The following is a 70,936-nucleotide window of genomic DNA, read 5'->3' on the forward strand; positions in this document are numbered from 1 at the left end:
ATCTGATCTATCTGATCTTCCACTTGTAGTGGATAGGATAATTTGTAATTCAGTAGCAACGTGGTATACCAATTTCGCTATTTTTTCCGCATTTCATTCATCGATGGAACGTAGGGGATATAGTCTAATTTGCTCAATGTAGTAGGAATTGTACCACACGGAACGAAAAGTCTCGTTTCTCGCATTCAAAATCAAATCGTGTATATCACTGTTGAGATTCGTTTTTTGAAATACTCATTGGAGAAATTATTGAGTTTCTTTCGTTTAAAGGTTGATGATCATTGCCAGACGATATGGAGTACTACTCTCCTCAATCGTCTGATCATTCTCTCGATATAATCTTGTTTTTTCTTTCACCATATAATAATGTAATATAGCTTTTACCTGAAATATATTTTTTGCGACTTTAGTATTGAATTATACAGTTCGACTTTTCTGTTATATTCTCTACTAGTTTGTAATGTGGAAAAATGAACTACATAAAACATAGAGGCCAAATCAAAAGTACCTTTTTCCACATGTTCAAAAATGATGGTCCTAAATGACCAATCTTTCAAAAACCGATTTTTTAAGCCACTCTAATCTAGGGTTTGGAACAATAATGTTTTTGGAAACAAATTCTTTTTTCCATCATATTTGGTATGCAAAAATTTAAAGTCATAGCCAAAATTTTGATATTTCCGGGATGAATAAATTTCTGGAAAAATACCCTCAAGGTTGACTTTTAGTGAATTTTCAATCTAAAATTCAAAAAATCTCAACCATGTTTCTAGTAGATCCCTCTCATGTAATTTCTGAAAAGTTTCCCGGTGCTCGTTATAAAAATCTCATCTCTTTTGAATCGTAAAAATCACTTCAAAAATGTATGTTGAATGAGCCAACATATTATATTAATATTATCTGCAGGTAGATAGAGTAAAAACTAAATATTACAAAAAATATATATATATAGAAAAGCCGTACAAATACAAAAATGTTTGCTCTGTAATTGATGAACATAATATCTATTTTGTATTTTTGAATGATCAATTAATTTTTTTACTTCTATTACTAACACGTTCGTCGCTCAAAGCGACTTTTCTGAGTTCCTTGCGGAGCCCAACTTGCGGTTAAATTATTAAACAACTTTTACATGATCTAACAATGTTTTATTTAATTTGATAATAAATTGACAACAATAACACATGCCAAAGTCATATTATATGGGGTTCGCAAAAAGCTGCAGTACAAACCATCCGCACTAGTCTCCGATTTATTTTCACTGTATAGAATCGAATCCGGTATATAATCGAGTCAAAAATTTTTTTTTCTTTTTCGTTTTTTTTGCATATTTTTATCGTTTATTGAAAATAAAAGAAGAATTAAATTTTTTATTCGTCCCCTTGAAGTCAGAAAATACGTTTCTCACATGAAAAAAATATTTTTTTCCAGAATCTCCCAGAATGTGATAGATGATTATATTCGATGAAAAAAATCGTTCTACGTATATGTTCGAATTTCAACAATGACAGAGTTATAGAACTTTTTTTTGTTTCGGACTCTGTTACCTCAAACTGGTTCTACACTAAAAAGTACGCTGCGTAAACCAATTCTGTTGCCTTCATTTGAAAGATGAGAGAATTTAGTACAGGATATAGTAGTGAAACATCTAAATTAATTGATTTAAATAACTTTTTGAAAGAGAAAATTCCAAAGTTAGTAATTTTTAATGTGTAATCATTAATTTTATCCCAAAAATTCATATTGAACTTAAAAGTTTCTACCAATCAAATTGAAGTTCTCAAGCCACTTTACAATTTGTTCTTTGACACCTAACTTCTATCTGTCTTAATTGCATTGCAATATTGATATAAATAATTCCTGGTGAAAATTCAAGCAAAATTATCAAAATTCACGATTTTTACCCCACCGTACATAAAATAGCCACTTAAATTCCACCTTAATGTTCAAAGGTACATTTTTTCTTGAAACAAGTCATATTCGAAATGCAAAAAAAAATTCTTTTCAAACTGTATATACTCGAGTCCAAAATTGTATATAATCGAATCACAAATAATCGAGTCCGACCTGTATAAACATTATAATGATATGGTTACAATGTTAATATTTTTCTTCATATCCTATAGTTACACTTAAGTGACTATGTGTCATGTGTCTATGTGTCAGTGTCATCCATATCTGGGTGACGGGGCGATGAAAGTGTTAAATGGTAACTATCAGTATTTTCTCGTAAACGGTCCCCGATTCACTCGAAAAAAAGGTTCAATTATACATATCTTGAACACGATGAAAACAAAATGTTACATACATCTCTAGAAGCACAAATTATATAAGAAACAACCCTAATAATGAGGGTATGAATTATATTGCTAGAAAGTCCCCAATAACGTCAACCTTCGCGAATGGACACGTCAAGTCTTAAAGTACCGCTGTCTATAGTTGAGATTGACGCACACAAATTTCACCCAATGCTGACCATCTTTCTTCGATGGCATGCTTCCCTGGCCCCGGCTGTCACAAGGTTGAAAGGCCTAATCCTTTACCGAGAGGCATCACTTGAAATCTTAAATATGTATAGTTTGTTCTGCCAAAAAGGGGGATTTAAGCATCAGGAATATTAATTGCTCTGATTTCTCGACCATGTCAACCACTTTCCGCTGCCGGATGCCGAAGGGATGAGGCAAGATCACAAAATTCTTCTCCCGGACGTCACCATTCTGGACGATGTCACTTCTCCTTTCGGTCTTTCTTCCGGTAAGTAGCACAATTTCGTATTCAAAAATGCAAAGTTGCTCCGTCCACAAAGCACATAGCGCCGCTCATGTCGAAGCATGTGTTCGGATTCCAAGGCAACAGAAACGACCCCGGCTATTGAGGAAACTATTTTCCTCTACCCTCTCGTTATCTCGTGCTAAATCGACCCTCGTTCGTTTGCTATGATTTATAAGAATGGCTGATGACCAGGGAAGCTGGCTTTGATTTAGGGCCACTCTTTTATCGTGCGAGGGTCAGACGGGGCTGTGTTTTCTTAGGCCATTAATAAGCAGGACATTATTCACATGCAGGCACGTCTTCCTCTTCGTAGCTGTCGTTTGGAAGGAAACGTTTGAGACATTTATTAAGTGCTGGAGGTCTTGCAAAAGTTTGCGATCACTAAAGGGTGAGCGATGGATGGACATTTATTGGAGACAAGTTATGTGGTTAGCTCTAGCTTATATCAATTCACTTCCGATGATTCACGTTCACATCTTATAGGGTCGGTAATATAAACTACTTTTCACTCTTCACTCAACTCTCCAAAGTGTCCATTGAAAATGGAATGAGTGATTCGATCCAAATGAAATCTTTTGTTTTTGTTCAAAATGTCCTTCGTCATGCATTTGCAAGGTAAATGAATATATCGTGATAAGAATACTGTGTTCCGTTGCATGAAAATCTATTTTAATGTTCTTTTCTGCATATACTCTGTATCCCATTTATATATTTTTAAAGCAACAACAAATGCAAAATGAATGAAATCATTAGCTTCCCGCAAAATTATGGACTCTCAAAAAACTGGAGGAATTTCTAGAAAAAAATCAGTTTACTTCATATTATTCCTGTCAATAAGAGTTTGATAGTCACCTTCTACTACTTTTGCTTCCATTCCGTAAAATTTGTTCCAGAAATATGTTGAATTTTAACTAAATTTTTATATTGCTTTTTTAAAATAATTACCATTTCGCAAAGTACGAGGCGGATTCGATCATACACTCTGTCAAATGTGAACCGAAAATAGCGTTTTCTAATAAAATGCTTTATTTATCATCTAAATACATATTATCAACTTCAAAATAGGCACTTTCTGAAGAAACACACTTTTTCCAACGAACAATCCAGTCACCGAAACACGTTATATAGCTGGATTCAGGAATTGTCTTTAGTTCACACAGCAAATTCGTTTTTATGTCTTCAATGCTGTTAAAACGGGTCCCACGAAGCGGTAAACTGAGTTTTGGAAATAGGAAAAAATCACTCCCATGTCTCGTTGCCAGTAATTACGCGTGGTATCAGAATTTAATCGTTCGGCCTCTTAATTGTTGTTTAAAGAAAATTTTGCTCTTTTGGTACATGCCCAAAACATCAATTAAAATATGACGCGCGATGAGTGTTGCGTTTGCTGACCATTGACCAAAAACAGCGACGTCGGTTTGGCGTTGTTAATGCATAATCGAGTGGACTTCTTTCGACGTGTTGTGTCAAAGGATGAAACGTGGATCTATTACCACACTCCTGGGTCCAATAGGCAGTCCCACTCTGAAGACTGCCTATTGGACCCAGGCATATTTCGATTTATTGTTGTGCTCCCTTGGCCGAGTGGTTAGCGTCATAACTAACATGCCGGGTGTTCGGGTTCGATTCCCGTTCTGGTCGGGGGAATTTTTCGTCAAAAGAAATTTCCTCCGACTTGCACTGTGATCACGCGTATTCTAAAGCTTGCCACTCAGAATGTATTCAAGGCGTGTTATTTGGCATAGAAATCTCAACTAAGTACTAATAAAAATGACGCAAGTAATACTACGTTGAGACGGCGAAATTCCTCTAGGAACGTTAGTGCCATTGAAGAAGAAGAAGATATTTCGAAGACTTAGACGTTTCGTACTACAGAAAACTAATCGAAATGTTGGAAACTCGCTATACCAAGTGAATTGCCCTCGAAGGAAACTATGTTAGGAATAAATGCAGCTTTGCCCAAAAAAAACGATTGTTTTCGTTAAAAATCTCGGGACTTTTCAGCCAATGTAGTATATCTCGACTCCTTCAAGAGGTGAAAGAGGATCATATTTGAAGAAAAAGTCCTTCTAAGCATACGGTCCATTTTCAACAATGACAAATTTATTGAACTTGTAATGATTTTGGTCTCTTTTTGGCTCTAACACTACATAGGGCGATTCTGTTGCTTGCTTCCACTTGAAAGATGAGAGAATTTGGAACAGGGTACAGTTGTGATACATCGTTTTAAAATGGGATGTACTTCATTTGGAAACTTTATCTTTCAAGTTTTTATTAAGTTTAGTCATATTCTAAGAATAAATTTTTATCTTATTGTGGTGGACAAAAATACCGGGATTTCAATGAATTATGTACAAGCTTAATTTATTGCTTTCACAACAAAAATAATTTCATTTTCTCTTCTTGAATTTTGCAAAATTTGCAGTAAGTTCTAATTGTTAGCTGAAAAATTTCCAGCCTATTGTATCCCCAAAACCCCTGTAAACAATAGTCAATAGCATGATGCATATTGATACATTTAGCAATTTTTGTAGTCGACCGATAAAGGTTTTTGGTAGATTAAAAAAGTATTTCATCGCAAATCATATCAGAAGTACAAAATGCTATACATACCCTCGGAATGAACTAATATTTTTCATCATTAGAAAAAAGGTGAAAAATCGATCTTTTATTTTGTTTAGAGGTAAAGTGGTCACCTAGTGGGGGCATAGTGGTCACTCGCACATATCAAGCTAAATGTGATAGCTTTATGCTGATACATACAAAAATTTTGTAAGAAACACATAACGTTCCGCAAAATGAGGCTTGGTTTAGTTGGAGTGGCATATTTTTCCAGGGTCAAAGCCACAAAGGAATCTCTTCAAGAGCAGAATGTGATGAGGTATATCAGCATCAGTAAACAGAACATCGTAAGTTGTTATTCACCTATGACCATTTTGCCCCCAAACATCAAAATAATTCCTATGCTAATTAATCGCTGAGATCAAACAAAATATCTGTTCACCTCTACTAAAATATGTGAACAGTGGTCCAAACTGATGATTTGTCCAAAATATCAGATTGAATAAACTAAATTTCACGAGAAATTCCTTAAATACCATGCGCACAGAACTACGGCCGAATGGCTATCGAGAGAGTAATTTCTGTTTTTACAGGGTGACTCAAAAGTCATTAAATTCTTCAAACATAAGGTGACTATCAATACGGTGTCAATAGTCAATATTTATACTATCAAACAAGCAGGTGACCACTTTGCCCCCGCTACCCCTACATATATACAGGGTTGCCACATTTAAATCTGTAAAATTTTCTGAAAAAAACTGTATATCTGTATTTTTAGCAAAAAAATCTATATAAAAAATCTGTATCGAAAAAATAAGGGAAAATGTTAACGATGATGAGAACTGATGAAACACGGGAGAAATTCAAATATTTATGAACGGTTAAATTCTACGCTAAGGAAACGTCAAACACAAACGATAATGAGTAGTGTTGTAAGCTTTCTGCCGATTATGTTATAATTCAAATGTAGTTCTCATGTGAAATGATAGTGAAACCAAGTGATTACTCTAAAGAAGCAATTGTGATATTAATTTTATAGTTATATCATCAATGCATTAAGCATTTCAAGATATTAGAACAAAGTGTCCGAAATATGATACAGAACGGTATCTATGTATGCGCTTTAATAAATTCAATACTTGAAAATGAAATTCAAACAATCTGTAAATTCTGTATTTTTGCTGAAAATCTGTAATTCTGTGTATACAGATTCTGTATCTTAAATTTGGCGAAAAATCTGTAAAATACAGAATTTTCTGTATATGTGGCAACCCTGCGTATATACAATTATGTTATTTACCGAACTTGTAACCTCTTCTAAGGCCTTCTGTGGAGAATAATTTTGGTTTTATATGTATTATAGTGATTTTCAACACTTTTGGCTGACTATCTTTGTGTTATTACAGAATAACTACGTCCACGCAACAATCATCAGCGATGGAGATCGATCCACGGTCGAAATAAGATCGATTCATCCATACAACTGCTCTGCTCTACAAGACACATCGGGCTGCTGTTCTATAAATAACTCAACAATGATCAATCAACTGTCTCCGCTGTCCGGTCTAACTGGATAATGGAAGAACAGATAGAAAACTCTTACGCCCAAATAGGCTACTGTGTAAATGTGTACCATATGCAATGGTATAGAAGGGAATACTCTAACGCCGAAAAATGGCAACTGTGTAATGTGCTAATTATAGATATGATAAACATGTGACATGTACACGATTATAATTCGGCTCTGTTACAGCTAAAATGCTAAAGAGCCTAAAATAAACAAAAGGAATTAAAAAAAACACTTTTGGCTGGTTCGTCACTTTTTTCCCATTTTTTGGAAGAATGTAGGGAGTGAGAATTGAACTCGTGACCTTTAGCGTGAGAAAGGTAGATATTTCTTACCTTTACATTATCTTTACAACCACAATACAAAAAGTATCCTGCCAACCGATCAGAAAGTGCTGCAAGATTGAAACTGTGACTTTAACTGCCGAGATGTAACATGTTTATTGTCGTTTTGGGAAGTGCTGTCATCGAACCATTCCATACCACTGTCATTCCGCAAGTGTGACCTGTCCCAATTACAATTACATTAATTGTCCTAGAAATGTCTCCGATGCATATTCGTTCTATTAAACAAACATTCCACGAAGAAAAAAATTAACATTTAATCCATTCCGAATTGACAAAACTGTAATTTATCAATAATTAGCTAACCCGGCAAACTTCGTTCCGCCCATTTACTTGATTAATTCTCGAGTAATGCAGAAATTTGTGTTTTATTTGTATGGCCCTAAGAGAGGGGGGAGGGGTATCTAACCACCATAGAAACATTCATTGCACCCTAAAGTTTCCATATGCCTAATTTGGTTTAATTTGCTTGATTAATTCTCGGGTAATGCAAAAGTTTGTGTTTCATTTGTACGGCAGCCCCCTCTAAGAGAGGGGGAAGGAGTATCTTAACACCATAGAAACATTTATTGCATCCTAAAACCTCCACATGCCAAATTTGGTTTCATTTGCTTGATTAATTCTCGAGTAATGCAGAAATTTGTGTTTCATTTGTATGGCAGCCCACCCTTTGAGTGGGGGAAGGACTGTCTAACCATCATAGAAACATTTATTGCACCCTAAAACTTTCACATGCCAACTTTGGTTTCGTTTGATTGATTAATTTCCGAGTAATGCAAAAAATTGTGTTTCATTTGTATGGCAGCCCCCTCTAAGAGAGGGGGAAGGAGTATCTTATCACCATAGAAACATTTATTGCATCCTAAAACCTCCACATGCCAAATTTGGTTTCATTTGCTTGATTAATTCTCGAGTAATGCAGAAATTTGTGTTTCATTTGTATGGCAGCCCCCCCTTTGAGTGGGGGAAGGACTGTCTAACCATCATAGAAACATTTATTGCACCCTAAAACTTTCACATGCCAACTTTGGTTTCGTTTGATTGATTAATTTCCGAGTAATGCAAAAAATTGTGTTTCATTTGTATGGCAGCCCCCTCTAAGAGAGGGGGAAGGAGTATCTTATCACCATAGAAACATTTATTGCATCCTAAAACCTCCACATGCCAAATTTGGTTTCATTTGCTTGATTAATTCTCGAGTAATGCAGAAATTTGTGTTTCATTTGTATGGCAGCCCCCCCCTTTGAGTGGGGGAAGGACTGTCTAACCATCATAGAAACATTTATTGCACCCTAAAACTTTCACATGCCAACTTTGGTTTCGTTTGCTTGGTTAATTTCCGAGTAATGCAGAAATTTGTGTTTCATTTGTATGGCAGCCCCCCCCTTAGAGAGGGGGGAGGGGTCTCAAAATATCACGAAAACCTTCCCCGGCCCCAAAAATCCCTACATACCAATTTTCATGTCGATCGGTTCAGTAGTTTCCGAGTCTATAAGAATCAGACAGACAGACAGACATCACTCCATTTTTATATATATAGATAGAAATTTTTATTGTCTGATACAGCACTAATGTTCGTACAGCAATAATACAATGGATAACCTTGAATCATTTGTTTGTATTTAGCCATGTTCGCAAATAACATATTCTTCGTCTCGTTGCATCATTTCACTGAATGGACTAAACTTTATACAGAGGACAATTACATTTCTGGAATGTTGAAATGTATTTTTAATGGGAGCTGTGGCATATATAAACATTGTTTTATTTATCTGTGACGTAATGAGCTTGTACAATTTTATGACTTTTTGGCAAATGTGAAACCTTCACAATAAAGGATTATATTCATAGCATAATGCATACGAGCATTCGAGTTTCTATTTATCTGATAGAGCAAACAAAACGCTCATTGGTGGGATACTAAAACAATTGATTTTTTTTTAAATTTACACAAGACCTTTTGAAGAACAATTTTTGGTATATATATAGGTATCACGGATACCCAATAATTTATTATATCTTCTGAAAACAACTGACTCTTACATTGAAGAGATGAATTCAATTCTTCTAACCGTGCTCATCATCGGTATTGTTAGTGGTACTGTTTTTGGTGCTCCAAGCGAAATCAAGGATGCTCAACCAGAGGCGATCTTCGATAGTTCGATGTTATTGGACCGTGGACCAGTCAAGTGCACATGTGGTATGTAAAAACAACAAATTACAAATGTTTCATACTGAACTCGTTTTACAATTACCTTTCATAGATGAAAATGGAAACGTTAAGACAACTCCGAAGCCGAAGACGGATCATAACCTTCTTAAATCATTAATTGAAAATGAAATAAATAGTCAAATATCCATTCAATTGAACTTTTGTATTTTAATAACATCGATGGTTAAAAAATACAATACTGAAGAACAATAATTTACAAAGTCAACTAAGGTATATTTCTTTAGAGATTATTGAAAATTCACATTCTATGTTATAAAACTTAGAACCACTATCTATCTTCGTGGAACGATGACAATAGATTACCTAAAATGCTGAACAACAAGTTTTGACGAAACATATTGCTACTCTACTTTACTGCAAAAAGTCTGAAAAATCTGTATAAATACAGATTATTCTGTAGATATGGTAACCCTGCAATACAAAACTTATTTCGATCCATAATATACAAAAAATCAGTAAAGTTTTCAGGTGGCAAAATAATGCTGTTTTTCTGAGACCGATGTGGGATCCTATTTATTCCGTGGATCTTCATATTTACAATAGAAAAATGTATCACATAGAATAAAGATTTAGCTTCCTAAATTTTTAATATGTCGTGTAAATAGCTTCCCGAAAAATAATATGATCAGCTACAGTCTTTTCTATCTTACCTGCTGAAAATTCCTAAAAAAAATGCTGTTTGGTGGAATCAGAAAAAGGGACCGAAGAATAAATATAGGGTTGGGGAAAAAGAAATGTCGTATTTCTGATCGAAATTTAACGCTTTATTTAACATACTTAAAATTATCCAATTTAAGTCAAATATGCGCCGTTTTGTTCGTAAACTTGTTGTCATTTAGAAGGAAACTTCATTATCAATCCCCCCCGCCCCCTTATAAAACCCCCTCCTTATTTACAAAAAAAATCAGACAATCAGTTTTCGCAAACCTCATTTGAGGCCAACTTAGTATCACCAAGAGCGTTTTGCATGGACCGGAAGTGATGATAATCACTTGGAGTCAGGTCCGAACTATACGGTGGGTGCAATAGGACATCCCATCCGAGCTCCCGTAGCTTCTGGCGGGTCATTAAAGATGTGTGAGGCCGAGCGTTGTCCTGGTGGATAACAACACCATTCCTATTGATCATTTCTGGCCGCTTCTGGTCAATCGCCTGCTTCAAACGGTCAAGCTGCTCACAGTAGAGAATCGAGTTGAGGGTCTAGACATAGTTGAGTAGCTCATAGTGGATGATTCCCTTCCAATCCCACCAAACACACAGCAAAACCTTCCTGGCCGTCAATCCGGGCTTGGCGATGGTTTGGCCCGGCTCACCGCGCTTCGACCACGACTTGTTTCGCTTTAGGTTGTCTTACGTGATCCACTTTTCATCACCAGTAACCATCTTCTTCTTTTTTTGGAATCCAATCTTTTGCAAATGGTTCCAAACGGTATTATAGTCTATACCCAGTTCCTGGCCAATCGAGCGAGTGGATGATTTCAACGATTTTATCGGTTTCCACGACGACAAAGGAATTTCCTCCGACTTGCACTGTGGTCACGCGTATTCTAGAGCTTGCCACTCAGAATGCATTCAATGCGTGTTATTTGGCATAGAAATCTCAACTAAGTACTAATAAAAATGACGCAAGTAATAATACATTGAGACGGCGAAGTTCCTCTAGGAACGTTAGTGCCATTGAAGAAGAAGAAGAAGACGACGATTGGCCTACCAGTACGGGGTGTATCTTCGACAGCCACTACACCAGAACGAAATCGATCAAACCAACGCTGTGCTGTGCGAATCGTTACAGTATCGGGTCCATAAACTACACGAATTTGTCGTATAGTATGTATGATGCCATAAGTACAACACAAGATATGTTTAAATATTATATTGACAATATACGACATTTCTTTTCCCCAACCCAATATATCTTCAAAAAGAAAAAAATGTATTGTCCTGGATTTTCGATATTTCCTATGAGCTTTAAAAAAAGGATATCAATTTGCCGTTAGAAGATATAAGTTAGATGATTGGAGAATTTTCATGCATAGATATTGTCCTAAAGGACATGCTAATGAATATTTCATAAATGTGTCAACACATCTATATTGAAAAACAAATTAAATCTGTGCAAATTTAGAAATAGACGAGTTTTTCTGTGCTGCTACCTGGGAGTAATGCGATGGACCTCTTGCGATCCTCTATTATTGTGATAAGCAATTATGCTAGTAACTACGACGATTTCCTTATCCACCACAGCTTCAATAACTATTCCACAATACTTATCGTAATAAGCCACCATCCAGTCTAAACAATTACTCGTGACTGTCGATAACTTAACGGCAATCGGATACTCATCTTCTCACAAGTTTATTATTATGCAACTCATTCGATTTCAACCGTAATTGTCACAATCTAATTTTTTGTCCATCAACTCAATTAGACGAACATGTTAGACGAACATGTCCATCAACTCAATTATGACGAACATGTGTTTTGATATCGAGTATCAAACGCACCTTATGGTGACAAGCATTGATCTATATCATCGTGTTGAATTTCCGGGGATCCATCCGGGGATATAACGGCTGAAAAGTTCATAAGGTTGACGTCTAGATGGCGCTTTTTGCAAAAATCTACTTGACTATCACAAAGCACCATCTTTCAATCGATACGTGTCAAAATTTGACAACAATCGGTCGATTGGTTCATGAGTTACAGCATTGAGAGTGAAGCAAGTTTTGGTATTGTGAAAACAATGCACCGTGTCACAGATCAATGAAAACTATGGCAAAATTACATGAATTGGGCTTCGAATTGCTTCCGCATTCACCACCATCTCCAGATCTGGCACCAGCGACTATTTTCTGTTCGCAGACCTGAAGAGAATGCTCGCTGGCAAGAAATTTAAGACCGATGATGAAGTGATTACCGAAACTGAGGCCCAGTCTTCAGAATGCAACTCGGTGCTGATGCGCAACAAGATTTTTGTACCCAGTTGAGCTCCCACTCATTGTGCACACATGAGCTCTGGCGAATGAGCACGCTCCTAAACACAGATGAAATGTTTGGTTGTCAGCGCCGTTCTTACGCCCAGTTTTAAGCTGAGTTTTACGCTGGAATTTGCGCAGTGCTTGCGCCGTATTTCTATACTGCGCGTTTGAATCTGGATTGCTCTCTCTGTTGAGGTATTTTTCTTCACACAAGTGTTTATGTTTGCTTAGAACGAACGAAGACAAAGCGGGCGCTAGAATTTGATGTGGATGTGTGTGTATGTGTATAGAGTGAGACGCGTATCACACAAGTGAGAAGAAATGTTTAGTACCTGAGTTCCAATTATTATGATGGATGTTTCGGGTTAAATTCCTGTTTGTCAGTACATCAATCTCGAAAGCGATATCATGCCCAATATTGGAAAGTGAATACTATCTTAAAAATCATAACTTCCTCTAGATGCTTCAAATTTTATAATATTCCATTCGTCTATATTCAAACGACAGCGGTCTGTAAGTTTGGGTTTCTCTCGTAAACAATACGAAGATCACGAGACGCATGCGAAATTTCTGTTCCTCATGTTCTTCCAGGTGGGAATCGATTACTAGGGCTGTATACAAATAATAGAGATTTAAATACTGATGATTACACTAACTAACCGATTATAAATTTGAGGTCCATTGGTCGGATTGTGATAAAATATATAAGACACAAATTATTTGGGAAAATTTAATCGCCAAGTTTTCATCTGTTTATAATTGTAACACCTTACATGGATTACTATCCAACCAACGATATGAGAGCCTTAGCAGGAATATGGGCTATCATTGGCACCGGTATTTCAGCACCAACTGAAAGATTTCGCTTTTCGAATAAAATACAAAACAAAGCATGTTACTGACATAAATACATACCATTTACAGTCGGGTGGTACCCATTCTCATCCGCAAAATATTTCACAGTATACTTAACACCATCGGGCCCAATATAGCTGTATGATCCCGTAATAACCAGCACTTCGGTTCCAATATCTAGCTTTTTAACGTATGCATTTTGACGCACTTCACGGCCATCACTCAGTTCATAGCTACGAAAAAAGAAGTAAAATATATACAACCGATAAGTATCATTATGTTGATTCACGACACAGTATCATAGTGATTGTTCCGCTATGTTGCAATACCTCCAGCTAAAATCATTCGTACTGTGATTATTAGATTGATTAACCACCGTCGGTTGGGTGGCATCGTTGTTGACTGGGGCACCTGCAGCATTACCACTTATGGCAGCGACAATAGCTAAGATTAGGAAGACCGAATTCATCACTGTGAACTACGACCGTGGCGGTTGAGTACGTACTGATTCCGAAACAAACGATGACTCTTTGGCCTGTACCAATTGGCTAAAACTTGTTTTCAGTTTTTTGTGTGTTCCTAGTCAAGTCTCCCTCTATGTATGATACCAGAAATGAGCGTTGTCTTCTTGTACTAGCAAACTGTACTGCAAATGAGACGCTTGGAACGAAATGGAAAAATCACTTTTTTCAACCATATCATGAGTTTTTGGTGACTGAACTATCTGATGCATTTGTCTTCTATATAAAAATAACCACACAGAATTGATCAAAGCACTTTCATTCAGCAAATTTCGATAAAGCTCATTCTCCATGAAAAGTGTCAATTTCACACAAGATAACTATTGTAGTTATAATTCGAACTATCGTTTTTAAACTACTTTACAATCGAGATGAAACCGAAATTGACTCCTAAAGAATCATCTCTCAGAAGAGTATGCACACCAATCGTAGAACTGCACCACCAACTCACGCCCAATAAAAATATATGCCAGAACAATAACTTAGTTTTCTCAAAGAACGCATAGGAAAATCATATATTTCAAAAAAAAAAGTTCAAATCATTTCAATGAAAGTACTTTCAGTTCCACAACTTTTTTCCATCTTTTTCCATGATATTTGAACTAACTGAACGACCTGTTAGAAGTGGAAAAGGCGAACAAAACAGAAAATCGTAATTGTATTTTTTTTCGACCCAAATTTAAGCATTATTTAGAATGTTTAGTTCAATTTCAATATTCAATTCACTGATTGTTATATTTCCGTATATATGTTAACATCAAAGCAATATAAAGAATGTACCGAACAGATAAATTTATTAGAGTGAATAACTTAAACGGTTTGGATAATTGTACTGGTGGGGTAGAACAGGAAACATTGAAAAGTTTTTGAGAAATCATCCCAATTCACATCATTGGAATGCCTCACGTCTATGAGCGGAAATCAAATCGCCGAATGTAAAAATCAATTGACAAGTTTCGGAGATATGGGATAAACATGTTCAGTGGTATGAGAAACACACGATATCATGTCTAGGTGAGTTAATCCAGATTTTCAACATTTAGGAACAATTCGAAATGATTTCATAATCTAGTTGAATACAATTACCGCTCTCGGTAGCGATAAACTTTTACGATTCATATATTACATTGCCTGTCCATAAGGGTGCCAATGAAAATATGGGAAAAACCAACCCTCAAATTTCAAATAGTTACCCCATAAAAATGTTCACCACCTCGAAAAAACAACCTATGCAAAATTTCAGCTCATTCGGACTTAAAGGCAAAGCGGCCAAAGATTGAGTTTTTTGAAAATCGAATAATCATCCAAGGGAGTAGTAAAGGAAATAAAAAAAAGAACAATTTTTGATGTTTTTTCCAGGTGGTAAACATTTTTGATGGGGTAACTTTTTGAAATTCGAGATGACCACCCTACTGTCCATCTTACGCTCACCATATATCCGTTTCACCCACTAAAAAAACTATTAAGCCGGTCGATCCATTTTTATTCCAGCAAAAAAACATTCGAAACACTTTTCCGTGGAACATTTCACGCGCTTATTCGACAAACAGTATATTAAACTATAAACAAGTGCATTCAGAGATGCCAACCTTCCTGGTTTTTCAGGATTTCCCAGACTTCTCGTCACGCCACGATGTCCTGACAAACATTAAATTTTCCCTGATTTTACTGAAATGATCCTGATTTATCCTGATTTTTGCTGATTTGGTACGTTCTTCATCGGAATAAAAATTATCCGTCATAAATAGACTGCCAATGAGAACTGTCATAATAGCCTACATAAAAATGCCCTACATAAAAATGGGTACAAACTTCCCGGACAACCCAATTTGAACTATCCTGATTTCTCCTGATTTTTATTTTCATACTTCCCGATTTTTGAAAATTATAATTGGCAACCCTGACTGCATTTATTTCTTCTTGAAAACACAAGTTTCTACAGACACCAGCGAAGTTCTTCTTAACCTGTCCGTCTTACACTCACTTCCCCTACCCATATGTCGTGCTGTATATAGATCATATAAAGTAGAAAACACAAGGCACTATGTGTAGTGAATACGCTGGATGAGGAAGAGTTTCTCATTCGAGCTGCTTCAGTGTTTTCTCAATGATTATGAAAGAAAATAACACTCCTATTACTCCGCTTAACGTTACGTAATAACGTAACGTAACACATAGATGTAAACTGCGCATGAGGACAATTCATCTCGCAATCCTTTTTTTTTGTTTCTGAATCTTTCTTGGATTGAGCAAACATTGGATACAGCTGCATCAGTAATACCAAGTTCATTTCTATGTTCTTCTAACGTTCGAATTAAATATTCATGTATTAATTCATCGTCTTCTAATTTATTCAGCTGTATATACCACTCTTTTCATGTCCTATTCGATGGAACTTGATCACAATAACCTTCATCAAGTAATCGATCAACGTCTACTACATTTTGTTTGACTCAAAATAATGCAAAAGCCCAAAAAATAGTTTATCGCGCTCCAGTTTTTACAAAACAAATATCAAAGATTGATTTCGCAAATACACATGCTGACTGAATGTTATCGAGAAAACTTAGGGAACTAAATGTGAAACTAAGGTGATGTCCAAATAATTCCTGTCTTCATGAAATTTATGAATGCTGTTTCATAGCTAGCTCTTGCAATATCCAATATTGTCATAGCTGTGATCGACTTAGGTGCGTTACTTCGCAAGAGTATCAATGATTCTTCCATTCTGAAATTTAAACAGCGCTGGTTATCATCAAAGTTTCTTATCGACGTCGATCAGAGATCGGAGAACAAACACAGCCGCAAAGCGATTCTCGATCTTCATCGGAAAGGACTGACTCCTCCCGACATCATAAAACGTCTCAATTTTCCTCGGCGAATAGTTCGGTACTTATTCCGAATGGGGAATGGTTTGCGCTGGAGTTACCGCTGATTCTCGAGTACCGAGTCGTTTGAGAACGAGGTTTTAAAGAAAAACGTGATGCAATAAATTCAGAAATCCAACAATAACCAGAATTGGACCTTCATGCAAGATGGGACTGCTCCATTTGGGCTAATTTAAAAATAATAAATATGTTCATAATCACAATATGATTACTTGATTACATGGATATACTTTCAAATCCACTTACATAAATCAATTCACATTTGTTGGCCACCCGTGTATCGACAAAACCTTGAAAGTAAAGATTGCTTGCAGATATCATAACTAGCGTCACATGGATTATGATAAAATGATTAAGATACATTATTTCGGTGAAATAACAACCAATCAGTTTCTGTAATAGAATCGATTGCAGAAGATTTAAAGATTTATTAACCTCTTAGGGAGTGTAGCAAACTAACTATCCAACTAGAGATAACAGAACCTTGTTATCGATTCCGACAGGTTTTGGCATTTCATCACCAACTGAAAGACAGAATTGATTATTAAATAGAATACAATGAACATGTCGCATATATAAATACATACTAGTCACAGTTGGATGATAACCATTCTCATCGGCAAAATAATTCACAGTGTACTTTACACCATCGGGGCCCACATAAGTATAAGCACCTGTGATCACCAACACCTCGGTACCATCGTCCAATATCTTGACGTATGAATTTTGTCGTACCTCACGGCCATCACTCAACTCATAACTGAAAATAACATGTAAAAGGTAGTAAATTGATAGTTATTCACCTTCATGATAATTCACAAGTTACAAAACAACTTCATATTGATCGTTTCGTTATGTGGTGGTACCTCCAGCTGAAATCATTCGTGCTGTAATTATTAGATTGATTAATCACCGTCGGTTGGGTGTCATCTTTGCTGACCGGGACACCCACAGCAGCACCACTAGTTGCAGTGACAATAGCTAATATTATGATCACAGGATTCATCGCTGTGTACTACGACTTTTGGCGAGTGGATACGAACTGAATACGAATCGAAAGAAGATTTTTGTAAAAGTCTTCATCGTCTTCCAAATGACTAAAACTTGTTTTTGAGTTTTTTTTCTTCGTGCTATTTTTATGTGAGATCTCAATGTCAAAGTTCAACTTCACTGCTGGACGCCGGTGAAGATTTTGCAGCAGTCATATAACACATTTTCGACATTGGTGCTAACAACCAGTGATCTTCTCAAGTAAACAATATTTTTTTCGAGAGGATACTTCTAATTCTATATCTGTCTCTAAGCATTTTGACCTCGAGTTACTGTCATTTGAGTTTTTCGCTAACTAAATAAACTTGATTTGGAGGCCTTTCGCTTTCTGGGCGTCCGTAATGAATCAGCTTACATTTCTCCGTTGTCAGGTGTGCCGTATATAAACTTCAATATGGTATTACAAATATTGATAGTTTTTTTCATTGATTTTTTTTTTTTGTAAATCCAATGGGATTGATGTTTTGTGCAGGGTTGTTAAATGATTCGTAAAAACGCTTGGAAACTTGTAATCCGATGACAACCAGTTAACATAAAAATTCATATCTTGACTATAACTTGAAAACACACCAATTTAGAAAAATTCAAAGGTTTGGTAACAGGTCTCATTTGTCTGTTTTAGAGTGACGTATCGAACTATTCGTAATCCATGTTGAACAGTTGTTGTATTGCAAACATTAGGGTTATTCTTAAACAATCGATCCTTCGATCTAATTTATAGTCACTTTGAACCTGTAATTCACAATTCTTTACGTGGTTTTGATATGAACTAATATAAAAGGAGACAACGTCTGAAATTCAACGAGCTATAGAACAACTTTGTATAAATTGTGATAAACGAAATATGACACAAATAATTTTAATTTAAAGAAACTTTAATCTCTAATCAATTCCTGTTGCAAATATGACCCGTTTTTAAGAAAAGCCCACCCATTCATGAAAGTAACAAATTACACATTTATCGAACCAATTATCCAACCAACGATGCAAGCACCTTGGGGTCGATCCCAACAGGTCTCGGCACCGGCATTTCATCTCCAACTGAAAAACGCAATTGATTTTCGATTAGAATATCACGAAAATGTTGCTAGCATAAAAAAAACAAACCAGTTACGGTAGGATGATATCCGTCTTCATCGGCAAAATAGTTCACAGTATACTTAACACCATCCGGACCAATATATTTGTATGCACCTGTGATCACCAGCACCTCGGTACCATCGTCCAATTTCTTAACGTAAGCATTTTGACGAACCTCACGGCCATCACTCAGCTCATAGCTACAGAAAATATAGCAAAAACAGTCAACTGCTAATTACCATCATGATGATTCACAACTCAGCATTATTGTAGTTATTTCGTTATGTTACCGCACCTCCAGCTAAAATCATTCGTGCTGTGATTGTTAGATTCATTAACCACCGTCAGTTGGGTGTCATCTTTGTTGACCGGGGCACTTACAGCAGCACCACTAATGACAACTACAATAGCTAAAATTTTAAGAATCGGATTCATCGCTACAAAACTGCAACTTTGACGGTTGGGTACGGACTGAATTCGATTCGGGCAATGATTATAGTAGAAGCCCGCAGCATCTTCCAATCGACTAAAACTCGTTTTTGAGTTTTTCTTGTTTCTGTGATTTTAGGCAAAATCTACCACCAACGGCCAATGTCAGAGTTCAGCGTTACCTGTTGAAGAAGAGTATTGCAAATTGTGATCTTCGGTAGTGAGTTAACATGTCTATAACCATAATACCAGTAATCACTAATCAATGGGAAACATCAATATTCTGCTTAACTTTCAATTTCTAAAATTCATAGGATCAAATATACACTCGAAAGAAAAATTAGAGGATCAGAGTGCGAGGTCGGAATTTTTAACTGATTTTTGACATGCTGTATCTTCGTGAAAAATCAACGCATATATTTTACGTACATATTTTTATCTTGGTGTGTGTAGGTGTAGTGGGCAACAATATCGGGAAGAAATGAAAAATCGATTTTTCTTTATTTTTTCAAGAATATTCTGGACTAACCAAAAAATATGCCAACCAACTCAACAGCAAATCCAATTAACCTCATCAATCAGCTAGGATTTTGTACTTCTGATACGACTGTGATCAAATGCTCCTCTAGTTTACTCCAAACTTTGAAAAATCGGCTGAACGTATCAATATGAAACGTTCACAGATGTTTATTTTTATTTTTTTTTATTTTATTTTATTGTCGTCAATCTAAATTGTAGACCGATACATTCTTAATACTACTTAAAACTACTTACTTAAAACTAAAAATCTAAAGAGAGCTGGCTGGATAATTTATCCGTTTAATTTAAAAGACGATTTTAACAAGTTACAGAATCAATTTTTTGTTATTTATTTATTTATTTCGTCAAACCAGCGTAGACTAAATATGCTGCCCAAATATTACAGTGAAATTTAACGATATCTTATTCTATTCAGATAGTCTTTGAGCATTGACCTTGACATGGTTACATCAATTGTTTCACTGTGTTCGTTACAGAGGCTCATCATACGATTAATAGGACTATATTTGGCATAATTCGTTCTTCGATAATCTATGTAAAAAATGTTAGGGTTTCTCAGGTTCCTAATCGGTTCGTAAAAATTTAGGTTTCCTAATATTTCTTCTGAGTCCACTCGTTGTGATATGATATCAATAATAAATAGAATCATGGCAGAGTTCCGACGTTCTTTTAGGCTTTTAATATTGATTAGCATACAGCGTGCTTCATATGGAGGAAGATGATAAAGGGTGTGTCACATCAAATTGCATCACGGAAAAAACGCTGTAGAAATTTAATTTTTAGGAATTATATCTTCAGCTTTCGCTTATAATCAGATAAGAGTGTATAGATCACGTTGGTCATGCTTCACTGTCAATTTTTCGTAAATTTGGAAAAATGTCGTCGAACGAAAAAGAGCGTCGTGAATTAATCCTGTGCACTCATTTCGAGAATCCGGAGTTGTCACATCGGGACATCGGTAAGATGCTTGGAATCGTCCAATCCACGGTCAGCATAGTACTAAAACCGGGGCACTTACTTCGAGAACCTAACCATTGACCGGAAGGTGAAGAACGGCAGAAATGGATGCTCCGTCAGTGAAAAAGATCACAAGCGCGTAGTTAAGCAGTTTAGACGTGATACGAGAAGTTCGGTCTGGGATGTCGCCATGAAGCTGAATTTGTCAAGTTCATTCGTCCAGCGGACCAAGCAGCGGGAGGGCCTGCGTACATACAAGGTTCAGAAGGCTCCTAACCGCGACGAAAGGCAAAACATGGTGGGGAAGACGCGATCCCGGAAGCTGTACACCGAAATGCTGACGAAGCCGCATTGCCTGGTAATGGACGACGAAACCTACGTCAAAGCGGACTTTCGTCAGCTGCCGGGCCTGTTGTTCTTCTCCGCAGAGGACAAATTCAGCGTTCCGGAGGAGATTCGCAAGCAGAAACTATCCAAGTTTGCCAAAAAGTACATGGTGTGGCAAGCGATCTGCTCTTGCGGAAAGCGGAGCGCCCCCTTCGTGATGACCGGCACGGTAAACGGGCAAGTTTACCTTAAGGAGTGCCTACAGAAGCGCTTACTACCACTATTGAAGCAGCACGAGGGCCCGACCATCTTCTGGCCGGATCTTGCTTCGTGCCACTATTCAAAGGACATGTTGGAGTGGTACGAAGCCAAAGGGGTCACCTTCGTGCCAAAGGAAATGAACCCGCCCAACGCGCCGGAGCTTCGCCCAATAGAGAAATATTGGGCGATTATGAAGCAGGCCCTCCGGAAGAACCCAAAAGTTGTCAAATCGGAGGCGGACTTCAAGAGAAAATGGATTTCTGTTCAAAAAAAACTACAACCTGACGTTGTACAGAACCTTATGGACGGGGTAAAGAGGAAGGTGCGAGCATACGGGCTTGGGCTCGAAGTATGAATAAAAAGAAAATGCCAAAAGTTGTTTAATAGTTTTTATTTTACTGTCTAAAATTTTCAAAAGGATCGGTCTAGTGGGCGAATTTCTACAGCGTTTTTTTCCGTGATGCAATTTGATGTGACACACCCTTTATGAAGACCAGCCTAGTTTACGAAGTGCAAATAACATTTTTTTTTTTGTACAGATTCAATTCTGTCTTCGTGTGAAGTTATGTAGGGGGACCATACAATACTACAGTATTCGAGAATTGATCTGACGAGTGTAATATACAATGTTTTTATTGTGTACGGATCGTGGAAATGGTAACTAAAGCGTTTAATGAAGCTCAACATATTATTTGCTCTATGGATGATTGTATTATAATGATCCACGAAGGTTAGTTTCGAATCTAAGATCACACCTAAATCTCTTACTCGTTGACATCTACTGATGGGTTGATTACCCAGTATAACACCATTGTTCAATGGTGTTCTTCTTCTTGTAAAAGTAATCAAAGTGCATTTCCTAACATTGAGCTGAAATAAACTCTTAGTGCACCAATTATAAACTATGTCAACTTCATTTTTGAATGTTTGAGAGTCTTTTTCATTCTTTATTTCCATATACAGTTTCATATCATCTGCGTAGATAAGTGCCTTAACACTGTTAAGAAAAGCGCAAAAGTCATTAACAAATAAAATGAACAAAAGTAGCCCCAAATGAGAGCCTTGAAGAACTCCGGATGTAACAAATATTGGTTTTGAAATTTCCCCATTAAATCTTACCATTTGGGTGCGGTCAGTCAAATATGATTCTAGCCATTTCAATAGCTTGACTTTTATCCCTATTTTTTGAAGTTTAAGAAGGAGTAAGGGTATATCAACACGATCGAAAGCCTTACTAAAGTCAGTGTATAGAGCTTCAACTTGATTACCATTATCCATTGCATTCAAAGTGAATGTGACAAATTCCAGCAAATTTGTTGTTGTTGATCATCCTTTGAAAAATCCGTGTTGCTTATTCGTAATTCGTGGCTTTAGTTGTTGAAAAAGTTTTTGGTTTATTATGGCTTCAAAGAGTTTTGGAATGCAAGAAATAATTGCTACTCCACGATAATTTCTTACATCGGATCTATTACCGGATTGGAATATTGGTACAAGAAAAGAATTTTTCCATATTTTTGGGAACCTTTCTGATTTCAATGACGTATTGAAAAGCCATAAAAGTGAATGAGTTAATTCAGATGCTAAATTTTTTATAAAAACTGGTGGAATTCCGTCAGGACCTGGCCCTTTGGAGACATCGAGCTTATTTAATGCGTCAAAAATTTCAATGTAAGTTAGTTTTCTGACTCCAACATCACATTGAAATTCTGGAAGAAATGCAAAGAAGTCACGATCTCGGTCCTCCTCAGCTGTTAGAACATAAACTTCTTGAAAAAATGTTGCAAAGAGGTTGCAAATTTTTTCTGGGTCATTCCCCACGGTATCGTCAAGATGCATGTGTGATGGAAAACCATTGCTTTTTAATTTTGTTTTTATGTAATTAAAGAAACTTTTCGGGTTAGATTTTATGTCCGACTCTGTTTTTAAGCTGTAATCTTCAAAAGCGCTTTTAACAGTTGAGTTGAGCTGTTCGCAAATGTTCAGATATTTTTGGAGATTAGCATCAGATTTGTATTTCTCATAAAATTTATTTGCCTTCTGTTTTTTATTTTTTAGATTCTTTATGCTTTGATTAAACCAAATCGGATATTTTGTGTTCATATTTCTCCTTTTTCGTCTTGCTCTCCTGCTCTATAATTTCATTGATCATCGAGTAAAAAGTCGTCACTGCTACTTCAATGTTTTCCACACTTCTAAATAAATCCTGTAATTTGCTTTAGTGTAATCAGAGACTTCCTCAAATTGATAATCAAATGATTTTTGAGTGTTATCTATAAATATAGAATATTCGATAGCTGTGTGGAAAGCTTCATTTTTCCAAAGTGGAGTTAATGATTCGGTCACACTAAAATCTTCGGTCATATTTGTCAACAAGAAATCCAAGAAGCATTTCTGTCGATTCTGAACATTGTTTATTTGATTCAACCCAAGACCGGCTATTTTATCAAAAATAAATTGCAGAGTCTTATTATCACCAACAACTGGAAGCAAGATAAATTAATTTTCAAAATCAGTGATAAAGTCCGCATTTCGTTGATTGAAATTTCCGTATACATGGATTTTTGATTCTGGTGCAAAGGAAGATATAATATTTTCAGCATCTTCAAAGAATTTCTCATAACAACTAAGTTGAGCACGATCTGGGGGGAAGTAAACAGATGCAAATATATGTATCTCTCCCGCAATAAGTGCTTTGACCCACACTTGCTCAAACTCGTCGAATTCTGTTGTTGGAATATGTTTTGAATTTATTAATGAATTAATAGCAATAAGGACGCCGCCTCCCGATTTTTTATGGGATTTGTGAAGATTACGGTCATCTCTGAACACATTATAACGATTTCCGAATACTTCCTCGCTTCTAACACTATCATCCCAACTTGTCTCTGTGGCCATAATTATCGAGAAAGAAGAATTCAGAACATTAATTTGGATTTCTTCCATTTTAAGTGGACTTTTCATACGGTTGAAATTTTTACAGTATATCAAAATTTCAACTACATTTAGTTGTTGAGGCGAGGAAGATGGTTCATTATCTACTACTTGGTATGATGAGGCATACAAATTGTTGTTGGTTTGTTGTTTATGGAATACACTAGGCTAAAAATTTGCCTGCAAACATTAGAACTTACTGCGTTATTTGCAGAACTACAGTGAATTTTGTAAAGCACTATGAAAATCCTGTTTTTGACACTTTTTTTAAATCGATGCAAAAAATTTAAATATTTTTTTTTTCGTCAAAGTAACAAATCATCCTTGTGCAGAATTTATTCGAGTTTTCAAAACTGCCTTTCGATTTGCGGTGCGATGGTTGTTTATTGAATTGTTCATCATCAAAGACGAAGGGGTGTTTTTTCATTCAAACTGAAATATCTCTGTGTGTGAAGGTCCTACAGGAGCGTTGTTGGAACCAAAAAAAGCTGATTGATGAGGTTAATTAGATTTGCTGTTGAGTTGGTTGGCAATTTTTTTGGTTGGTCCAGAATATTCTTGAAAAAATAAAGAAAAATCGATTTTTCATTTCTTCCCGATATTGTTGCCCACTACACCTACACACACCCAGATAAAAATATGTACGTAAAATATATGCGTTGATTTTTCATTTCCGACTTCGCATTGTGTTCCTCTATTTTTTTTGTCGAGTGTATATTGTTGTCCCATAATTTTCTCCTTTTTTCTGCGCCGTTCAATTTGGGGAGCCAAAAGAAACATTTGAGGTATGTTGTGCCTCATTGCTTTAAAAACGATTTCAGTACAAAGGACACTACAGAAAACATTCGCACCGATTACGGGAGTGGTACTACGACTATTAGTGCCACTTCATACGTTATGGTTTTAAAAACTTGGAGCTGGCAATTTCGGGTCGAGGCGTTTTCCATCACGACAACACAAGACCGCATGTTGCGTTGGGCGTAAGACAAAAATTGTTACAGTTCGATTGGGACGTCCTACCTCATCCTCCGTACTCTCCAGACTTGCTCCATCTGATTGTTACTTATTCCCCTCCTTAAAAAACCTATCCGTGGTAAATCTTTCAAATCCGTGAACAAAACAAAAATGCACTGATGGTCGCAAAAAAAAATCCACCCCCAATTAAAATCAAAGTGTTGCAATATTAAAAGTTTTTTTAAGCTTTTCGGTATTCCAGTCAATACTACGAAAAAGAAGGTATTTAATAGTCCATTTTGTCATTTCAGTATCGTTGATTTATTTTTTAGAAAAACAAAAAGTAACGGTTGTTCCTAAATGGGTACTTTTGGGGTATGACATAAAAAATACATTTACGTAAATTTGTTTTACTGTGTTTTCTTCATCGATATACCCCTCGGTTCTGACAGCCGGTTGTTTACATCCTACACAAACATAATTTTCGTTGCTGTTAAGTCAACTTTTTGTGCGTAGTGTCCAGTTTTTGACGCTGAGGAAGCTTACGGTAAATGGTAGAAGGCCAATCCGAACACAGGTTCGAGATTTGATTGTACGTAACTCCCAGCGTAAGGAGTCTCAACGAAACATTGCTAAGAACTATCGGGTGAGCCGTGGTGCGGTCCAGCTAGTCATTCGGAAGCTTTCGGATCGACCGGTGAGAGGACCGAATCGTGAGACTGATGCAAGAGCGAACACGCTGATCATCCGGGAAGTAAAGAAAAGCCTACGAGCGATCAAAGAAAGGTTGGATCTGGACCTTTCCAATCGCACCATTCGGCAAGTCTAAATACAAGCTGTTCAACAAGAAAGGGCGTTGAAGAAGGCTTGGGACGAGCTGGACCCCTCCGGAACCCCATGAAGAGTATGCCAAAGCGCTGTCAGTTGGTTATCAAAGGCAAAGGGGTTCATATTGATTATTTGTTTTTATTATTCTATTAAATAAACTATGAAGTAGATTTTTTGTGCCATACCCTAAAAGTGCCAATTCAGGAACAAAAGGCATTTCTTGTTTTTCTAAAAAATTTACGATCGACTGGAATCCCGAAAAGTTTTCAAAAACTTTTAATATTGGAACACTTGGATTTCAAATTTTCAGTGTAGATGAATATTTCGCGAATAAACCTGAACAATTTTAGAAAGACTAATTATCTATTATGCAAAGAATAGTTATTCAGAATGAGTGATGTTGCGTTGCGTGATTTGTTCGGTAGACTTCTTCTCATTATTCAAACCACGGTTGCGCGTGAATACAGTAGTGTTAATAAATAACGTATGCATTAAATAATGGACTGTTTCTAGCAATTTTTCAGGGGTAGTATGATCCCTGCCACTACCCTGTGATGATTCCATCAATGCATCGTCAATCGTATCGTCAATAGTATCAACGAACGGTTGTACCTGACCAAAATGAACATTTCTATGCGGAAGCGTAAGTCGAGGCCGGCCGGATCTGAACAGCAGAGAATTACCCAGAAAAAGGCGGCTGAAGGTGATGATGAAAAATATCTTTCCAGTGAAGCGCGATGTCACGATCAAAAATGATAACCAGACCTATTCGACGCTCGATGGCAAAGACTTGCAGGTGGTACTTTATATCCCTGACCAAGGAGGTAAGCGATGACGTGAAATACATCTCCTCAACTGATGGAAACATCGACAAAATAGAAGGAATGGTGCTCGGAAATCGTCATTTAAGATGGAGAGAGCTACCCGAGAGCTCACAAGACCGTTCGTCATATTTTGGCTGATGTTTTGGGCATAAGGAAAGTCACAGCACGACTAGTGCCAAAAGAGTTCGAAATTGCCCATAATTGGGTGTTGTAGTACTTGTAGTACATAGTACTATAGACAGTGTAAAATCAACCCTCTTGGCTAGTCTGGAATCTTTTCACCCGACCCACGTATATGCACAGTGGTGGCCTTATAATTAGCACAATGTATCTGCACAAACATCTCTTTCGATTTCCATACATGTTGTCGTTTATCACTCATATCTTTCATTGTATTTGTGAAGCAAGCATATGTAGCTGTTCTGATATATTTTGATCGTATTGTTTTCACATATTCACGTTGGAGAGCCTTAACCCTTTGATTGAATGTAATACTTTTCCGTTTACTATTTTTGAAAGCATAGGCAGCCGTGGCAGTGTTCCAAGCTCTGCAATACAATTTGCTTAACCAATGTTGAAGTTACTAAAACTTACATTATAGACCCATTAAACGTAAAAATAATAATTGTATTGATATCAACACCATTTCATTTTATTGATTTTCATGACATGAAACGCTATGACTCATAACAGAACATTTTATTGAGTGGTTTTTATAGCTGTTTCGATGATGTTGTCTGGCATTAGTGTCCAACAAATAATGATGCTTTCACCAATACAAACAAAACCATTGCGGATAATTGAAAAATGAAAATTTAACTTTCAGAGCACTAGCTGGAGTTTCCGACATTTTTCACTATACAGTGCGACAGCAGGTGAAAATTTAATATCTTGTGAGTAATCGATTAGAGTTTGATTGATATTACTTGATGGCAAGTGTACGAAACGATCATTTTTTTCACACGGTTTCACAAAATTATTGACTTTCAGGCGAGGGGTGAGGGAGGGAGATGGAAGAAATGAGCGCCATTGTAGCAACCATTTGTGGCTTCCTTCCACCTTCACCTTAAGTAGTGATTATCATATACACTTTTTCTTCTAAAATTCATTCCGAAAATTTGGTAATTATCTTAAAAGTCATCTAAATTTTGGAAAACTCGCTGTAAACATTTGCTCCAGCAAATAAAAGCACTGTTTATATTATTAGGTAGTTAACCAAGGTGGGCCGAGGAGCATCTTGTATCCAGGAGCTCAGGGTAGTCATTATGAATCTTAGAAACAGAGGAAAATTACAGGAAGAGATACCAAATCTCATCGGCCGGTCCAGGAAGCTAGTCTATAGAGTGGCGCAGAAGTCACGCAACGCTCTCTGAAGGAAAAAAAAGTAACGATCGCGCTGCAACTATCGAGCGTGTTGATTCCTAAGCGGTTCAGTTGTCGACATTCTATCGTTTTTTATTTGAGAATAAATATTTTGTATTGTGAGACATTGGCATGGCAGACCCCCCTAAAAGAGGGGGGAGGGGTATCTAATCACCATAGAATCATTTATTGCAGCCTAAAACCTCCATATGCCTAATTTGGTTTCATTTGCTTGATCAATTCTCGAGTTATGCAGAAATTTGTGTTTCATTTGTATGGCATCCCCCGTTAGAGAGGGGGGAGGGGTCTCAAACTATCATGAAAACCTTCTCCGGCCCCAAAAACCCCCACATGCCAATTTTCATGTCGATCGGTTCAGTAGTTTCCGAGTCCATAAGAATCAGACAGACAGACAGACAGAAATCCATTTATTAGGCTGTCAAAAAAGTCCTGCGGTATTTTTTTTTGAATTTTCATTTGTTCATAAAATTAGTTAAAATCATCTGTTTTAAGTCAAATATGCGCCGTTTTGTTCGATGACTTGTTTCCAACGAGATGCCAACTTCATAATACCCCTGTTATAGAAGCTCGCTTCCTTATTGGCAAAAAACTCGGATAGCGAATTTTCACAGGCCTCTTTTGTGGCTAACTTCTGACTACCTAGTCACTTGGTGCAAGGTCCGGACTATACGGCGGATGCAAAAGAACCTCCCATCCGAGCTCCCGGAGCTTCTGACGCGTCACCGAAGAAGTGTGTGGCCTGGCGTTGTCCTGATGGAAGACAATGCGGCCTCTGTTTATCAAAGATGGCCTCTTCTTCATGAGTGCTACCTTCAAGCGGTCCAGTTGTTGGCAGTACAGGTCCGAATTGAGCGTTTGGCCATATGGAAGCAGCTCATAATAGATTATTCCTTGACAATCCCACCAAACACACAGCAGAACCTTCCTGGCCGTTAATGAGGGCTTGGCCACCGTCTGAACCGCCTTAGCGGGCTTCGACCACGACCGTTAGCGCTTCACGTTGTCGTAAGTGACCCACTTTTCATCGCCAGTCACCATCCGCTTCAGAAACGGGTCGATTTTGTTGCGATTCAGCAGCGATTCATATGCGTCGATACGGTCAAAGATGTTTTTTGCGTCAACGTGTGTGGCACCCATACATCGAGCTTCTTTGTGAATCCAAGCTTCTTCAAATGGTTAAGGTTTGATGACTTATCCCCAGCTCTTGGCCGATGCTACGGCTGCTACTATGAATAAAGACGAAGAAAACATATTTTTGGAGTTTTTTCATTCAATTATACCCTATTCTTAAAATAAATGCCAATAAAACCTGAAAAATATACAATAGCAACATTACAGAGAAGCTCAACTTTCGGCCTGCGACACCGTGCGCGAGTATATGTGTTATGATTTTGCACGCGAGTACAAGAGGGTTAATCTATTATAGTGAAACCTTTAGTCTCTAAGAAAACTTAAATGAACATCATTTTGCAAGAAACTTCAGAAACAAGCTGGCTACATTTTGGCGGAATGTATTGTGGAGTGATGAATCTAAATTCAACAGATTTGGAACCGATGGAAAACGTTATGTGTGGCGTCCACCTAAGCCACAACTTAATCCTAAATATACCGTTAAAACTATAAAGCATGGAGAAGGCAGCATGATGATGTGGGCGGCGTTCTCTTGGCGTGGTGTAGGCTCTATTGCGAAGATCGATGGTAGAATGGATCAAAATCTCTACAAACGTATTCTCCAGCAGCATATGAAATCATACGCTGAGGACAACCTTCCATTGAGATGGATTTTTATGCTCGACAATAATCCAAAGCAGGCTTCCAAACTTGTAAAGCAATGGCTTTTGGATCAGCATATCGATGTTTTAGCTTGGCCACCTCAAAACCCTGATCTCAATCCCATTGAGAACTTATGGAACGACGTTGAGGAACATATTAATCTTAAAAAACCAAAAAAATGACCGAACCTTGGTAGGCTGTTCAAGAAGAATGATATAGTATTCCTAATCAAAGATGCCAAGGACTCGTTGAAAGCCTACCGCAGCGATTGAAAGCAGTTCTTACTCAGAAATGGTTTCCCACTAAACAATAATCTTAGATCCATCAATTATGCGGCCAACCAATATTTGGTTTTTATAAGCAGAAATGATTTAATATATTCAAATTGACAATAAAAAAAATAATAATTTCGTGAAAGCTCTATATTAATAATAGAACAAATGTTATATGTGGTAATATAAAAATATAATATTAAATACAAGGTTCTTCATTTATTAATTTCATTTAAACATAGATTGTGCTAATTATGGGGCCATCACTGTATGTGTGAACATCGATGAACTATCAAGAAGAACATGAGATACAGTGAAAAAGAAACATGAACAGCAGTTATCAAAAACATGCGACTTCATAAATCAAAAACATCGATCAAAGAGGAGCAAGTATTGGTACACGAGTCAATTGTGTTTTTATTCTCATTGAGTAATTGAGGAGACCCTACTATGAACGTCGTGAAGGTACAGCCTCCGAATAAAAGGGCAAGTGTAACGACATCAGTTCGGGAATCCTCACTTCACTATTCATGCTGTGTCCTTCACTACTATAAGCATGTAATAACCCAAAAATGGATAGAACGATACCCAGCATTCCCTAGTTCAACAAGACGAAGCATTAACATTTACCTCCAATTACAACGATGAAGTCGACTATTACAACGTAAACATCCAACGTGTAAACAGCGAATAAGTTCGCGTTCCATTCATTTCCCGATGGTTGTGCGAGACGAAGATATAGTCATTATTAATCAGTGAGACACGCGCGATGCTTCACCTCGAACCCACTGAATCTAGCTCTGTAGTGATAAATATTCATCTGCTCGAATCTCAACGGAGGAGATTCTCTTCGCCAAAGTGTAGCGGGAGAACCAGTTTCCAGCATATCCTTCCGTTAACACCGCGTACCGGTTCAACCTGCCGGCTCCGGTGAAGAAGATCAATTGCGCGATTGGCGAATATGCAAATAACTCCCACGGAATGCTGTATTTTTTTGTGTTTCGCTTATTCTCGTTTGGACCAAAGCAAAACTGGAGGTAATTCGTTGGTAGGCTGCCAGTGTTTATTGCCGTGACGCGAAAGAATACCATCGAAAGTGGTTCAGTAAGAGCGCACAATCGGGAATGGGAGCTTAGTGTCGGTTTCTAGTTCAATAGTTCAGGAAATCAAAGCAGTGAATGCGGTTGAAGATTTTTAGTGCGCGTCTACAAAATCAGAAAGTGACACGATTATGAAAAACATATTGGTTGCATGTTCGATGTTCATCGGGATTTGGATGGTTTGCTCTCGCCCAGCAGATGAAAATTATAAAGGGATCGAAATCGAATCAATCTTGGATGAGAAAGAAGGCAATGGTACCATTTATGCGTGAGTAGTTTTCATCAATTAACACGTGTTTCAAGTTCGGGTAGGAAATCAGTTGTTAAATCTCATGATGTTGACTAGCAAGCCGGTGCTATACCAACAGCGTGTTATTTCTATAAGTGACTTATCGTCAAACATCCATTCAAACAAATTGTACATTGTAGACGAATATTTCGCAAAAATTGAATACTTTTTTTATCTTCAACCAAACATGTAATGTTGACAGTTGAACTTATTTTTGCATTGAATAATCAACTGCTTCGAAACATTCGCACTCCACATAGAAGAGTTCAATACTCCATTACAAAGGAATAAGCGACTCATTTCCTGTAAAAGGATCAAACCGTATCTATACATCAGATCATTGGATTGGATCAAATTGATCAGCAAATTGAACGAGTCAGTGTTCCGGTCATCACAAACGTACTATACATTTTGTTGTTATTATTTGTGTTCATACGAATTTATCGCTTCTCACGATTTCTATTCAAATCAACGATTTGTTGGACACATAAAAACCACCATTAATCATGTTGATGGCATGCATGACCATGAAAGATAGGGAACTACATCGACACTCCCCCGGAATGTTTGTGGTAAAGATGAAAGAGGTTTCTCCCGAACGTAGAACCAAAAAAAATCTCGAATTCGCTAGTGTTAAGTGTGCAAAGCATGGGTTTTTTTATCGTTCTGCATCTCATTCAAGCCGTAAAAACCACTCGTTGTGGTAATCTGTTGTGTAAAAGATTGATTAACACTTCACACTATTCACTAATCAACATTCATAACAAGGAGGGTAACTGTTTCCATAGCTGTATTAAGAAAAATTCAGCAAATGAAATTCGTTCAACGAGAAGATTGTTCGACTTTATAACATTTGTGTGTTATGAAGTCTATCACTTTTCTCGTTGGACGAAATGCAAATATGCAAACAAAATTTCTTGTACCGAAACCTTTAAAATGCTGCAGAATACCCTGCTGACTCAGCTATGAAGAAAAGAAAAGTAGCAGCACGACTAGTGCCAAAAGAGCTCAATTTCCTTCGAGAATTTAATCGCAATCATGTGGCTGAAACATGTTTGAACGATCAAATTTCGATCCCATGTTCGTCCAACGCCGCTCGTCATTTTTTCCTATTTCTGAAACTTAAATTACCGCTTCATTGGACCCGTTTTGACAGAATTGAAGACATAAAAACGAATTCGCTGAGTGAACTGAAGGCAATCTCTGAATAAAGCTATAAAAAGTGTTTCGATGACTGAATTGTTCGTTAGAAAAAAGTGTATTGCTTCAGTGTACGCCTCATTATTTTGTTATAGAGCAATTCCACGCCAAATCAGACGGCTTCTGTCCTGTTTTTTTAATTGGTAAATATTATGACAGCTACCCAATGTTATAGTGCACAAATTTTAGTGTCTTATGAAATATGTGTAAGGACTCGCATTTATATGATGAAAGACAACACGTTCTAATGATCAAATCTGGTCGTCATTCTTAACACTTTCGACGCCCAGTGCGATTCTTCTGAGTTACTTGCGGGCCCAATTATTATTAAATGTAGATCGCACTTTGTAGACAACTTTTACATGAACTAGCAATATTTTTTTCAATTTTACAAATTCTTGCCAAAAACACATGCCAATGTCATATAATATGACTTTTGTAAGAGAAAGTTGTCCTCTGAAATATAAATTAAATAGTAAAAATTATATGAGGTTGTGTTCAAGACACGACCGCTTTGTTGACGTAGAACTACTTCTTCTTCTTCTTTAATGGCACTAACGTTCCTAGAGGAACTTCGCCGTCTCAACGTAGTATTACTTGCGTCATTTTTATTAGTACTTAGTTGAGATTTCTATGCCAAATGACACGACTTGCAATGCATTCTGAGTGGCAAGCTCTAGAATACGCGTGATCACAGTGCAAGTCGGAGGAAATTTCTTTGACGAAAAATACCCCCAACCAGAACGGGAATCGAACCCGAACACCCGGCATGTTAGTTATGACGCTAACCACTCGGCCACGGGAGCACGTAGAACTACGCTGTGGTTTAATTCAAGTCGCTTGTTTCTAATTGCAGATATTATTTTATAATGCTACGAAAATTTTGAAATAACCATTCTACCAGTTTGGTCGCCTGAAATGTTTTTTTTTTATTGTAGAATCATTTAACGATAATTGTTTGATGATTCATTCTTGTGCTCGCAGAACAATAAATGATCGAGATAAGCGCAGCTGTCATCCTTAGTGGAGAAAGTTTTCCTACTGGCAAGCGTCATAGCGTCAGTTCAATGCATTGATGACAGAAAACAAACAATGTTAACTGCTTGGAAAAAGGCTGAATATTTTCCTCAGCAGAGATTCATTATTAACACCCTAGCGTAAATATTTCTCTCCCGCTTTCTCCTCTCCTTGTTTATATGTATCATTAAGACTGCATAAATTGCAACGGCAACCAATCGTCAATCATAGCATAAAAAAATAGACGATTGTTGCATCGCGACAGGGCTAATGCACACGGGATCAGATACAAATGGGGTTTTAGCGAAGATGTACTATTCTTGCGTACGGGTTATAAAGCACGCACGTACGCACACAAATCTCCATATATAGATGGCATGAAGCCACTAAAAATACACACACTTACCTCCGCTTTGCGCTCTTCTCAACAGAAGCCCTTTCTATTACTATTTCCGGTCTCGATTAGCTTAGCCTTCATCCTTGGTGGAGATAGTTTTGCTACTGTCATGCGAAACCAAATGATACACAAAATTCCAGAACAATTATTTGCTTGGTGAGCCGATGATAGCCTAGTTTAATGATTCCCCACTCAGTTATGTAGTTCTGAACTTTAATGGACTGGCGTCAGTTTGATGTAATAATTGCTATGTAAGAGACATCAGCGAGTGAGAAATTTGGTCGCGTCCACAGCTCAATCCGATACGGAGACATGTGATGACACAAAATAACGAAGAACAAGCTTTTCATTGCTTTGAACACAGAACGATACTGAAAATTTGCCTTCCTTCCTTGCTTGATACTTTAAACTTCTTCAGTTCATTAGTCTCTAACCTTCAAAAAGGCCCTTGGAAAACTTTACTTTATCCATCATATTACTCCTCCACCCCCTTTGTCTTGAGAAAGGCATTCGATCCCTCGCCGCCCAGCTCATCCAGTAACGATGTTGTTCAGTCGATTTCTTCACGAAGAATGAAAGTTTGCCTCAGCGAGATCCACTGTTTATACTCTACGCAAATATTCCCCTCCTTTCTACTTATGTTCCTTCGTTCACGGAGGCTTTACATCTTACGATTTCCCCTTCGTTGTTCGTGGATAAGTTGCTCGTTATTGACAGCTGTGTTCGGGAAAGCACACAAATGGACAGAACAAATGTATGAGGAAATGGGAATGCTTCCAATTTTCATCAATTTAAACCATATACAGACTGTGGGATTGTAAAGTATAGCATATCAAACAAATCTTAGGGAATTTCCGATTCGTTTGGTATGTAAATCGTCAAAATCCGTTCGCGGCAAAAATAGTTATTAACGTTAACTTTATTTCATAAAAACGTGACCTGTTTTCTGATTTGGCACCCTTCCTGAAAGACGTAGTTCTACGTCAAAAGTATAGTATAAACATTATATTTATGGTTTTGATTTTATGATTATTCTATGCAACATTCATATATATATATATATATATATATATATATATATATATATATATATATATATATATATATATATATATATATATATATATATATATATATATATATATATATATATATATATATATATATATATATATATATATATATATATATATATATATATATATATATATATATATATATATATATATATATATATATATATATATATATATATATATATATATATATATATATATATATATATATATATATATATATATATATATATATATATATATATATATATATATATATATATATATTGGTGCACATTCCATTTTTTCCTTTTAAATTCAAACGAAAAAAGTATCACCCATATCTGGATGACGGCGACGATCGTGTTCAGAGTTCAACGGAGACAAGTATTTTTTTTTTTGATAATTTATCTGAACCCAAAACATCGAGTTCCTTTGCGGCCTTTTCCAAATGTTTTAAACCATTCAGTTGAAACTATTGACTATCTCCTGCGATAGTGTCCTAGTTGCGATATTTTATATTTTTCAGTGACTGGCCGAGCCGAATAGGATCGATCTTTGACATGAAATTTCCGGAACGAAATCGAATGAACCACCTCTAAGTCCCGCGTTCTCTTACAGCATCTGTGCCTTCATATTCACATCATTTTTCCGCAGCGCATTTGTCTTTTCTGCAATAAAAATATGAGATAGTGATATCTTCAGAAATTTCACTGATTTCCAAATGAAAAAAGCTTTCAACACGATTAGGGTATTATCAAAAATTGGATACAAAAAAATTTAACCTAAAGTGTCTATTTTTCTTGCGTTCCTTTTGCACAATTAGCTTTGGCATGTATATTGGGCCATCAATACCATCTACACTGTGTTTCATAACTATAGAACCACTCCATTTTTCTGAGTTTCTAGAGATATGTGAGAAGTCGGTTGATTTGAAGTATTTAGAATATAATAACTATCATCATTTATAATACTGGCCATTTGGACTTTCTTCTTGTGTCCAGGCGCGAAACATTCAAAAAACTAAAATTCCAGTGTTTTATGACTATAGAACCAGATAGAAAAACTCGCTCTCACAAGTTCACATGATTTAAAATAAGTTTCTAATTCGTAGGACATCTTTAGTTCTCGGAAAATCGCAACGGGGAAGTTCCTCGTCAAACGCGAACAAAAAATCCCAATGATTTGTGAAGTTCGAGGATAATCGGCTTCAATTGATACCACGCTGGATTCCTATCAAGTTTATATCACTTATCAATGTTTTTCTTCTGCGGAATGATGGTATGAACCACTTGTAACAAATTGTTTCACATCCAGTGCACACATACTCAGTTTATTCAGCAAAGTGTCAGAGTGTCATTCATTCAGTGTATTTAGCAAAGTCGCCAAGTCGCCTCGTTTACGTATGTCTTATAGAAAAAAAAGACGGGTGGGTAATGTCGGGGACATAACCGGAGTGACGTAGGACTATACAAAGGGGACAGCTTTTGTTAAATATATATTTTAAATATATTGTTTTATTTTCTTCACCTACGTGAATACCTACCTATCTACCTGAAAAATGGATTTGTTTACTGTTTACTCTTTATGAATATGTTGATGGTTCTGAAAAGAAACTTTGGTGTTGTGTTTTTGTTATCACTCGATATCCCCATCTTGTTCGGCTAAACCTTTCTGTTTAGCGATTGCATTTGCCACTCGCCACAGCTTTCACAGTTGGAAAATTTCTTCCCATCCAGCTTGTGACATATTTTACAGTGAATTACATTCAATGGCACGTCGCATTACCACCACTCAGTGCCGGATTGGAGGTAATTTTAACCTGTAATTGAACATTTGCGATGACAGTGGTACAGTGTCGACTTTCAATGTGGGGTCATAATTTGGATCTCTATGTTTACAAAAATGTCCAACTAAATAAGTCGCATTACATGTCCGTCCAATTAGCTAAATGTCGAACTAATTGTAGATTACTGTACTTTAAATCTGGAAACAATTTAAGAATTGGTGAAAATTGAATAATCAGGAAAGTCCCCAACTATCAATAAGCTCAGAACAACTGCCAAATTCACATACTCATCAGATCCTGGCAAACAAATTATGAAAACATCAATTTGTGTTTTATTATTATTTTGGATAACGTTTTAGAAAGCATTGAACTTTATTTCCTAAACTCTTTTTTGGAAGGTTTAATGGCCCTGAAAAGCGCCTTGTTTTATGGAATGGTTCCAATTTAGAAAACTTAGTACTCGTGGTTTTGAAAAAAACCATTTCGAACGCCCTCGATGCCGCCTTGTTCTGGATTTGCCACCAAAGCAGATTGTAAAAAGAACAAACTTTTTTCTTCTGCTACCAGCTGCCGTTTTGCGATTGCGTTTGCCACTCGCCACTCGCTGCAACTGCCTGTTGTTGTCTTGATGTCCACCGAACCGAATGTGTTCTGTTCCGAATGCAGGTTTTCTTATCGTCGCGAGCAGCTTTGCCAGCTAACTCGATCACTTCGGCGGCCGAAGCTATATAACGCCGGCTAGGTGGACTGGTACACTGGTACTAACGCGCTCGGCCTAGCTACCCTTGCGGGGAACTCCAGATCAACACGAGCGGGAACTCCAGATCAAGGTTCGAGCGGGATTTTGCCTTTCCCTTCACTTTTCCTCCTTTGCCATATCCAACCATGGCTGCTTGTGTTGGTTTGTTGATGTGAGGTGATGCGAAACGATGTGGTGTACGGTTCGGATGAGAATGATCGTTACGGCAGCGGAGCGGGGATTTTTAAGCTGACTGGCTGGCTCGAGAATTACGCATGTGTGAGACTGCGACCGATGTTTCGTTCATTTTTTTCTTTTTCCTTTCCAATCGTGCTTCATTCTATTTCGCTGCTGCTCTGGTTGCCCGTTTTGGTCGGTACGATTTGAGGAGCACAAAATGGACCAATCAAAAATGGGCACATAGTGTATTTGGACAATGCTTGATATTTCACAATTATTCAATTATTTATCTCAAGAAAAATGAAATGTTATTCGTTATGATAGATGCGTAGATATATTTCCTATCAATTGTTGCAAAAACCTTTGCGATCTATTGAGAAATGCTCGAGTTATAAGCGTTCCAAATCTTGCATTTTTTCCTACTTGTTCAGTGCCTAGATTTCCATTTCACCCCCTATATCTTCCGGTTAGACGTAGTCCTACGTCAAAAAAGTAGATGGGTCTGTACCTAGGGGCACGGACGAGAGCTTGACGTAGGACTGTGATTGTTTGCAGTAATTGCATTTGAATTGATTTTTTTCATTTCTCAGAAATCTGTAATTTTTATCCTTTTGATACATAAAATGGTGATGTTGAGTTATTAACCCTTTGAATCCGAGAGAGGTGCTCCCGTGGACGAGTGGTTAACGTCACACACAACATGTCGGGGATTCGGTTTCGATTCCCGTTCTGGTTGGGGGAATTTTTCGTCAAAGAAATTTCCTGCGACTTACACTGTGCTCACGCGTATTCTAGAGCTTGCCACTCAGAACGCATTCAAGGCGTGTTATTTGGCATAGGAATCTCAACTAAGTACTAATAAAAATGACACAAGTAATACTACGTTGAGACGGCGGAATTCCTCTAGGAACGTTAGTGCCATTTAAGAAGAAGAAGAACAATCCGAGAGAGCGCGATCGCGCTCCTCTTGTTATATGCCAAAAGTGCGGGAAGCGCGATAGCGCTCCTCTTGTTTTATGTTAATGTTTTTGACTTGGCACCACTTAACGTAGGATATCGCCATTCGGGGACATTTGTAAAAAAGGGTCTTCACGCGCTTTATGCAGCAAATAATAATTGGAAAAGAAATTGTGTAAATATAATTGTCTCATAATTTAAAAAAAATTAATATATAAAAAAGGAAGTTAATGTTAATACATTTTACCCTTTTACCCTTTTTTTGTGGTTTTTCCATTAATACATTTTATTCAAATTTCCATTGATTGCGACCCTATCAGTTATCTACGTTTTTTAGTATTTTTTCAAATATACCCAATATCATCCTCATTTTTGACATATGCTCACAAAATTTGCTTCGCACTCAAACGGTTAACTAAAGAAAAAGTTGATGAAGGGAAATCGATCAGGTCACTTACACCCCGTTTCTTCTTAGCCCCTCAGATAATAATGACCAATATATACTTAATGAAACATTATTTTCACTGTAGAAAAATTTCATCCAGAAATTGAACAAAAAATCGTTGATGCTTTTCAAATGCCCAATATATTTGATTTCCAAGTGTTCTTTTATGATTATATTACAGCCTCTCAAATCACTAAAACTTCAATGTTGCTTCTACCTTTTTTTCTTTCCTAATAATAGAAGTGTTCCATACTTTTCAAGATCATCAATATTTTTTCATTACTATCCAACCAGTGAAATCAATTCCTTCGGATCAATCCTGGTTGTAGCTTCACGTTCCAAGCCATGTGATATCTGCCTGTATCCGTTTTCATCTGCTGTGTATTCATAATTGAATTGTTTTCCCTCAGGAGATTTGTAACCGTAGCGCCCATTGACAGTCCAAATCATTTCATTGCTGCCCAATTGCTTCCTCAGGAACCCACGCTCTTCCCGGAATTGTCCATCAGTCAGCAAATACCTACAGTAATGTTTCAAAATAAGTTTCAAATATCTAGAAATTGATCGAACCAAATACTCACAACAGCCGATACCCATCAACATCGTGATCATTTATCAATTTATCCACGGAAATTTCCAACTTCCTCTCTGATTGCTGATTCTGTCCATGAACCATGATGATCATAATCAGGCAGAATACACTCAGCAGCCTCGAGTGAGCCATCTTCAGCAAACACAACTATTCTGAATGGTTTAATTACACCAAATGTCGATGATATTCAACGTTAAGTTGATAGAATCGCAACACATGTTCGGTTACATGTAGAAGTTATTTCTACTCGTGAATAGTGTAGGTAGTGTAGATTTGCTATAATCATCTTAAGCAGCATCTGTGAATGATAAAGATTGCCGCTGACAGCATTTGCCTGTATAGTTGATGCAAGTTCATCAGCCAATGAACCTGTTCGGTGAGCTATACTCATCACTTCAATACAGGGTCTTTCAGATCAAACGCTCACGCAACAAATTTTAATAACTTCTACAAAAGTGAACAGATTTTTATTTTTAAAAAACGAAAATAAAGCTTATTTTAGGGCATTATCGATGTGACCACCCCTTTTTTTCGATAACGCGTTTTTAACGGTGAACAAAATTATTCATGCACAACTCTAACATTACGACTTCGATGCTGACGAAAATCCGAGTTGTTTCTTCTTTAAGTTCCTCCAAATTTTGTGGCTTATTAACATAGCAACGGTCCTTCACGTACCCCTAGAGGAAGTAATCATCGACGAGAAATATTAAAAATTCTTACCATAAGAGGACGAAGTTTCACCAAGGCTTCGGTTGCTCGTGTAAAACGATTTCACTAAAAATACACGTTCTTGTAAATTGTACATCTTGACACTAAAATCCATCAGATCAGACTGAACGAGTAACCGAATATTATCGTCCCGAAGTGAGAAATGCAGTGTTACCATCGACGGAGCAAAAAAAATATAAGAAGCTATTCGATTTTTTTTTGCGTGGACGTTCAATCTGAAAGACCCTGTAGTTGAACCTTCCTTCAATATGTGACGTTTGACGCTAATTAGTGAATATCGAAGTGGATTCGTATTTTAATCAGTGTTATGTTTCAAATCAAATTTTTCGTTTATTGAGTCTGCATTCCTGTTTGTATTGAGATGAAAAGAAATGAAATCTATATCATGATCAATAGATTAATTTGATACAAATACATAAAAATCTCTCTAACTTCATTTTCCCCTTTTTTTCTTTCGTAAATAGGCATTTGCTCTCCGATGGAACTATGGTTCGTCGAAAAACATACACCAAACTTGTGAATGGAGTTGAAATCATCGTTCAAGAAGGCATATATTCGTTCATAGGCGAAAACAATCTCGTGCACAAAGTATTCTATGTTGCAGACGAGAAGGGCTACCGTGCTAGAAGTACAAGTAAATTTACCATCAAGTTCAATTCAACAAAGTGTATTCATAATAATAATCCTACTTTCTTTCTAGTATCCAATTCGACAGGTTTCATCGAGGATTCAATCGATCAAAAGGTGCTGATTTCCCTACTAGGATAGTACAACGCTATTAGCTTCACATGAATTAATTAGAAAATCACAGCGTAATAAAAACACACCTATTTATTTTAGCCGATTATACGAACAACTTTTTAACTGACCCATCATCAAGGATGCGTAAAACCCCTGTGAAAACAAACACTCCGAAAGATCAAAACTGGTCCATCTTCCCTGTTTATGGCATAAAACGACTCCTCTCGTTGACACTGGCTTTTGTACAAATGACCGCAACTCTCAAAGCCACCCAAGTTCAACAACAAAGCTGACCACTCTCCTTTCCAAGATGATGCTGCATTTATAATTAGCTGCTCATCATGTTACTCACCGTAATGACAAAAGGTTAATTGACTTCTCACATCGTACGTGGTGAATTGTTAAATGCAACAAAGCACCGACACCAGCACGGATGCTGTCCCCTATGAATTCATGCTCATCTCAGGTTCATACGGTGATTAAGATCAAATCTGTAACAAGAGATAAAAAAATACAGCATAGGCGAGTGGAAGCATCTGATCAACCGCTGTGGCGATGTTCGTTGAGGGACAAAACAGGCTTTTATTTTCCATATAAGTTTGTTTTTGTACTCTAATTCCTTCCACAATGCAGGTAATCGGAAAGGGAGGACCTGTTTTCGCTGCTCGATGGTCGTAAATGGACATCAAGAGGCAGGTAATGTGAGCACAATAAGCAAACCACGAAGGGAATGTCCCTTCGAAAACGGAAATTATGCTGAAGCGTAAAAACCCGTTTTCTCTTTACCTCGTGTTTTCATTTGGACTGAACTTAGCTGTACGAGGTACGCAATTTGCGATATGTTCTGTTCATAGGTCTAGTATAGGTTGTTGAAATTCTTGGTTTGAAGATCCAATAGTATGATTGATGGTAAAGACATTGTTACATGATAATTTGCTATAATAGCAAAAATACATTGATCTCTCCTTAGTATTATTCTGATATTCTGCTTCTCTCGTGTAAGTAAGCGATAATGGATAGTGTGTTTCAATTTAACATATCAATGTTTTAAATGTCACCAGCGTATAACTTCAAATTTTCCAGACGTCGTAACCTGCCTGATACAATCAATTGAAATCGAAGCGAAAAGTTGGTCTATTCGCGACTTCTCCATTGCACTGCTTCCGTGCCTGCTGTGGAACATCCAGCGATAAAGGATCGAAGAAATGCATACAAAACTACAGAGTCCTTCAATGTAGGACTATGTTCAACAGAAAGATATGGCTTGTAAAAGAAAAATCTAAAATCCTAACATGTAAGAAATAACGAAAGATTTCGAACGCTCACAACACGAAAATTTGTTGCAAAATCGCAATTATATTTGCATCAATTGTAAGAAATATTTCCACGCATCTATCACAATAAAGAAATGTATTTTTTAAAACTGTTGCATCATTAATCATTGTAAAATGACAAGCATTATCTAAACGCGGAATTATTCCATGTAGGTACTCAAATTGTACAGACGAAACCCAGCAAGTATAGTAGCAGCGAAATACAATTCAGAATGGTATCCAGCGCATCGAAACGGCGTAATTTTTCTTTGTTTCACTTTATGTAATCTGCCCTAGAATGATCTCTCAAATCTTCCTCAAAATGAGATTCGCTGTGAATTTAAGTGGACTTAATTTACTGAGTGTAGGCAGAGAAGTAGCTAAAGCGACCTTTATATCGAATCTAATTCTCACGAACATCAACTATCCCGACCATCTTCATAGAATTCGTCTGCAAGAAAGATTCCGACTTTTTCGGGCCAGTAAAAAACCAAACGCTGAAGCAGAAAGATGTGTCCGGCATTCGTACAATGAGGTTCTTACGAGGGACGTACGTGGGACGTACGTGAATATGATTTATGGACCCCAAAGTCGGACAAAAATTCGATTAAATCCTGGTTGAGTGGAGATCTCTTCTTGGATGGCACTAACGTTCTCAGTGGAACTTTTGCCTTCTCAACTTAGGTATTACTTGCGTTATTTTTATTAGTAGTACCTAATTGAGCTTTCTACGCCGAATAACACGTCTTGAATGTATTCTGGTAGTGGCAAGCTCTAGAATACGCGTGACCACAGTGCAAGTCGGGAGAAATTATTTTGACGAAAAACTCCCCCGGCCAGAACGGGAATCGAACCCGAACCCCAGCATGATAATATGGGACGCTAACCACTCGGCCACGGGAGCACTGAGGGGAGATCTATAGCAAGTTCTAATTCGTTTTTGCCGATAAGTTCGCAAGGAATCTTTCAATCTGACAAGGTATTTGTAACTGCAGACAAAAAAAATTATACTAAATTTCCGTGACAAACAAGACTATGGATTTCAATATGTACAAGTAGGAGTGCCTGAAAAATAGTATTCTTCCGTACATTGAAACTCACAATGGTCCCGTAAAGTTTTAGCCGGATTTGGCAAGCTGCCACTACAGTTGTATCGAGATAATGGGGTAGATTTTTTCGAAAAAGACACCAATTCACCCAATTGGCCTCAATTGAGAGATATAGAGCACTAGCTGACCCGGCAAACTTCGTCCCGCCCATAATTTGTTTTTTGCTATCAATACCTTCAAACATTCACATTTTCTTTCTAAGCACATTTTTTGAGTCCAATAGCAGAACTGTTCATTGAATGATCTTGTAACCGACCCCTTTGAATTTACCTTTAACTATAAAATTCCTAGTACTTCTACCAAAACTCATCATTATAATATGATATTATTTTCAGACACAATTCTCGTTCAAGATTTTTCAATCACTTGCAAATAACATGTTTCTCCGTTACATGGCATAAATGTTTGATACAGAAAATATGATAGAAAAAAAGACAGACAGACAGACAGGAGTGTCTATTGACCACAGAAACGTTTCGTGTCCCCTAAAATCTTCACATGCCAAATTTGGATCCATTTGCTCAATTAGTTTTCGAGTTATACAGAAATTTATTGTTCGTTTGTATGACAGCCCACCCTAAGAGAGGGGGGAGGAGTGTCGAACCACCATAGAAACATTTATTGCATCCTAAAACCTCCACATACCGAATTTGGTTTCGTTTGCTTGATTGGTTCTCGAGCTATGCAGAAATTACATTATTGGACGATGGACCCCAGTTTTTTCCGTCCGAGCCGATGAGGTTTACCATCGTCTCATTCGACCACGGTATATTTCGCCACTGCTCTTCCTTCTCCGGACCGATCCAATCGAATTGGTCTTTCGCGAACTTCAGCCGCGCCTTCGAATGATTCCGCATCAGCATCGGGACCTTCCAGGGGCCTTTACCGCCTAGCCCCTGGTCCACCAGCCGCCGCTGAACTGTCCGGGAACCCACGGATAAGTTCAGTTCCTACCGGATCTTTTCCGAGACCTTGAAGAGATCTTTCTTGGAGGCTCGATTTTTGGCAGAGTCATGCTTCGCGGTCGTTTTCCTTGGGTATCCAACCGTTTCGGATTTTTTGCGGTCATGGAGGACATTAAACATGAAAGTTTTGGGTCGTCCCAAGTACTCTGTGATTTCGCGTTGGTTGCTGCCTGCCTTGGACATTTTGCGGATGACCATCCGCTGTGATTCCGTGCAATTATGCGCGTGACCCATTTTTCATTGTCCATCCACGTTTTTCAGGGTCACAAAAACATTATCAAAAACTTCGATCCATTCTACGATAATATCCGAAGTAATAAGAAACAAATTTAATAAAATAATTCCGGTCGTGTCCTGGACACCACACGCTAGAGTTTTGTTTTGCAAACAGGTACAATTATCAGTAAGCAAAAATGCCCAATAACGTATAATCAATCGTCAACGAGTTTATGAACAGCAAGAGAAGTGCGATAACTAACTGAAAATAGATGATTGACTGGCAAAGACTACGGATGGCAAATCTTTCCTATATGTCAACGTAACCATTGGTGCGGTTATGCTTGTGTTTCGTTCAGTTTAGCTCCCCATCGATTTGTGCAGATCTGAAGATATAGGCGTTTCGTACCATTAGTGTGAATGTTGCTTACAAAAAAAGAATGACGGAATATACGAGAAAGCTTTTTTTACATTACTGGAGATCGCCAAAACTGATGCTCTGCCGAACCAATATTTCAAGGTACTTCCTTCCATTGATTTTTCCAACCAAATCAAAGGTTTTTCAGAAAATGGCCTTAAACCATAAATTTATGTGAAGGCCTTTTTATAAAAAGCCGAAGGCATTCAGCCTTTTTATAAAAAGAAAACGTGTCCATATGTGTAACGGTTCGAGGTGTAACGTATGTGTAACGTGATGCAATTCTCCAGCACGCAGCGCGAAGGAAATTTCTAGAATCAGGCTTCAATAAAAAGCAAAAGTATATGAGTATAATGTGTATATAATGTAAATAGAAAACATATTGCATCGCGCGTTGTAAATAGGCTTATATGCATCGTTGGGAGAGAAAGAGAAGGAAAATAGCAAAAAAATGTATACTCACATGTGTATAAACACTCGATGAATTTTGAAATAAATAATCAGTTAATCAGTTAGTCTCGGAAAGTCTAAAAGTGTATCAGTTACATTCGGAAATTCTTAGAGTGCACTTCTTCTGTGTATATTTTCAGTCCAGCAATAAGCATAGGCCTTTTATGGTACTAAATTGTGCTCGACTTATATTCACAGATTACCAAACACGCTTCCACAAACTAAATTAATCATACGTGGGGTTAGCACCACGAGTTAAACGCTAACAATATGTTTTCGAAAAATTTAAATACTTAGAATTAATTAAATAAATAAACGCGACATGACAGGTAATTTGAAAGAAGAATGTTATGAAAGAAGTAGGCATACTATCCTCAATTATGCTCTGTCACGTTCTACTGAAATGATTTGTTAACAAATTTTTGATAGAATTATGATATTTTTTTATCACACAGAAAAACCGCGCAAAAAAAAGTTTACCTGTAGAAAGTTGAAAAGTTAATAAAGTCTACAGATTATTTTAGCGACATAATGGTTTTTAGTAGCCAAACACCTAAAATTCACTCATACGTATCACAAACCCCCGAATAGATCGACAACTAGCAGGGAGCAATTCAAAGTTGAAGAGTTAGTTCCAGAAACAATCCGATGTTCGTATGGATAATACATCTATACGGCCACATACAATTTAATGATGATTAATTAATTATGTAAATGTTCAACAAGATCCCCGCAATGTTCTATCATTGCAACCATTGCAAATTTGTATAAAACATGTTTCAATCAAATGCAATGGATTAATAAATGGTTCCTAACTAAACAGAACGAATATAGGTATTCGAATTTAAAAATCCATGCGTCACACTCTTGCTGCGCATCATGTATTTCCATAATGATCCGTTATAACATTACCGCCACAATCAATTCACAGATGGAAACTATAAAAAGCGATCATCAATTCCCAGTCGGGACCATTCATTCGTCGTTTTTGTTTCGCGTAGGATTCGTTTACCGCTTTGGTGCCGGAATGGTGAAATATATTCTACTCAACACCATAGTGCTAGTTCTAGTGCTTGTATTCTCCAATTTGGTCAACGGATTTCACTATCGTTCGGCTACGGTTGCAGAAAAGATAACGAATCACCAGGAGTTGATGGGAAATTTAACCGGAAGCAGGTTGTATGCCATTTGTTCGCATATCCTTTAATTTGTGTACAAGTTTGCGCGCGAACCGTTACACCGCATCGTTTCAACATGTTATTATTCATTTTATGATTCCACAGCTCCTCTCTTCGGATACTTGAGTACACGATTACACCGTACGATTTGAACCCTGAGTGGATAAAGCTCGTTGGACGATATGTATTTCTGGCGCCGCGAGAAAACAATCTCTACTTCGTTGGTTTCGAGGAAAAGATTTACAGTAAGTACAACTTGTTCAAAAAATCGAGCTACTGCTTTCAAAAGCAAGCTTTCTTGTACGAAAGTTTCTTAACATAACTTTCATTGAACATTGTATGCAATATTTTATTCAACATATGGTTAGTTGAAATCAGTGATGCCAGATGTGAAAGCATTTTTTTTCATTTTGAAAACATTAGACTTACTGTGAAGACAAGTAATTTTGTGAAGGAATTTCCGGGCTTTTGGAAATGACGTGAAGAATGAATCAAAAATCATTGTTTCTGGCCGAAATCTTGGTATTTCATTTCGAGATCGGTTTTAAGTTTTCTTTACCCTAAAGATCGGTTTCGGAAAATCAGACCACTGTCAATCATGGTCAAGACATTTTCGTGGTGTGTCTTCTTATTAAAATTGTATTTTATTAATGTACACAGTTGAAATTACATAAGTAATAATAAATTGTAATCAAAAATAAATAATAAATTTATGTCTCTTACAGAATCCAACGGATCGAAAATTGTCACTGACTTGATCTCGAAAAATTTGGTCACAAACATCTTCAGGGTGCAACGCGAGAAGCTTTCGGTTTTGGAGAAAATTTATAATCTAGAATAATGAGAGATTTTTTGTGTAAAATAATCCTTGAAAAGAGAATCGAAAATAAAATATGAAATGAAGTGATTGCAATCAATTGAATGCTTCATCACGTCCATCTTTTTCCTATCTGTGTTGCTGTAAATTATTTAGATTTAGATAGAGAATTTTGAGATATTATAATTTATTAATGGTTATTTTCAAAAAATTCTCACTCCCGACATTCTTCACTCAGAATGGAAGAAAAGCAGTGGTCCGAGTAACGAACCAGCCAACTACCTGAAAATCACTATATTACAGCCAAGAAAATCAAAGAGGAATCCCTCTTCGCTGTATGTTCCGAGAGGCTAGATGATTTTTCGTCAAAGAAATTTCCTTCGACTTGCACTGTGGTCACGCGTATTCTAGAGCTTGCCCCTCGGAATACATTCAAGGATTGTTATTTGGCTTAAGAAATGTCATTTAAGCATTAATAAATGACGCTAGTTAATGCATACGTTGAGACGGCAAAAGTTCCACAGGGAACGTTGACGCCATTTAGGAAGTTATTGATTTATGTAAAGCATTCATTGTTATTCTATCATAATCTTAAACCAAACATCAAACATAAAAAAAAAATTTGCTCAATTTTTCTAGGGCTTGTAACAAACTCTTATGGAACTCTTACAATAAAAAATTTCGTTGTGTACTTTTGATCCGTCACGATTTAGAATATTTTTTTTTTATTCCAGATATCTCGCATTTTTTGTTTGATTTGTTTCGATGTTTGACATTTTTTGTCAACAACTAGGTACTATGTCTGACACTACACTAAATTGTTCCAATAGTGCCTATCAGTCGTATCTATTGAACATGCCAATGATGTTTTGGTTTTGTGATGATGTTGAATATAATAATGAAGTGTTCGGATTGAAAAGCCCTCCGAGTTGTGAAGCTTTACGATATTGTGATGGACAGGATGGATCATTTGCGAATTTTTCTTACTAGGTTGCGATAAGTTGCTATTTCGTCTCTAGATTAAACTGACCAGACGTCCCGATTTTCGCGGGACAGTCCCGCGTTTGAGCGAAATGTCCCGCGTAAGATTATGTCCCGCGTAAGATTATGTCCCGCGTAAGATTATGTCCCGTGGAACGTCCCGCGTTTGTTAAAACTCTCGACAAAAAAAAATTAAGGCTAATTTTAGTTCATTCTCTCTTTGAGTCAACATTATTATGTGATCCCACAAAAGTGGAAATGATTGCAATGAATATTCTGGCTTCGTGTTCTGTTGAGCAATGTTGAGCGAAATTTTCAAGCACTTTGAAAATAATGTTAAATTTTAATTTAAAGAAAATTGTAGAATTCGCATTGTGCTCACCAGATACAAATGCTGTGATTTAATATTTTTTCAGTCGTAAATCACAACCAACTGCGATAAGTTAACCCACGTTAAAGCAGTGGCAACTATATTGTCATCCACAAACAATATTTTCTTCGCTGCACTTGGGATGGTGTTTAAATATTTTTTTTAATGATGACTTCTAAACTATACTTCAATTTTTCTATCTGACTATACTTCAATTTTTCTAAGGCTGCTGAAAATGTAGGATATTAATTTGGCAGTCATTTTTATGTAAACAACCCACGATTTTGAAACGCTCACAGAAAATTCTGTTGAAATTCGTTGAAAATTCAATAAGTTGATAAGTTTCTCACTAGAAACGTTCCATTTTTCTGCCTTCTGTGTAAGATCATTCAGTTTTTTCGATAAAATAAATAGTTTATTTGATGAAAACTTCCAAATTTTCAATTTTCCCTTTGTAAAGCGGTGGCATCTATACTGCTTCTCAAAAAAAATAATTTTTCGCCGCACTAGAAATAATGTTTTTATATTTTGTCCAAATAAGCCAAATAAGTCCAAATAAATTTTTTCTTGACTCGATTATATACAGGGTTCGATTACATACAGTGGAAAGAAATTCGAGATTGTATATAATCGAGTCCGTATATTGTCACAATTTTTTTTTTGGAACTAACCCCGAGTAAGCCGCGGATAATCGTTTCCTCAAAGCTAATTTTTTATTATTAAGTTTATTTATTTTTTTTTTTTCCCAAAATATATTTTTTATTAAGGCACATGTGGCGTTAGCCTGACGGGGCCGGGAGTCCAATATTTTGACAAATTTTGTCTTACAACTATGTTAGTAATATGTAACCGATTACTCGCGGTTGGCTCGAGGTTAGTATTACAAGTGTTCTCATAATTGGTATGTTGCAGTCTTCGATGCTCTATACGTGTGCCCGACACGGGCTACTTCCTATTGGGATGCAGCTGACCATTAATCAGCAACGCTCCCTAGTCTGTACCCCATATCTAGCGTGGTGCGTCTTTCTCGACTCGAGGAATCCAGGATAGAATGGTCACTAGCCGGCGCAATCATCAGTTCGTGTAGAGTTGTCATGAGCGGTACAACCTTTGGCTCTTGTTGAATGATCAGTGGACTGCACAACCTTTGGCCCGTGTATCTGTAAAGAGTGTGTGTATGTATTGCCGCGACTAAGTAAAAGTTTATCGTTTGGATAGGAGGGATATGAAACGGGGACACAACGAAGGAAACATCATTAAACGTTGACATCGGCGTTTCTGAGGAACAGGTATAGATGAAGCAGAAGATCAGGATCCCGGCTACCTAAGATATCCCGGACGGGGATATCCGATTGTCTGCCTTTCGCTCTCAGTGCTCTAGAGAGCTGAGAGCGAGCAGCATGGAACCGGATACACGACCAGACAACATGCTCGATGTCGTGGTAGCCATCGCCACAATCACAAAGATTGTTTGCTGCGAGCCCAATGCGATAGAGATGCGCGTTTAGGTTGTAGTGATTGGACATAAGCCGAGATATCACGCGAATGAAATCACGACCTACATTCAATCCCTTAAACCATGCACTCGTCGAGACCTTAGGGATAATCGTGTGTAACCAACGACCGAACTCATCTTCACTCCACATGCGCTGCCAACTAACGAGTGTGTCCTGACGAGGAATGTGAAAAAATTCATTATAGGCAATTTGCCTTTCAAAAAGTGTGCCTTCTGAAGCGCCCACCTTAGCTAGCGAGTCCGCTTTCTCATTCCCCGGAATCGAGCAATGAGAGGGAACCCATGCTAAGGTAATCTTGAATAATTTTTCGACCAAAACACTCAATAGATGTCTTATTCTTGTTAGGAAATAAGATGAGCGTTTATCAACTTTCATTGAGCGGATTGCCTCTATTGAGCTGAGACTGTCTGAAAAAAATAAAATAATGGTCGATGGGCAGTGTTTCAATGATCCCTAGAGCATAGTATATCGCACCCATTTCTGCGACATACACGGAACAAGGATCTTTGAGTTTGAAAGAGGCACTGGAATTTTCATTGAAGATGCCGAAATTATAGTTTATGTTATGTATTTATTATAATGGTTGATTGGCCAAAATTTGCCCTATGGGACAGCTGAGCCTAATTTATTTTAATAAAGGAAAAAAAAAGAATTTTTTACTTCTACGTAAAATACACGGAGTCGAAAAATATCTTATATTTTAAGGTTTTTGGAAGAAAGAATGTCGGGAGTGACAATTGAACTCATGACCTTTAGTTTGAGAGGTACGGATGTTAAACACTACGCTAGATTGCCTCCTCTTGTTGCAATGTAAATATTTGTCATGTAAAGTATTTCACGAGTGAATAAGCTTAAAGACTTACTAAACAATTGTACTTCTCCAGCTTAAAGGGTGTGTCACATCAAATTGCATCACGGAAAAAACGCTGTAGAAATTCGCCCAGTAGACCGATCCTTTTGAAAATTTTAGACAGTAAAATAAAAACTATTAAACAACTTTTGGCATTTTCTTTTTATTCATACTTCGAGTCCAAGCCCGTATGCTCGCACCTTCCTCTTTACCCCGTCCATAAGGTTCTGTACAACGTCAGGTTGTAGTTTTTTTTGAACAGAAATCCATTTTCTCTTGAAGTCCGCCTCCGATTTGACAACTTTTGGGTTCTTCCGGAGGGCCTGCTTCATAATCGCCCAATATTTCTCTATTGGGCGAAGCTCCGGCGCGTTGGGCGGGTTCATTTCCTTTGGCACGATGATGACCCCGTTGGCTTCGTACCACTCCAACACGTCCTTCGAATAGAGGCACGAAGCAAGATCCGGCCAGAAGATGGTCGGGCCCTCGTACTGCTTCAATAGTGGTAGTAAACGCTTCTGTAGGCACTCCTTAAGGTAAATCTGCCCGTTTACCGTGCCGGTCATCACGAAGGGGGCGCTCCGCTTTCCGCAAGAGCAGATCGCTTGCCACACCATGTACTTTTTGGCAAACTTGGATAGTTTCTGCTTGCGAATCTCCTCCGGAACGCTGAATTTGTCCTCTGCGGAGAAGAACAACAGGCCCGGCAGCTGACGAAAGTCCGTTTTGACGTAGATTTCGTCGTCCATTACCAGGCAATGCGGCTTCGTCAGCATTTCGGTGTACAGCTTCCGGGCTCGCGTCTTCCCCACCATGTTTTGCCTTTCGTCGCGGTTAGGAGCCTTCTGAACCTTGTATGTACGCAGGCCCTCCCGCTGCTTGGTCCGCTGGACGAATGAACTTGACAAATTCAGCTTATTGGCGACATCCCGGACCGAACTTCTCGGATCACGTCTAAACTGCTTAACTACGCGCTTGTGATCTTTTTCACTGACGGAGCATCCATTTTTGCCGTTCTTCACCTTCCGGTCGATGGTTAGGTTCTCGAAGTATCGATTTAGTACTCTGCTGACCGTGGATTAGACGATTCCCAGCATCTTACCGATGTCCCGATGTGACAACTCCGGATTCTCGAAATGAGTGCGCAGGATTAATTCACGACGCTCTTTTTCGTTCGACGACATTTTTCCAAATTTACGAAAAATTGACAGTGAAGCATGGCCAACGGGATCTATACACTCTTATCTGATTATAAGCGAAAGCTGAAGATATAATTCCTAAAAATTAAATTTCTACAGCGTTTTTTCCGTGATGCAATTTGATGTGACACACCCTTTACATTCACATAACGTACTTTTTTATGTTGGCGTCCCGCGTTAGACCTCTGACCATCTGGTCACTTTACTCTAGATTATCTAGAAGAATCTAACATAGCAAATCTTAATTTTAAAAAACTCCACGAAAAGGTTTTTTCAGTGACATGGTAGTGTTAAAGTATTCATGATAACCCTAAATTCATGCAAGTTGTCACGTCGGTTATCATCCTGACTAACTTACTACTAACTAACATAAGGAAGCCAACATCGCTATACGAACTGTACTTGGTCCATTCTCCGCTAGAGCGTTATGACAGATTCCTTCAGGTCGATTAATTTTAGTTCAGCAGATGAAGCGTTATTCGGAACATTTTCCAATTGTTTACGGATTTTTCATTGATGTTTAATTCTTCCGTGTATATTGAAATTCTAATGTAAAATTTCATTATCATAATTTTATTATCTGAATCCTATTGACGTATCGTTCATGATCACCAGGTGAAGCTTGATTACGTAAATCGCTACGATGTATGGGTTCCACACACATGCAATGGATCACTTCTACATCTGCGAATCGCCGAGCAGACGCAACGGAAACACGCCATTTTTCAAAGCAAAAAAACGTGAAGCGTGATGAGGAATGAATCATTTACACCATTATTGAAATAATAAAAATGTGTCTGTGGTGGAATTAGAACAGGTTGGGACAGTCGAAAAATGTCAACAAATAAAGATCGCAACTGGTCTAATTGAAGGCAGCGATATAGGAAAAACAACCAGAAATGGCCAATACGAAAATCCTCGTATTTCTCACCACCATGCCATACCTTACGTCTCTTTGACAACTCGACATCCATTTGGTTGTTTTCTGGGATGTGTTATCTCACCCGCCGTACTTACCAGTTAATATCGCTTCTTCAGATTATCACTTGTTCAGTTTCCTGCAAAATTCTCTTTTTTTTTCAATTAATGATGATGTCCGAGACACAACTGCATCGGTGACGTACTACAAAATTAATGCATTAAATTCGCCTGTGAAATTTCACATCAATTCGTTGCATCTTTCCAGCAAAAGATGAATCACTCTGGCATGATATGAACAATGATCACGGCACCTCATCAAAAAGATCGTGTAATATACTTCCACAAAAAAAAATTCCATGGGAGGAAATAGACTGTGCTCGACAAATTTCGTTTCTTGTTTGACTGGAAGTACCCAGTATAAATTTGACCAATTGTATTTTACGATTTGAAGAATTCATGATTCAAACTTGAAAACTGTTAAGAGTTCAGATGATGGTGAGAAACTTTTCTACTTTTCATCGTAAAACAAGAAGTTTGCGCCCATCTTATACAGTCCACCACTTTCATAGAATGATTGAATAGTATATCTGGTGGTTAGATCATTACATACTTGAAGAGCATTCCAAGTCACGGATCGAATCTAAGGCTTTGTTGCAGGAAAAAATATAAATACATGCTTACGCATGTATTGACGATAATGACGATAAGTACAGTTCGGATATGGAATGGCCATTTACATGCATGTTTTGAAGCAAACGGCTGGATTTGGTGCATTTGTACACTAGATCACATTTGATTAATTTGAAAATATGGAGAACGCAGTGATTTCGAAAGCAATTCCTATGTGTACTCAAAAATTTGTTATTCGTGATGTGCAAAACGGCGAATCGCAACGAGTTGTCGATAGAAATCGCCCTGGCAGAGACAGTAAGCTCAGAAGGGATGCGTTTAAAAAAATGTATTAATTTCAGTTGGCGATGAAATCTACTACAAAATATTTTTCAATGGACCAATTTTTTCTTGAATGCTACGTTGAGGAAGTCTTCGAAAAAATGATTCGAAGCCCGGGCAGCCTTCAGTGGATGACCGGAACCTTAGTCATGATCGATGAAAAAAAAATGTCAGCAGTTCTTCAGATCTTTCGTGGCCTTGGCGATCAGCTGCTTCTTTGTTTGACCACAAAATTATTGGAGTAGATTCTCCGTTTGTGGTTCACCCAGCAATTTTCTATCGGTCGCGGCTAGGTGAACTTTGGTACAACGTCACCGGCCTAGACGGACGTGACCACCCAGCCCAGGGCGCGGAACGATGAGGCTACCTTGCTCTTGATTTTCCTCGAGTTTTGCTCTTATCAACACATTCGGCAATCCATTTTTATTTATATAGCTAGAAGACGATATAGGAGTGCGTTTTATCCATTAAAATCTATTTCCACTTTCGAACGAAGATCAATTTCGTTACCGCAAACATCAAATGAACTAACAACGCTTGTCAATATGTAATTGTAGAACATATGCGAATTGAATTTTTCGAATTTTCCCGTTTTCCTTCAGAGTTTTCCGAAAATTTTCAATTGTCATTTTGGTTGAAATATGTGCATTATTTGTATGGGATCTCCTCTCCTTTCCAGAGAAGAAAGGGGTGTCATATCATCAAAGAAACATTTTTCGTACCCAAAAACCCTCACATCCCAAATTTGGCTCCATTTGCTTGATTAGTTCTCGAGTTATGCAGAAGTTTGTGTTTCATTTGTATGGCAGCTCCCATGTCCTTAGAGAGGGGGTAGGTGTGTCGAACCACCATAGAAACGTATCGTGCCCCGTAAAACTTCCACATGCCAAATATGCCTCAATTTGCTTGATTAGTTCTCGAGTTATGCAGAAATTTGTGTTTCATTTGTATGGGAGCCCCCCTTTAGAGAAGGAGGAAGAGTGTCGAACTACCATTGAAACGTTTATCGATCCCTAAAGCCTCTATAAGCTAAGTTTGATTCCATTTGTTAGATTAGTTCTCGAGTTGTTCAGCACCCTCCCTCTCTTTCTTTAGAAAGAGGAAAAGAGTATCAAACCATCCAAAAAACATTTATTGCTCATTAAAATCTCCATATGCCAAATTTGGTTCCATATGCTTCATTAGCTCTCGAGTTATGCAGAAATTGGTGTTTCATTTCTATGGCAGCCCCCCCTTAGAGAGAGGGGAGGAGTATCTAACCACCAAAGAATCATTTATTGCACCCTAAAACCTCTACATGCCAAATTTCGTTTCATTTGCTTCATTAATTCTCGAGTAATGCAGAAATTTGTGTTTCATTTTTATGGCAGAGTGTATTTCCTAAACATCAGTGAACGTTTCATATTGGTACGTTCAGTCGTTTTTTCTAGCCGATTTTTCAAAGTTTGGAGTAAATTAGAGGAGCATTTAATCGCAAATCGTACCAGAAGAATAAAATCCTACACGACTCTCAGAATGAACGATTCGTAACGTAACTGAGTTTTAAGTGTGGAACACGTGAACACATGGAGGAAGATAAACACCAACAGCTTGGGATTATATCGCGTAAAATCGAATCGTTCCTTTTGCTTGACACAGGAAATACTGTTTATACGATTGTTTCCAATAATCCATGAAAATCCAAGAAAGCAAGCAAAAAATCAGTTATCCTAGTCGAGGAACCAACTAAAATTAATTGTTAATAATATAATTTTCAAAAAAATGTACACGAGAATAAATCCGTGTTTGAGTCATAAAATAGTCATAAAATTTGATTAAAGTATGGATGCTTCGAGAAATTAAACAACATGCAAATTCCATTAAGCATGAGTGCTTCGAAGTTTATTTAATCATTTACTGCGTATCATTAATTCCTAAGGGAAACACTTGCTTCCCACTTTCAATATTATTTACATCATCGGCTAGGTGCGTGTCTCACTATGCTGCGTATCTCACTTCGAAGGATTGACTTAGAATGTGTGTCGCTAGTGTGTTTCCCTGCTTATGCGCTAGTGATTGGAGCGTCCTGTCCCGGCTGGATTCCTCCGGTGGGGCCAGTGCCGACCTTGGGATGATATCCGTTCTCATCGGCAGTGTAGTTCACCCAGTGGGTTTGACCATTAGGATCAACAAACGAGTACGATCCTTGAACGAATAGCGACTTCACATCATTGCCCTCCGCGTCCTTTACGTCCCGATAAGTACCGACCTCCGAACGAATCTGACCATCACTAAGTTCGTATCTGAAATGAAAGATCAGGTCCGTTTGTTTTCATGTTACATTTTATATTGATGGAATGAGTTTCCTGAATAAAGTGGAATCTATTAAATAGAAATTAAACAGATTGAGAGAATATAGACTAGTGTATTGTACCATACAACTATTAATTTTGAATGACTTAGCTGCTGAATTATTGACTGATTTGTAAAATGTAAGCTTGGAGAATAGTTGGAATATTTCCGTGTTGGAAAGTTTTTTCTATATAATAAAGAAAATGCGAGCAATATGGAGAGCAAACATCTTCATCCAAATTATTCGAATAGGAATAATGACTCGTCAATATTATATGAAGCCATTGTCAGACACTATTTTCGTTCATGATTTTTTCACAACCTACAGAAAACGTGTTACTCTATTACATACAATATTTTCTTGATACAAAAAAAATTATTTGAATTTTAAAAATCTGTTTGTTCTTCGCGAAAATCCATCACTATATTTACTTCGTGCATGCGGACTGTTTCAAAACGTGGAACTTTTTTTTGTATCCTTACTCCACGTCTGTCATCAGACTAGCATTACCACCAGCCCAAATAACATGTAGTCTCAGACATCAACATGACGATTGACGATCTAACTTCAACTTCATTCAATATCAAAACAAACGGCAGATTCGATAGTGACATAAATACCTTGTGAATTTAATTGTTCTGATTCTAAGTTATCATATTAAATGAAGTTAATTCAAATAATAATGAGAAATCCCGTTGGTGTCAGACAGCAACATGTCTTTGGTGGTGGTATTAATGCTAGTCTGATGTCAGGCGTGGAGTAAATGCACACATAATTTAACAGTGTAACAACATTTCCGACGTTTGCACATCACCAGGATATTTCACTACAGTAACGTTTTAGATTGTATTAAAATTGACCTTTCATGTTTTATCATGAATATAAAATTTCCGCGAAATAATGATCAAATTGCTGTGCAATCATTATTTAATGGAAATTTTAAATTTAAAAAATCTGTGTAACCCAAAAATGTCAAACTGAATCTCGAAATTCTAACCAGACACTGTACTCTTAATTTTGAACTTTTCTTCATTGATGTCACTTTAACAATCACAAGTCCATTATGAATTACAGTAAATTCAAATTTTAAGGAACTCTTACAAAATTCAAAAAAATATATACTTTTAAATTTACTGAAATTTTAAACTGAACTTTCATTTCGTCGTTTCAACATACAGTCTCTTTTTTTATCGTTTATCGGGATAACAATGACACAATCCTTCACAGTTCAGGTGGCGCATATGGTGTCAACTCCCCACACAACTTCCCTCCAAGTCACACCACTTACGTGAATTTGTATCCATCTGGTCCATTGTTTTCACTGAAGTACCGCACAACTTCCACATCCTGGCCGCTGGACCGTGGCGCAGCATCACCAGCCTGCGGAGCCGGTGCCGAAAAAACCAGGTTTCCCGCCAACAGAACACAAAACACGCTTGCGAACACTGCAAACTTATTCATTTTGCCGGTTGGTTTGAGTTTTTAAACGATTGCGATTCTAGGAACTTTAAACCCGCCTAGGATGAGCTGAACTATTCGAATGATGTCCTCTTGTCGTCGGAAAAACGCTTATATACGCCAACGCGCACATCGTCTACGGCTGAGCAAAACGCTGAGCGAGCCAAAAAGAACCCCGAATACCTCAGCACTTGCCGCCATCAAGGTAGGTATTCTCCTTCTACCGGAGAAAAGAAGCGCATCAAAGAGCGGTGATTTGATCTTTTTTTTCCTTTGTTTTGCTCCATGAATCTTCTGCAAAAGCGACAAGCTTCTTCGGCACTGTTGCAAAGTTGGAGAGCACGAGCCCAAGCGTAGAAAAAATCCCACCCTCAACCCTCAATGTATTTTTTACTTCTCTACACTTCAAGCAAAGCTGATAGGCTTAATCATATTATCGCTCGTTGTTTTGAGCTGTGACACCGGGTAACCGAGGGGTGAGAAGAAAACTTATAAAATTTATGTTTTATGGTTGCAAGCCGTCATGTTGAGTGCTATGGGCTCTTTATAGTCCTCGAATTATACATATTTGGTTAAATTTGCAAACTGTCATTGTGGATGTTTAAGTCAGCTACAAGAATGGAACTTTCGACACCTTTTCAACATTTTCAATGATGGAATCCAGAAGTGATATGAGCAGGGTTGCCAACTATAATTTCAAAAAATCAGGAAGAATGAAAATAAAAATCAGGATAAATCAGGATAGCTCATAATGGGTTGTCCGAAAAGTTAATGTCGATTTTTGGGAAAACAAAAACATAATCAAAGCATTACAATTTAATTGTATATCCATAGTTCTGTTTCACAATCTTTCGCCACCTTTCACACAGCTTAAATATGCTATCCTCCCCGAACATGTTTGCTTCCTAGTCAAAAACTGCTGCGAGCCATACAGAAGAAGCTCATAATACAGAATCCATTCCAAATCCCACCAGAAACAGAGTTTATCTTTCTTCGGGCGAATACCGGATATGTAGAAGAATTAATAAGCATGGTATAAGTCCTCGCATAAGCGGAAATGCTCTTGTTTCGCCTAACCTTTTGATCGTTTATATTTTTTCCGAAAAACCTACAGCATCACTACAGTCAATTGCAGAGAAATTAGAATTTTCATTGAATTCATCGTCCATGCTTTGGAATGAATCTTTACTCAACAAATAAGGAAAGCATATCAGCAGTAGAAGACTTATTGATTTTTTCCTAATTTTTATGATATTCAGCACGGTTATAGATATATAGACTTGGGGAAAAAGAAATGTCGTATTTCTGATCGAAATTTGACGCTTTATTTAACATACTTAAAATAATCCAATTTAAGTCAAATATGTGCCGTTTTGTTCGCAAACTTGTTGCCATTCAGAAGGCAACTTCATTATCCCCGCCTTATAAAACCCCCCTCCTTATTTGCCAAAAAAAACTCAGACAGCCAGTTTTCGCAAGCCTCTTTTGAGGCCAACTTAGTATCACCAAGAGCGTTTTGCATGGATCGGAAGAGATGATAATCACTTGGAGCCAGGTCCGGACTATACGGTGGGTGCAATATTTAGGACATCCCATCCGAGCTCCTGTAGCTTCTGGCGGTTCATCAAAGATTTGTGAGGCCGAGCGTTGTCCTGGTGGAAAACAACACCATTCCTATTGATCATTTCTGGCCGCTTCTGGTCAATCGCCTGCTTCAAACGATCAAGTTGCTCACAGTAGAGAACCTAGCTGAGGGTCTGGACATAGTTGAGCAGCTCATAGTGGATGATTCCCTTCCAATCCCACCAAACACATGGCAAAACCTTCCTGGCCGTCGATCCGGGCTTGGTGATGGTTTGGGCCGGCTCACCGCGCTTCGACCAAGACTTTTTTCGCTTTAGGTTCTCGTACGTGATCCACTTTTCATCACCAGTCACCATCTTCTTCTAAAATGGGTCGAGTTCGTTCCGTTTCAGCAGTGCATCGCAGGCGTTGGTTCGGTCTAGAAGATTTTTTGCGTCAACTCGTGTGGCACCCATACATCCAGCTTTTTTTTTTGGAATACAATCCTCTGCAAATGGTTCCAAACGGTTTGATGGTCTATACCCAGTTCCTGGCCAATTGAGCGAGTGCTCACATGCCGGTCTACTTGGATGATTTCAACGATTTTATCGGTTTCCACGACGATTTGCCTACCAGTACGGGGTGTATCTTCGACAGCGACTACACCAGAACAAAATCGATCAAACCAGTGCTATGCGAATCGTTACAGTATCGGGTCCATAAACAACACGAATTTTTTCGACCGCCTTCGTTGCAGTTTTACCTCGCAGGTAGTAAAAACGTAAAATATGGCGAATTTCTTGCTTGGTGGACTCCATCTTTGACGCGCTATAACTTGAGACTGAAAAGGACAATCACAACACTGTCAAAACGACACTTGTAGCACAGATTGTCGATTTTAAATAGCCGTATAGTATGACCCGATGCGATAAGTACAACACAAGATATGTTTAAGTGTTGCCATATATTGACAATATACGACATTTCTTTTTCCCCAACGCAATATTTTCAGATTCCAGATCAGGTTACCATCACTGTGTTTTAAAACTATAAAACCACTCATTTTTTCTGAGTTTCCAGAGATATGCAAGAAGTCGGTTGAATTGAAGTATATAGTGTAGAGTACAATAACAATCTTCATTTTTAAGACAGGCCATTTCAACTTTATTGTTGTGTTCAGGTGCGAAACATTCAATAAACTATAATTCCAGTGTTTCATAACTATAGAACCAGATGGAAAAACTCTCACTCCTTTACAAAATTAACGCCAATTTAACATAAATTACGATAAGTTTCTAGTTCGTAGGTCATTTTTAGTTCTCAATCAGTTCAAATAACCCTTTCGGGGTGGTTACGACCAAGCTGTGCCATGTTGTAGTGGATATCTCGTTCTACGCAGAGGATGCTGCTCGTTTAAGCTCTTCAAATCACTCATACAGCTGGTAAGCTGCATCTACTATTCGTCCGATCACTCCTCATAAGTTCCTGACAGAATTTTGATTCGGTAAACAATCTGACCAATCCAGAATCTAAAGCCCCTATTCATTAAACCATGCTATGACCTTCCAGATTTTATGAATTGATGCCAAATTACCCAATTATCACTGTGTTTTTGATGCAAAAACAGCCGTAAATGATTCTGAAGTACTTCGTTGCACTTCTGACTGTTAATTCGTGTCGATGGTAAGCTATCTAACATAGGCCTTTTTGAGAAAATTCTCCCCATATCTGAGAACCTCATAAGCATCGCACGCCGATCATTGTTGTCGTCTTTCGGGGAAAGCCGTGTTGTCCAGCAGTCGACCTTGAATCCGGATTGATAAGTTCTCGACTATCTGCTAACTCTTGACGATAAACGACGGAAGAAGTTCTGTGATGAGCTTTGAGCATGCCTTCGCCTCAGTCGTTATAGTTTGCACTTTTCATCGCTCGTTGCAGCATGACTGTGCGTACTCAAGCGAGGAAAGCAACATTCACTCACGGCTACGCAGTTTCAAAACATTGCGCGTATGTTGCAACAATAGTCGACACCTTCTTCGTCTTCAATACTACTAACGTAGGTGGAACGTAAGAAAATGTTGGTATCAGTGAAATTTGTCGTCGGATTGAACGATCCCATCAAGTAGTGCTCAATTATTTGGCGAATCCTCAAGGATACGGTAAGAAGAAGAGAACTCCATGTAAATCGAAGCCCTTTGACCGGGATAAGCGAAAAATAGTTAGAACAGCTTCGAAAAACTCAAAATCACTTATGCAAATAGCAATCTTTGAATTTAAATGTTTCCCGAGAGACAAATCGTTAAGTTTTGGCAAAAAGTCCTTGGTAAAAAGTTTAAAGCTCTTAATCTTACACCATCTCAGATAGAAATGCGTCTGAGTTTTGCCGAAGCTCACATTATCCGACAGTATGTAATGACATAGAATGTTTTCAAAAGAATGCATTTTGCTATATATCATAACGAAAAGTTCTTCAATGTGAGACGGTATTTTTTTACTTTTAACATTGCTAGGTTATCTTTAGTGACGAAAAAAATGCAATTTAGATGGTCCTGATTGTTTCAAATGATACTGACGTTATTTACGGAAGGAGTAACAGTATATTTCAACCAGGAACTTTGGTGGATGTTCGTGCATGGTTTGGGCGGGATTGAGAAATCCGTTCTGCAGAATTTAGTAAATCGACTGCTAAACGAATTTTCCAGGTTATTTACCGGAATAGCCCGGAATAGCAAGGTTACCAATTATTGGCATTTAAATCTGCCGATTGTTGAATTTTTCATTGATGATACATATGAATTTTGAAGTGGTCTTATAAAAACTGGACAGCTGAACTTATCATATTCAAACCCCATAAACAAACAACTTGTTTGAACTAAAGATGGTCTTATAGAAGTTCAACAGAGTGTACCTAATAGCACGCCTTGAGTGTATTTTGAATGTCAAACTCAAAAGCGATGTTAGCGCAACGTTTCGGTCTGATTTCGATTATGTCTGAGAAAGGTCGACCATCAATTAAAACGTGATCGAATTTATTGTGTTTCGGTTTGATGTGATGGGCTCGAGATGTAACAACATTGAAGACTGTGCTGGAATGAAGTTCTACGTTTTTTCCCCCTGGTGGGTGTGAACCACTACGTATATCCATGTTCAGGATGCGCGCGAAACCGTCTAATTGCGGAACACCTGTCTCGCCAGAGTCACACCGCGACAGATCTATTTTGAGTCCTTGCCTACTACCTGGAAGAAATTTCAGCCTCCATTACGTAGCAGTGTGGTTTCGTTAACTTCTGGTCGTACATTTCCGGACACGGCTCTATTTCTCGTCACGGTTTGGGGACTTCTGAACCTCGAACGTACGTATTCTAACTAGAGTTTTGGTATTCTGCACGAAAATCTCGCTTACATGCAACTTTTTAGTCACATCTCGATCTGAGGCGTTCGGTTTCTGTTTAAAGGCCCCAACCACGCATTTGTTATCGTTTCGTTGACCTGACTGCTTTTTTCCGGATCTTTGCTTCCGATCAACTGTTAGATGTTCTTCGAACCATTCTATGAAACCTGACACCGTGGAATTCGCGAATCCCAACTTTTTCCGATGGCACGATGAAACAGGTCCTTATTGACGAAGTACTCGTGCAAAACTTTTTCGTGTACGCACTGTTCTTCCGTCGCCATTTTGAAAACTTTTGCGCATCTGATGAAATCAACCCAAAAAGTAAAAATAATATACATCAAACTAAGTCTACGCAAAATTTCAAATAATTTTACTCAACGGATAAAAAGTTAGAGGAATTGAGTGTGTGCGGATTTTAAACGGTACACCCTTTAATGAGCAAGTATCGCAAGCATTATTTTCATTCTAATGATGATAGCTTTAATAATTATCATGGTGGTCTTTTTCCAGTGACGTACAAACGCCCACAGGCGATTATATGTGTGTTCCATCACCACTATCTGCGTTGACGAAATTGAGCTTCGTTATCTGAGTTTGAGAGCGACAAAGACAATAATGCACTTTCAGGTGAAATGATCACACTTTTAAAGTAAAAATTATGTATGGAAATTGAATTTCCCGTATCGAATATGTATTCTATGTAAAACAGTAAAACTTTTTTTCGCAAATCGTGAAAAAGGGTTATATGAAAAATGTGTTTGTATATGGCAGGGGTGGCCAAACTTTTGGGCATTACGAGCGACTAATTGTTCAAATGTTAGGCGGCGGTCTACCAACGTTGACTGTATCAAAAAGTCATTAGAAATTGAATGCAGTACTAGAGAATAAAAAAAAGTTTTAACCCTCCTGTACTCGCGTGTAAAATCATAGCCCGTATACTCGCGCAAGGTATCACAGGCGGTGCTTATCTCTGTAATTTTGCTATTGCGTATTTATAGACGTTATTTGTATTTATTTAAAATGGTAAAAGTCAAATAAAAAAAAAACTCCAGAAAATACTTTTTCTCCAACTTCATTCAGTTTCAATTCAGCTTCCTCAAAACCAAATTTGGTCTGAGACTGTGAGACTGTATGCACGTTGAGCCCCGAATTTTTATTGCTGTGCTTTCCATTCGACCCGCATCAAGAGCTTTTGCACAATATCATTATCGGTCCCAGCTCCCAAAGATACTTATTGCATGAATAGAAAATAGTCAGAAATTCGACTAGTAAGTAGTCAGATTTTGTAAAACACCCGAAAACAACCCGTATGTATTTTCATTTTCTTATTTTGGAACTGTCATTCCCAGTTAGTACTTTCCTACCAAAAAGTTCGACGTCGGCCCCAAGAGACCGACGTGGGGCTCAGTGTTTTAATTAAAGGAAAAACATAGGTCATACTAATAAATATTCAATGATAAATTGTTCTATAAAATAAAAATAATTATCGGTTACTAAATAATTGATAAATAATACTTTATTTTCTGTAAAGTCTCATCAACCAATTTGGTTGTTTTTTAAGGACATTGTCATTTATGAACATACAAAGCATTTATTTTCCATAAAAATTCACTCAAGATGATTATTGTATCCCTCAGTTACCTAGAGGTATAAGGATCCTCTATCGGAAATTTTGGAGCATATTATATAAATTCAATCGAACAGTCGATTCGATCCCTATAACTATCACACCGAACATACTTTCGTATTTTGTAAATCGATAGATTCTTATCGAATCTAGTTCTTTCTCGAACGTCGACGAATTTCATAATTTGAAACGTTGCCGAAATGTTTCCCAAAGAAAAACACCAGAAATGCAACAAGAAAATCAAACTGCTCGAAAAATTATGCCTACAACTTTCACCCGACTGTATCTATAACAGCAAAATAGAAGTAACCAGCAAAGTTCCGTTCACCTAGAATTACATAATAGGGGCTAATATTTAATTTCAATCATTTCAAATCATTGTCTAGTTTATTTGCCATGAGATATAAGGAATATCAGTACATTTAAACGGTAATTTTCTCAAGTAATAGTCAATTTAAAAAACTGCCATAAAAATGAAGCTCATCAACCAGTGCGGGTGAATCCGGCACCCCATGGGGGTAACACCGGTACCCTATGGGGTAAGACCGTCATCTCAATATATATATTTGGCAACAGATGAACCAGCTTGAATGTGACAGTCGGCAAATAGAAGGTATTCTAATTCTAAATGTCGCTGTCGAGTATGGTTCGAATCGTTCAACCGATTCCGGAGATATGGTCGGAACAAGTTCCGATGAACATGGAATATGGAGAAGAAATCACCAAACCACACCACAATTCAATTACAAGTTTAATGGAATCTAGGACCACATTGAACACTTACCGGTGGTCAGTTTTTCTTCTTACTTCAATCATTATCCGTCATACGACGCTTTTAATCACACTAGGATTCGACTTGAAATCACAGAGAAGAATAAGTTCATGACTGTAGGTGATTTTTTTCAGGTTTATGTGATTATGATGGCAATAAAACTAATTAAATTATGTTTAGTTGTAATAAGTTTATTATTTTGGTTAAGACCATATAGCCATTATTTTTCGTTGAATGGTGAAGTTCATTTAATTTTATCGAACAGCTTAAATCCAACATTAAATTTACATCAGTAGTTCAATTCATAAAAAACAACTTAAGAACAAAAGATGCACGTCATATCGAAATCCGTGTAGCATGTCTCATGAACCCATTTCTTGCATTCTATCGGTTTTCTAGGTCAAGTAGGTGCTGCATGATCTCCGCTTCCTGCTCCACCGTAAATACGGTCTCTTTTGGTCCTAGTTTCGAGCTTACCACCTTATGAAAAACGTGATCATGTAATGTAGACCTGGGTATTCCAAAAGTCGTGGAACAACGTTTAATAGAAACTCCACTAGCAATAGCCTCTTTTGCAAGGGTGAGGTTCTCCTGGAACCAACTCCCTCGATTCGTTTTCCTTTGGTAGCTGCGAGGCATCTGAAATTGATGGAAAATATGTCTTAGAAACCTTCAACTAAACGCAAATCATGCCGGGATCCCCCACTCAAAGGGTGACGGACTTACCCCGACAGCACACATTTTCCAAGAAGACTATTTCTATAAAATTATTGCATTAACTTACCTCAACTCGAATCCCAGTGATTGCTAACAATCCAGGGGACAAACTGTAGAGCAACGGAAAAGAATTTGAAACCGAGTTCAACAATAAAAGCTTAAAATTCACTGACGGAAAATTACATCCGGCTACATATTATCGGCACTCGCGTTTGTTTTGATTTATATTTTGACAATTGATGGATCACGGTAGGTTCGATGTGATTGAAAACGTCTAAAATAATAAATACTAACATGTAGAATTTTCAAAAACGTAGTTAATCAGAGATTTTTAGTAAAACTCAGGGGGTGCCGGTCTTTTCCCCAGTGGCGGGCTTACCCTCCCTTCCCCTATATGGTAATTAAGAGTTTTAGTGAAAATATCAAGAAATGAATCGACAAATGGTTAAGTAGATCAGAGCGGATCAGGTTAAGTTGTCATATAATAGGAAGTAACCATTTTTATTCAAAATTGGAACAATTTAAAGCTACGTTCGGGCCTGGTAATCTGATAGAGAATTTTTTTTTCCTTATTATAGTGATTTTCAACACATTTTGACTGGTTCGTCACTTTTTACTTCCATTTTTGGAAGAATGTCGGGAGTGAGAATTGAACTCGTGATCTCTGTGTGAGAGGTATGGATGTTACCGCTACGCCAGATCGCCTCCTCTCATAGAGAATAGTTTTATTCCCTAAACGGATATCAGACGTCAAAACTGCACTGCTAACCATTCTTTCGGCAGATTAAATATATGGGAAAATTGGAATACTTCCAGTTTTTATTAATTTAAACCATTTAGTAATTAGGGAATTGTAATATATACCATATGTATAGCAAATAAATCCTAGAGATTCGATGCAAATACTCCGAATTCATACTTCGTAAAAATTGTTATTAACGTTTACTTCATTCCATCAAAGCCTAACCTTTTCTGATGTATAAAGATTTATTCATATCAAATTTAGAACAAATCGTTTCAGTAGAACTTGAACTTGTACGCCAATTTGAAAAAAAAACCAGCTTCGAGAAAAACGCATTTGAAGTTTTATGTCAAGGCCGTACTAGATTTTAATACCCCCTAAAAATCAAACTTATTATCAAAATAAATAAATAAAATATTTTCATAAATAAATAAATAAAATATCATGGAAAGTTATTTGTCGTAGAAATCTCGTTAGCACCATCCAAGAAGAAGAAAAAAAAGAGAAATAAAAGTGAAAGAATGAGAAAAGTAAAATAAGGACGCACCTTTTCTTTAATATTCATCCTTGCAATATTGCAATTCATTGAAAAGTTTTCTATGTTTTCTGCCCATTTGCGTTATTTTGTTTCTGAGAAAACCCTCCAAAATCGCATAGAGAATATCTTCTTTATTGCAACATTTCTCTATTTCACGTCTTTCACAATGTTATCATGGTTAACTGAACGGAGCCACCTGGTACAATGAGTTCAAAGTCGAGAAAATTATTAACGTTTCAACATAAATTGGGTATAATCGAAAGACTCGAAAAATGTGTTAAAATAAAAGAATATCTAAAAAAATATATTGCCTCACAGTACGATTTATCCGTCATAAAAAACAGGGATCAGATTGGTAAAATTAATATATTTTCCGTATTCCAGAGTACTGGCTGAACAAGGTGTTGGTTTTTTTTAAATGTTCATGTAAGATATAAAAAAATGGATGTTCAAATAACAATTTCGAAATTTATATTTTCCAAAATTCATAGGTTCAAGATATTATATAATATTTGCAACTTCCACATCAAGCGACCCCCGTCTATGCAAACATGGGATCATTGGCGCACTCAATCATACTTGTTGAGAGGTTTCAATTTGATACCATGTTTACCTGAATTCTTCTTGTACTTGTTGCTGCAATCATAATATAGCTCATCGTAATGCAGGCTCTGCTTCCCTCATGTTGTGTTTCACCAAGCATTTTAATCATTTAGCATAGGTCATGCGATGCTTCATCTCGATTAAGTAATAAAATTTACCATCAAGAAACGTTCCACGAATGTTGAAGATCGATCATCAAGATCTTCCGCCCGTTACAGTTTCGGAAAAAAATTCCTCCGCTGAAATAATGTTGTATTATTATTGTATAATTTATGAGAAAATAAAAAGCATTGCCCATGAATTTAAAAACCAAAGAAAAGATAAATGAATAACATCTCAGGAATCCTATCGTGACATTTGGTTAAGTTTGGATGAATAGCAATAGCTACACACGGAAACCAGTCATTCGGTGACGACTCATCCTCATCTCACGAAATGCCCAATTAAAAGATATTTTGTTTGATTACATTAAGGAAAAAGATTTTCACAACCACGAAAGTCAAGGTCATCATCATGCATCATCTCAGCAGCATTAACCTATCAAGGCAACAGATGTATACATTAAAACGCTATCAAGTTTCCCAAATCGTCAAGACTAGAAAATAATTAGTAATCATACCAGCAATGATCACCCCCAATCTTTTAGCTTTGATCAAATCAGGCATCGGATGGTTCCATTATAAGCTACAATCTCACACGACGCTTGCAACATCGGCATTAATTCCATAATTTCGATACAAGCCAATTCAGCTAGATCCAATAAGGTAAGTTTGGATCGCAGCCAATCAAACAAATTCTGTTGATGTGTTAATTTGACACACGATTTTGCGATCGTAAAACAATAGTCGTAAAAATATTCACCACATACCTTCCGCGCTTTTGGGACTGATTGGTTTCTATGAAACAGCAAGGATTAAAGGCGCGATACGAATGTTTCACATCATTCTTCTCGTGAGAATCCGGGTGCGATTTTTTTTTATCGGGGGGTGTGCTCAAATGAAATGGATGTGACAATTGCCCAACAAACGATCGCTGTGAATAATGCTCGAAACCTTAAACGATCGCATGGTTCAACAAATAGAGACAATGATCGTTGCATAGATTCGTCGTAGGTCGCAAAGGTCTTTCTCACACATTTGGCTGACTATGGGTAGTTTGGATGACAGAGTGGATGGGGTGCTCGATGAGTAAATTAATGCCCGTCTGGATCCCGAAATATGATTAATGACATGAACCTGAAAACATTCGTCGTGTTATCTACTTGTCAGAACTTTGCTAATAGCTTGTTAGCTGCTCACTTTCCTTGGATCAACTTTCTAGGTAGGAAATGCGATGAAATGTTATTTTATGTTCCATTTCCACGAGATTTTTGCTAGCATTCTAAAAATCACATACTTCATCAATGTATCTTTTTTGTTAACCACATCAGATGAACAATGAACAAACAAGCGCTCATCGTCATTCACAACTTCCTTCTTTGAAACGTCAAAGCCACTCAACCACTTGTGTTTTCGATAAACAACTACCACCATATTGTTTGTCTATTTAAAAGTTCTGGTAGTATTTTACCATTTTACAAAAATCAATAATAACTATTTGTTTTGCATGGTTTGCGCAATGTGTAATTATTGGCCTATAATGAACAAAAATGTACGACACTTCAAAAATCAATTTAATTTAACGAAAACATGTTTTTTGATAATATTTTACTATTTGTCTACAGTTATAAACTGAAGATCTTCACAGTGTGATAATTTTGAGGTTCTTTCTTCTCATATCTATTTTATTAATTGTAAGAGAAGAAAGGAATTTTCCATTTTTTCTCGATGACAATGCTCCGTCAGACCGAGCGTGACCGAGCAGAGAAACGGTTACACTACTCAATTGGTTTCAACCATCGCATGCGGAAAATTCAAGACTTGATTTCTTCCGTTTACTATTCGTTGAACCGTTGTACATGCACTCGCTGAGCAGAATTTCCATTTCTATGAAAATTTATTGAAAATGGCTCGATTACTTGTTTGGTTCAAGAAACATAGATTTATTTGGCGATACACCAGTAAATTACCTGAAATATGGAAAAATGTGCAATTTGTGCAGCAATGTCCATTACTTTGATATGATTGTTTATAAATTATAAGTAAGGTTAAAAATTGAACAGAAAAATGGTCAACGGCGTGGACTGACTAATAACGTAAAATTGGCCACCATCGACTTTTTGTAAAAAAAAATAACAATGACTAGAAATTAACGCAATTGCAGTTGAAATGCCTAACGTAAGATAATTTATTCAAAGTTACTTCTAACCATAACTTTTTACTAAATATTTTCCCCCGAGAACGGCCTTTGCAGAGTGTATTTCGAATTTATGGG

The 70,936-nt window shown here is 37.4% G+C and overlaps 7 protein-coding genes across 11 annotated transcripts; 2 read left to right on the forward strand and 5 right to left on the reverse strand.

The window, feature by feature from the left end:
- Positions 1-13,190: 13,190 nt before the first annotated feature.
- Positions 13,191-13,802, reverse strand: LOC129780383 (cuticle protein CP14.6-like). The gene is made up of 3 exons (XM_055788589.1): positions 13,641-13,802; positions 13,372-13,544; positions 13,191-13,308 (listed from the first exon to the last, which is right to left on the reverse strand). Exons 1-3 carry the CDS (start codon positions 13,778-13,780, stop codon positions 13,238-13,240), a joined length of 384 nt encoding a protein of 127 aa, XP_055644564.1. The 5' UTR covers positions 13,781-13,802; the 3' UTR covers positions 13,191-13,237.
- A 3,323-nt stretch (positions 13,803-17,125) lies between these two features.
- LOC129780462 (endocuticle structural glycoprotein ABD-5-like) lies at positions 17,126-17,747 on the reverse strand. Of its 2 annotated transcripts, none has more exons than XM_055788770.1 (3): positions 17,587-17,747; positions 17,308-17,480; positions 17,126-17,244 (listed from the first exon to the last, which is right to left on the reverse strand). In XM_055788770.1, the coding sequence occupies exons 1-3, from the start codon at positions 17,724-17,726 to the stop codon at positions 17,180-17,182; spliced, it is 378 nt and encodes a 125-aa protein (XP_055644745.1). In that variant the 5' UTR covers positions 17,727-17,747; the 3' UTR covers positions 17,126-17,179. The 2 variants fall into 2 exon arrangements, with proteins under 2 accessions (XP_055644745.1, XP_055644746.1); XM_055788771.1 differs by having other exon boundaries at positions 17,634-17,743.
- Positions 17,748-18,511: 764 nt separating this feature from the next.
- LOC129780291 (cuticle protein CP14.6-like) lies at positions 18,512-19,368 on the reverse strand. The gene is made up of 3 exons (XM_055788369.1): positions 19,146-19,368; positions 18,878-19,050; positions 18,512-18,811 (listed from the first exon to the last, which is right to left on the reverse strand). The coding sequence occupies exons 1-3, from the start codon at positions 19,283-19,285 to the stop codon at positions 18,741-18,743; spliced, it is 384 nt and encodes a 127-aa protein (XP_055644344.1). The 5' UTR covers positions 19,286-19,368; the 3' UTR covers positions 18,512-18,740.
- An 11,601-nt stretch (positions 19,369-30,969) lies between these two features.
- LOC129777674 (uncharacterized) lies at positions 30,970-42,943 on the forward strand. Of its 3 annotated transcripts, none has more exons than XM_055784091.1 (4): positions 30,970-31,697; positions 41,286-41,455; positions 41,522-41,565; positions 42,646-42,943. In XM_055784091.1, the coding sequence occupies exons 1-4, from the start codon at positions 31,561-31,563 to the stop codon at positions 42,652-42,654; spliced, it is 360 nt and encodes a 119-aa protein (XP_055640066.1). In that variant the 5' UTR covers positions 30,970-31,560; the 3' UTR covers positions 42,655-42,943. The 3 variants fall into 3 exon arrangements, with proteins under 3 accessions (XP_055640066.1, XP_055640064.1, XP_055640063.1); XM_055784089.1 differs by lacking the exon at positions 42,646-42,943 and adding an exon at positions 41,662-42,636; XM_055784088.1 differs by lacking the exon at positions 42,646-42,943 and having other exon boundaries at positions 30,973-31,697; positions 41,522-41,660.
- Positions 39,620-40,263, reverse strand: LOC129777673 (endocuticle structural glycoprotein SgAbd-5-like). Its single transcript, XM_055784087.1, has 2 exons — positions 40,079-40,263; positions 39,620-40,017 (listed from the first exon to the last, which is right to left on the reverse strand). The coding sequence occupies exons 1-2, from the start codon at positions 40,219-40,221 to the stop codon at positions 39,780-39,782; spliced, it is 381 nt and encodes a 126-aa protein (XP_055640062.1). The 5' UTR covers positions 40,222-40,263; the 3' UTR covers positions 39,620-39,779.
- Positions 42,944-47,019: 4,076 nt separating the features above from the next.
- On the forward strand, positions 47,020-48,111 carry LOC129780441 (uncharacterized). 2 transcript variants are annotated; one of them, XM_055788722.1, is made up of 3 exons: positions 47,020-47,212; positions 47,317-47,456; positions 47,937-48,111. In XM_055788722.1, the coding sequence occupies exons 1-3, from the start codon at positions 47,061-47,063 to the stop codon at positions 48,050-48,052; spliced, it is 408 nt and encodes a 135-aa protein (XP_055644697.1). In that variant the 5' UTR covers positions 47,020-47,060; the 3' UTR covers positions 48,053-48,111. The 2 variants fall into 2 exon arrangements, with proteins under 2 accessions (XP_055644697.1, XP_055644698.1); XM_055788723.1 differs by having other exon boundaries at positions 47,020-47,209.
- Positions 48,112-56,671: 8,560 nt separating this feature from the next.
- On the reverse strand, positions 56,672-58,692 carry LOC129777843 (endocuticle structural glycoprotein SgAbd-5-like). Its single transcript, XM_055784387.1, has 2 exons — positions 58,438-58,692; positions 56,672-57,099 (listed from the first exon to the last, which is right to left on the reverse strand). Exons 1-2 carry the CDS (start codon positions 58,608-58,610, stop codon positions 56,859-56,861), a joined length of 414 nt encoding a protein of 137 aa, XP_055640362.1. The 5' UTR covers positions 58,611-58,692; the 3' UTR covers positions 56,672-56,858.
- Positions 58,693-70,936: the final 12,244 nt, after the last annotated feature.

This window comes from Toxorhynchites rutilus, chromosome 3, assembly GCF_029784135.1.
Source record: "Toxorhynchites rutilus septentrionalis strain SRP chromosome 3, ASM2978413v1, whole genome shotgun sequence".
In the NCBI taxonomy this organism is placed as follows: domain Eukaryota; kingdom Metazoa; phylum Arthropoda; class Insecta; order Diptera; family Culicidae; genus Toxorhynchites; species Toxorhynchites rutilus.

Excerpts from the sequence above, each read along its gene's own strand:
- LOC129780383 (XM_055788589.1), bottom strand. The coding sequence starts at position 13,780 with ATGAATTCGGTCTTCCTAATCTTAGCTATTGTCGCTGCCATAAGTGGT. Across the intron at positions 13,545-13,640 it reads ACGAATGATTTTAGCTGGAG|CTATGAACTGAGTGATGGCC; the intron begins GTATTGCAACAT and ends CTTTTTTCGTAG. Across the intron at positions 13,309-13,371 it reads GTACCACCCGACTGTAAATG|TTGGTGCTGAAATACCGGTG; the intron begins GTATGTATTTAT and ends GAAATCTTTCAG.
- LOC129780462 (XM_055788770.1), bottom strand. The coding sequence starts at position 17,726 with ATGAATCCTGTGATCATAATATTAGCTATTGTCACTGCAACTAGTGGT. Across the intron at positions 17,481-17,586 it reads ACGAATGATTTCAGCTGGAG|TTATGAGTTGAGTGATGGCC; the intron begins GTACCACCACAT and ends TGTTATTTTCAG. Across the intron at positions 17,245-17,307 it reads TTATCATCCAACTGTGACTA|TTGGTGATGAAATGCCAAAA; the intron begins GTATGTATTTAT and ends TCTGTCTTTCAG.
- LOC129780291 (XM_055788369.1), bottom strand. The coding sequence starts at position 19,285 with ATGAATCCGATTCTTAAAATTTTAGCTATTGTAGTTGTCATTAGTGGT. Across the intron at positions 19,051-19,145 it reads ACGAATGATTTTAGCTGGAG|CTATGAGCTGAGTGATGGCC; the intron begins GTGCGGTAACAT and ends TATTTTCTGTAG. Across the intron at positions 18,812-18,877 it reads ATATCATCCTACCGTAACTG|TTGGAGATGAAATGCCGGTG; the intron begins GTTTGTTTTTTT and ends TGCGTTTTTCAG.
- LOC129777674 (XM_055784089.1), top strand. The coding sequence starts at position 31,561 with ATGAAAAACATATTGGTTGCATGTTCGATGTTCATCGGGATTTGGATG. Across the intron at positions 31,698-41,285 it reads GGCAATGGTACCATTTATGC|GCATTTGCTCTCCGATGGAA; the intron begins GTGAGTAGTTTT and ends TTTCGTAAATAG. Across the intron at positions 41,566-41,661 it reads AGGATTCAATCGATCAAAAG|CCGATTATACGAACAACTTT; the intron begins GTGCTGATTTCC and ends TATTTATTTTAG.
- LOC129777673 (XM_055784087.1), bottom strand. The coding sequence starts at position 40,221 with ATGGCTCACTCGAGGCTGCTGAGTGTATTCTGCCTGATTATGATCATC. Across the intron at positions 40,018-40,078 it reads GTTGATGGGTATCGGCTGTT|GTATTTGCTGACTGATGGAC; the intron begins GTGAGTATTTGG and ends ACATTACTGTAG.
- LOC129780441 (XM_055788722.1), top strand. The coding sequence starts at position 47,061 with ATGGTGAAATATATTCTACTCAACACCATAGTGCTAGTTCTAGTGCTT. Across the intron at positions 47,213-47,316 it reads AATTTAACCGGAAGCAGGTT|CTCCTCTCTTCGGATACTTG; the intron begins GTATGCCATTTG and ends ATGATTCCACAG. Across the intron at positions 47,457-47,936 it reads TTTCGAGGAAAAGATTTACA|AATCCAACGGATCGAAAATT; the intron begins GTAAGTACAACT and ends TGTCTCTTACAG.
- LOC129777843 (XM_055784387.1), bottom strand. The coding sequence starts at position 58,610 with ATGAATAAGTTTGCAGTGTTCGCAAGCGTGTTTTGTGTTCTGTTGGCG. Across the intron at positions 57,100-58,437 it reads CCAGATGGATACAAATTCAC|ATACGAACTTAGTGATGGTC; the intron begins GTAAGTGGTGTG and ends CTTTCATTTCAG.